Source organism: Mya arenaria, chromosome 10 (assembly GCF_026914265.1).
Source record: "Mya arenaria isolate MELC-2E11 chromosome 10, ASM2691426v1".
In the NCBI taxonomy this organism is placed as follows: Eukaryota; Metazoa; Mollusca; class Bivalvia; order Myida; family Myidae; genus Mya; species Mya arenaria.
Genome location: NC_069131.1, coordinates 41440048 through 41495889, shown reverse-complemented (window position 1 = coordinate 41495889; position 55842 = coordinate 41440048). Strand labels below are relative to the sequence as shown.

Here is a 55842-nt window from a genome sequence, read left to right as displayed (position 1 = left end):
GTAAACAGACGCCACGGGTATCATATGCGTATTGGTCCGTGTGGCAATCAGAGGCCACTTACATCATCGTCGTATAGACGCTTTGGGTAAACAGACGCCACGGGTATCATATGCGTATTGATCATTGAGGTAATTAGAGGCAACATATATCATATGCGTATAGGCGCTTTAGGTAAACAGAAGCCACGGGTATCATATGCGTATTGGTCCTTGAGGTAATTAGAGGCCACATGAATCATCTTCGTATAGGCGCTTTAGGTAAACAGACGCCACATGCATCATCTGGGTATAGGCGCTTTAGGTAAACAGACGCCACGGGTATCATATGCATATTGGACCTTGAGGTAATTAGAGGCCACATGCATCATCTGCGTATAAGCGCTTTAGGTAAACTGACGCCACGGGTATCATATGCGTATTGGTACTTGAGGTAATAAGAGGTCACATGCATCATCTTCATATAGGCGCTTTAGGTAATCAGACACCATGGGTATCATATGCGTATTGGTCCTTTAGGCAATCAGAGGCCACATGCATTATCTGCGTATAGGCGCTTTAGGTAATCAGACACCATGGGTATCATATGCGTACTGGTAATTTAAGCAATCAGAGGCCACATGAAACATCTGCGTATAGGAGCTTTAGATAAACAGACGCCACGGGTATCATATGCGTATTGGCCCTTGAGGTAATTAGAGGCCACATGCATCATCTGCGTATAGGCGCTTTAGGTAATCTGATGCCACGGGTATCATATGCGTATTGGTCCTTGAGGTAATCAGAGCCACATGAATCATCTGCGTATAGGAGCTTTAGATAAACAGACGCCACGGGTATCATATGCGTATTGGCCCTTGAGGTAATTAGAGGCCACATGCATCATCTGCGTATAGGCGCTTTAGGTAATCTGACGCCACGGGTATCATATGCGTATTGGTCCTTGAGGTAATTAGAGGCCATATGCATCATCTTCGTATAGGCGCTTTAGGTAATCAGACGCCACATGAATCATCTGCGTATAGGCGCTTTAGGTAATATGAGGCAACATGCATCATCTTCGTATAGGCGCTTTAGGTAAACAGACGCCAAGGGTATCATATGCGTATTGGTCCTTGAGGTAATTAGAGGCCACATGCATCATCTTCGTATAGGCGCTTTAGGTAATCAGACGCCACATGAATCATCTGCGTATATGCGCTTTAGGTAATATGAGGCAACATGAATCATCTTCGTATAGGCGCTTTTAGGTAATGAGACGCCACGGGTATCATATGCGTATTGGTCCTTGAGGTAATTAGAGGCCACATGCATCATCTTCGTATAGGCGCTTTAGGTAAACTGACGCCACGAATATCATATGCGTATTGGTCCTTGAGGTAATTAGAGGCCACATGCATCATCTGCGTATAGGCGCTTTAGGTAATCAGACACCATGGGTATCATATGCGTATTGGTAATTTAAGCAATCAGAGGCCACATGAATCATCTGCGTATAGGCGCTTTAGGTAAACAGACGCCACGGGTATCATATGCGTATTGGTCCTTGAGGTAATTAGAGGCCACATGCATCATCTTCGTATAGGCGCTCTAGCTTATCAGACGCCACGGGTATCATATGCGTATTGGTCCTTGAGGTAATTAGAAGCCACAAGCATCATCTGCGTATAGGCGCTTTAGGTAAACAGACGCCACGGGTATCATATTCGTATTGGTCCTTGAGGTAATTAGAGGCCACATGCATCATCTGCGTATAGGCGCTCTAGGTAAACAGACGCCACGGGTTTCATATGCGTTTTGATCCTTGAGGTTATAAGAGGCCACATGCATCATCTTCGTATAGACGCTTTAGGTAAACAGACGTCACGGGTATCATATGCGTATAGGCGCTTTAGGTAAACAGATGCCACGGGTATCATATGCGTATTGATCCTTGAGGTAATTAGAGGCCTCATGCATCATTTGCGTATAGGAGCTTTAGGTAAACAGAGGTCACATGCATCATCGGTGTATTGATCCTTGAGGTAATTAGAGGCCACATATATCATCTGCGTATAGGCGCTTTAGGTAAACAGAGGCCACATGCATCATCTGCGTATAGGAGCTTTAGGTAAACAGACGCCACGGGTATCATATGCGTATTGGTCCTTGAGGTAATTAGAGGCCACATTCATCATCTTCGTATAGGCGCTTTAGGTAAACAGACGCCACGGGTATCATATGCGTATAGGCGCTTTAGGTAAACAGACGCCACGGGTATCATATGCGTATTGATCCTTGAGGTAATTAAAGGCCTCATGCATCATCTGCGTATAGGTGCTTTAGGTAAACAGAGGTCACATGCATCATCTGTGTATTGATCCTTGAGGTAATTAGAGGCCACATATATCATCTGCGTATAGGTGCTTTAGGTAAACAGAGGCCACATGCATCATCTTCGTATAGGCGCTTTAGGTAAACAGACGCCACGGGTATCATATGCGTATTGGTCCTTGAGGTAATTAGAGGCCACATGAATCATCTTCGTATAGGCGCTTTCGGTAAACAGACGCCACGGGTATCATATGCGTATAGGCGCTTTAGGTAAACTGACGCCACATAAATCATCTGTGTATAGGCGCTTTAGGTAAACTGACGCCACGGGTATCATATGCGTATTGGACCTTGAGGTAATTAGAGGCCACATGCATCATCTTCGTATAGGCGCTTTAGGTAAACAGACGCCACGGGTATCATATGCGTATTGGTCCTTGAGGTAATTCGAGGCCAAATGCATCATCTGCGTATAGGCGCTTTAGGTAAACTGACGTCACGGGTATCATATTCGTAAAGGTGCTTTAGGTAAACAGACGCCACGGGTATCATATGCGTATTGGACCTTGAGGTAATTAGAGGCCACATGCATCATCTTCGTATAGGCTCTTTAGGTAAACTGACGCCACGGGTATCATATGCGTATTGGTCCATGAGGTAATTAGAGGCCACATGCATCATCTTCGTATAGGCGCTTTAGGTAAACTGACGCCACGGGTATCATATGCGTATAGGCGCTTTAGCTAAACTGACGCCACGGGTATCATATGCGTATAGGCGCTTTAGGTAAACTTACGCCACGGGTATCATATGCGTATTGGACCTTGAGGTAATTAGAGGCCACATGCATCATCTGCGTATAGGCGCTTTAGGTAAATAGACGCCACGGGTATCATATGCGTATTGATCCTTGAGGTAATTAGAGGCCACATGCATCATCTTCGTATAGGCGCTTTAGGTAAATAGAATTCACGGGTATCATATGCGTATTGGTCCTTGAGGTAATTAGAGGCCACATGCATCATCTGCGTATAGGCGCTTTAGGTAAACAGACGCCACGGGTATCATATGCGTATTGGTCCTTGAGGTAATTAGAGGCCTCATGCATCATCTGCGTATAGGTGCTTTAGGTAAACAGAGGCCACATGCATCATCTGTGTATTGATCCTTGAGGTAATTAGAGGCCACATATATCATCTGCGTATAGGCGCTTTAGGTAAACGGAGGCCACATGCATCATATGCGTATAGGCGCTTTAGGTAAACAGACGCCATGGGTATCATATGCGTATAGATCCTTGAGGTAATTAGAGGCCACATGAATCATCTTCGTATAGGCGCTTTAGGTAAACAGACGCCACATGAATCATCTGCGTATAGGCGCTTTAGGTAAACAGACGCCAAGGGTATCAAATACGTATTGGTCCTTGAGGTAATTAGAGGCCACATGCATCATCTGCGTATAGGCGCTTTAGGTAAACTGACGCCACGGGTATCATATGCGTATAGGCGCTTTAGGTAAACTGACGCCACGGGTATCATATGCGTATAGGTCCTTGAGGTAATTAGAGGCCTCATGCATCATCTTCGTATTGGCGCTTTAGGTAAACAGACGCCACGGGTATCATATGCGTATTGGTCCTTTAGGTAATCCGAGGCCACTTACATCATCTGCGTATAGGCGTGTTAGGTAATCAGACACCATGGGTATCATATGCGTATTGGTAATTTAAGCAATCAGAGGCCACATAAATCATCTGCGTATAGGCGCTTTAGGTAAACAGAGGCCACATGCATCATCTGCGTATAGGCGCTTTAGGTAAACAGACGCCACGGGTATCATATGCGTATAGGCGCTTTAGGTAAACAGACTCCACGGGTATCATATGCGTATTGGTAATTTAAGCAATCAGAGGCCACATGAATCATCTGCGTATTGGCAGTTTAGGTAAACAGACGCCACGGGTTTCATATGCGTATTGGTCCTTGTGGTAATTAGAGGCCACATGCATCATGTGCGTATAGGCGCTTTAGGTAAACTGACGCCACGGGTATCATATGCGTATAGGCGCTTTAGGTAAACTGACGCCACTGGTATCATATGCGTATTGGACCTTGAGGTAATTACAGGCCACATGCATCATCTGCGTATAGGCGCTTTAGGTAAACAGATGCCACGGGTATCATATGCGTATTGGTCCTTGAGGTAATTAGAGGCCATATGCATCATCTTCGTATAGGCGCTTTAGGTAAACTGACGCCACTGGTATCATATGCGTATAGGCGCTATAGGTAAACTGATGCCACGGGTATCATATGCGTTTTGGACCCTGAGGTAATTAGAGGCCACATGCATCATCTGCGTATAGGCGCTTTAGGTAAACAGACGCCACGGGTATCATATGCTTATTGGACCTTGAGGTAATTAGAGGCCACATTCATCATATTCGTATAGGCGGTTTAGGTAAACTGACGCCACGAGTATCATATGCGTATTGGACCTTGAGGTAATTAGAGGCCACATGCATCATCTTCGTATAGGCGCTTTAGGTAAACAGACGCCAAGGGTATCATATGCGTATTCGACCTTGAGGTAATCAGAGGCCACATGCATCATCTTCGTATAGGCGCTTTAGGTAAACAGACGCCACGGGTATCATATGCGTATTGGTCCTTGAGGTATTAGAGGCCACATTCATCATCTTCGTATAGGCGCTTTAGGTAAACAGACGCCACGGGTATCATATGCGTATTGGTCCTTGAGGTAATCAGAGGCCACTTACATCATCTGCGTATGGACGCTTTAGGTAAACAAACGCCACGGGTATCATATGCGTATTGGACCTTGAGGTAATTAGAGGCCTCATGCATCATCTGCGTATAGGTGCTTTAGGTAAACAGAGGCCACATGCATCAACTGCGTTTTGATCCTTGAGGTAATTAGAGGCCACATATATCATCTGCGTATAGGCGCTTTAGGTAAACGGAGGCCACATGCATCATATGCGTATAGGCGCTTTAGGTAAACAGACGCCATGGGTATCATATGCGTATAGATCCTTGAGGTAATTAGAGGCCACATGAATCATCTTCGTATAGGCGCTTTAGGTAAACAGACGCCACATGAATCATCTGCGTATAGGCGCTTTAGGTAAACAGACGCCAAGGGTATCAAATACGTATTGGTCCTTGAGGTAATTAGAGGCCACATGCATCATCTGCGTATAGGCGCTTTAGGTAAACTGACGCCACGGGTATCATATGCGTATAGGCGCTTTAGGTAAACTGACGCCACGGGTATCATATGCGTATAGGTCCTTGAGGTAATTAGAGGCCTCATGCATCATCTTCGTATTGGCGCTTTAGGTAAACAGACGCCACGGGTATCATATGCGTATTGGTCCTTTAGGTAATCCGAGGCCACTTACATCATCTGCGTATAGGCGTGTTAGGTAATCAGACACCATGGGTATCATATGCGTATTGGTAATTTAAGCAATCAGAGGCCACATAAATCATCTGCGTATAGGCGCTTTAGGTAAACAGAGGCCACATGCATCATCTGCGTATAGGCGCTTTAGGTAAACAGACGCCACGGGTATCATATGCGTATAGGCGCTTTAGGTAAACAGACTCCACGGGTATCATATGCGTATTGGTAATTTAAGCAATCAGAGGCCACATGAATCATCTGCGTATTGGCAGTTTAGGTAAACAGACGCCACGGGTATCATATGCGTATAGGCGATTTAGGTAATCAGACACCATGGGTATCATATGCGTATTGGTAATTTAAGCAATCAGAGGCCACATGAATCATCTGCGTATAGGCGCTTTAGGTCAACAGACGCTTCGGGTATCATATGCGTATAGGGGCTTTAGGTAATCAGACGCCACGGGTTTCATATGCGTATAGGCGCTTTAGGTAAACAGACGCCACGGCTATCATATGCTTATAGGCGCTTTAAGTAAACTGACGCCACGGGTATCATATGCGTATAGGCGCTTTAGGTAAACAGACACCACCGGTATCATATGCGTATTAGTCCTTGAGGTAATTAGAGGCCACATGAATCATCTTCGTATAGGCGCTTTAGGTAAACAGACGCCACTGGTATCATATGCGTGTTGGTCCTTCAGGCAATCAGAGACCACATGCATCATCTTCGTATAGACGCTTTAGTTAATCAGAGGGCACATGCATCATCTGCGTATAGGCGCTTAAGGTAATCAGAGGCCTTATGCACCATCTGCGTATAGGCGCTTTAGGTAATCAGAGGCAACATGCATCATATGCGTATAGGTGCTTTAGGTAATCAGAGGCCACATGCATCATCTGCGTATAGGCGCTTTAGGTTATCAGAGGCCACATGCATCATCAGCGTATAGGCGCTTTAGGTAATCAGAGGCAACATGCATCATCTGCGTATAGGCGCTTTAGGTAATCTGAGGCAACATGCATCATCTTCGTATAGGCGCTTTAGGTAATCAGAGGCAACATGCATCATCTGCGTATAGGCGCTTTAGGTAATCAGAGACCACATGAATCATCTGCGTATAGGCGCTTTAGGTAATCAGACACCACTGGTATGAAATACGTGTTGGTCCTTTAGGTAATCAGAGGCCACATGCATCACATGCATAATAGGTCCTTTAGACAACCAATGGTCACATTATTTATCTGTATTTATGCGCTTTATGTTATCAGAGACCACAGGATTCTAAATGAAGTATTTTATTGAAATGGTGAAAATAATGGCTCTGTTCTTAAATATGTATTTACTTTCTCATTACCACTCGCTTATGGTTTTGGATTAAAAATCCGTATTTCTTGTAATGTACCTGAATACACTTATTTTATCATTATTTAACTCTATGCTTTCGGAATTGCAAAACAAAACACATTTATAGTATAAACAGGTATTAAGGATTTAGTGGGGTTATGAGAAAAATGCCGGTTATGAGAAAACATGGAAAACTTATAACTCATCAAGTAGGCCACCCTGCCTAATTCAACTGTGATGGGTATTTTTACCTCATTACCATACATTGATACTACCACGTGATAATGTCGATCAGCAAATAACGCAACGACGAATCGCTCAAAGCCGTGAGTAACGCTTATCAATATTGAAGTATTTCGAACTGTTCACATCATTCATAAGGATTTCTTTTCAAGCTTAATGGAGAAAAATAAAATCATAACCGTTTGTATTACAGTTTCTTAAAAAAAAGTGACCAGCATTGTACATAGGAGCTATCCATGTCTTTTTTAGTGAACACATGCACAATAATAGCTCATCTTTCAATACATCGTGACCAAAGTCAATGTGCTAAATGTGATAGAGAATTCGCTTCTGGGGCCAGTGGTAACTGTGTTAATCCTTGGTCGATTCCATAAGATAAGATAAGATAAGATAAGATAAGATAAATTTTATTTTCAATCAAGGGTCATGCTATATTACATGTACCAAATACGATAATACAAATAGAAGTAGTGGCCTTAAGGACAGTAATGAGAAACTTGGCGTACTCCGTATTGGTTTAACAAAGGAAATTTGCACCCGTGCACTTTAAAACATAAAAGTATATTCGAGATAAGAGCTATGGTCCATCACCAGGACTACCTTGCATATCATGTGATCTCGTCCGTTCATCTGTCTGTTTAGCAGAAACCATCGTACTACATTGTGAATGATTACATTGTACTCTCAAATACCTGAATATATCTAAATTACATACATCAGCGTGTGGTGAATAATCTGAATTAAAAATAATATTTTGCACATATTTTAAATATTAATACACTATTTTCCAAACTGTAAATGCATGATTATGTAGGAAGACGTTAATTTATATAAAGCCAAGTCCTCTTCTGTTTTCGTTCACAACACTTGATACACGAGGTTGGCAGTAAAACCGTCTAGTGAATTGTATTTTGTAGTCAATTATGAACCAACAAGCAAATTTACGACACACTCACGAACGGCCAACTAGTTTTAGACCATTCGGATGACCGACAGGGTTTATAAGCCAATATGTCACAGAACAAGTTTTCCGAAACTCCGGAGTGTTTCCAGCAGTGGTTTCGTTTCTTGCATCCTCTTCGGTTGCCGTTAGTAGGCGATATGTCTTATCTATGATGTGACATAGTAGAGATCCATAGGTCAACTATAAATCAATACAATTACAAAGAGGAAATTATTAACACAACTGTTTTATTCACATTCAGACTTCATTTAAACTCCCACGTATATACTCTAAGGAAAACGCTATCACCCTTATGACCCAACAGTACATTAAAGCAGTTGTATATTGCTTATACAAACGCACAGGAAAATAAATCTTACGTTACACAACAAGGACGTCAAATACAGGCGAATCATCACATCACTGAATTTATAAAATGTGGATTACATTTTAAGGGGTGTGAGAGCTTTGTATACTTATTATCAAATCTGTATAGGTATTAGCAATTCCGTATTTAACAGACAACAATGAAAAAAATGGCTTAGTTGGAAATTAATGCCATAGGTTTAAAAGAATAACATCCAAAAATTAAATATCTAATTGATCAACTACTCACAATATAATAACTAAGATAAACACATCGGCATTGTATAAACAAACATTGCCTTTTGGTTAAAAAAATAGTAATTGTGAGGTATTAAGTTAGAAACACAAAACCAATATATTTTTTAAATAAAACAGCTTATTTTTTTGGAATGAAACTAGATATAAAAATATAACTGTTCTTATTATCCATGTACTTAATTCCATTAGACATTGTCTCTATTTGGTGGAACCAGCGAAGTTAGCGTACACATCCTTATCAAAGGCTCGCAAATAGTCTAGTACGCTCTCATGACAGAAGACGAATTGATCCTGAAAAAAACACAAATACATACTATTGCTTGCATTTAAACATGCATATAATACAAACGCATACAAAATGATACTTATAATTTAACATCTTTTAATACACACATTTAAATGATCGCATGGTTTAAAATAAGATCAAGGCGTAATCTTGTAAATGATATATATCTTTTAAAATAACGCTTGTCAGCAACGGCCTCTAACTAAAAGTCTTTTTACGAAAAACGAAATAACAGCTACCAAATTCGGAATCGCCAGTCGTCGCATGGCCTTGACTTTTCTAACAGCGTTGAGGACACTAACTTCGTGTTCTATGGCCATTTTCTGCAGCAGCATTGAAACCACACAGAACAGACCCGTTCTGCCCTGCTCCATCACTGTGTTGTGTGATACAAAGATGATAAATAGCAAGACCAATAAAAATAACCAAACATTACCGCGTAGAAAAATGCATATACATATCTTAATTATTAACTAACAAGCGGTTTAAGTAAAAACAAAGAGTAATACAATTCGTACAAACAATGAAGAAGTATGGGTCCATCTTTCTGTTTGTTGGCTATTTCCTCCACGTCATTCAGGAAGGTGAGAAAGTTTTCAACAGAAAGTGGGACATTTTTCATTTCATCCCACTCGGTGAACTGCATATGGGACAGAGTCTTCTCAGAAAGGCGCTGAAAAGGAAAAAATAAGCTGATATGAAAATAGTCATTGTCATGATGTTCAGTTTTTGTGATTTTGTTTAAACTAGGTGGTCCTCCATAAGCGTGAAACAGTAGTTTCCGGCGTATGAAAACCAGCCTGTGTTAAAATAAAGTAACACAATAAAGTGTTATACAGTTCTCCTCATCATTGTTTTGTCCTATGGAACGTATTTCATTTCCTTTTTTTGTGATTGTTTGTCGCAATCATAGATGATCTCAAGCATTTGATGGATATACATACTTAAAGATGAACGCGTTATAATGATTATGTTGCTACTTTATTACTCCAATTACCCCTGCTGCTTTCTTATGACGTATCTTAAGGTTTTTCATTGCATAGTGGCGTTCCCTTGATTCACGTGAAGAGCTGACTTCAAATGATCCCTTTTGCAACGCCTGCATATTTTCCGCCGGGTAGTATATTCCAACATTCTGTTAAAAATGTCAAGCAACACCTTTTACATTACTCGGAAAGAAAAAAGTCAAAATCTACGTTTGGGTGCAAAATTAATTTCAATAAGGCCACTACTTTTATATAAATTGGTTTACAAAACCGGCGGGTCTAATTTTCCGAAAAGTACAAAAAAAATAAAAATGAATTTCACTATTTTTTCAAAATTATTTTCCCGACCGAATTGATTTTGGTGCGAAACGAAAGAAAAACGCACAGATAAGAGTACGAATGCAGTAGATCTCGACTGGTTTGTTGTTCCGTGGCCGTATTTGCCAATTTATAGTGATAGCATGTGAGCCAGTCACACTGAGTTAAACTAAGAAAAACATATTTGTATTGTTTACCTTTTGTTTGTCCATGTCTGGTTCAAAGCTGACAATACATGAACAATTTTCTTGGACAACCAATATCAGAAAATCATTAACGGTCTCTGGCAAAGGGGTCTGTGCAACCAGAAATCGACGTTTTTCTTTGAAACTCTGTAAGAGGGAAACTATAAACATCACGTTTCTTACCGTGCAAGTAAGAAAAAAGTAAAATAAATTGCAATAATACAACTTTATGAAAGCCCAATACATTAAGTAACACAAGCGTCAAAAACGCCCGTCCTATTTTATGACACCAAGTGGTTGTACGTTAAGCCAAATTTAAAGAACGGACACTTTAAATACAGCTTTTGCCAATTCAAGGGTCATAACTCTGGACTGGAGTGACTTATAATCCTGCTAATGAACATTCTGAGCAAATTTGGTGATGATTGGACGATGGCTTTTAAAGAAATGGATCGGCCACAATACTAGACACCACCCACCCGGCCGCCACCCCACCATGTAAAACGTTAATACGTCCCATTCTATGGACGGGCGAATATCAATTGGAATTAATATTCCTGTTTTCATCGATTTTATTTGAAACACTTAAACAGTCGGATAAAAACATTTTTTTTATATAATTCACATGGCTGTTTAAAACCATCAGAAAACTAATCAAAGGCTATAGTTTGAAAAGTATAAATATCCAATGAAGAAAAGGATTTAAAATAATGGTAAAGGACCCCCCCCCCAAACACATTGAAAACTAGCAAACTAAACAAATATTCACCCACATGTATATACACAGCATTGATATAATCAGAGGATCCACTTGTCAACCCAAGGTAGATTCGCGGTCGGTTATCATCACCTAGAATCAAAAACTGTGTGCGTTAAATTTTTGGCCACTGATTTGTCTCAGTTTTACTTGCATTACTATATCAGAGTACAATCAAAATACTAGTTGAGATTTGCATTTGAAGATAATACTGTGGATATATGGGTGCGTCTCTGTTATTTAAGCTTTTATCATGTACTTAATTTAGGTATGTACTAAGAGGAACAAGGAAATATTTAATTGGTATGTCTGCATTGGTATTTACTATTAAGGACTAAAGGGAACAGGGAAATAATAACCCGGTACGTCTGCATTGGCTCGATTTTTAGCCAAGTGCTGTTTGTTTCTTTCGACTGCGTTTGCTTCCTGTTTCGATCGCTGTTCAACGGTGTGTTGAAGTTGCTACAAAACATTTGAAATCTACATTGCTTTGCAAATGAATTTCAATGAAAGGGTTTAACATTACACCTTCTGGGTCGGTTCATAATTTCCTTCTAGTACCCTCATTTAGATAAAAGAAGATTGTTGAGATGTAAAGATTATATCGTCTGACAAATAAACAATTACGCTGCAAACATTCAGCAAGTAATGACTTCAATTATGAAAACCTAAAGAGACTAAGTTATGCTTAAACTTTAATGTAAACCAACCTGAAATTGTCTGTTTAAGTCACCTCTTCTTGTTGTCTTCATGTACTGTTGAAATTGTTCTGCCTTGATCGGTGTGCAGTTGCAAGTCAGGGAATACACAACAGCCTTGTGGAGATACTGATATTGCTCCTACAAGACAATGGTGTTACAAAAACTGAAACAAGCATATACCAATTTAATAGTTAAACCCCTGATATGGCGTAAACAATTAATGGTTAAAAATGTTATAATTCCTTTTCGTGTTGCTAATACAGGAACATATATATACCCATAAGAGTTCTTAGGTTCTTTAAAGTACCAGGCCAGAATTTGAAAAACACAAAATTTTAAATATAGCTTTACGTCATCTAAAACAGCATTGAACATATACCGGCTATCATTTACATGTGCATATGTGCTTGGCGCAAATATAAAGTTAACATATACGAATTCTGAGTTTGGATTAACCGGTATTAACAGATACATATTGTAATATTACATCGATATACCCTTTACAATTGCAACTTAATAAATCTAATACATCCAATATAAAATCATTCTATTTAGATCTGCAAGTTGTAGTTAGGGAAGATAATTTGAATATCAATCTTTATGATGAACTTGATAATTTTAATTTCATAATAATAATTACCCTTCTTAAGTTTAGGGTGGTCTTAGTTCACCATCATATGTCATAAGATGTCAAATAATTCTGCTCTCGTTGTAAACTTATGACGACAAAACTTCTTTAACAGGGTTTCAGTTATCGTAAATAAAGGAAAACTTTGTATACGGTCATTGTGATATTTTATATCTCAGTACAATAGTAGTTTTAAATTGCTTTTAGTACAGCTTATTCCGATTTTGTGGTGACTTTTTAAACAAAAATTCGTAAAATTAAAATGATTGCAGAAGCTGATTGGGCAGAAAGTCTCATTAAATTGCTTGGATCTTGTTTAAGCCGACTGTGGATATAATGGCAATACTTTGAAGAGTAGTTGCCTTCTTGTTTTTGGGGATGAATTTCTTTCAAAAAGTTTACAGTTATATGGCGTCCTTAAATAACTAAGCTTTCAGTCCTTTCCGGAATGTTTCAGCGTATTTCGTCACTTTATTTCAATAGTTTGCTGAGGTGTATCATTTGGAAGAATATATAAGCAACTATATATCGTTATTTTTACCGTTTTGTTTAGTTTTAATGTTTTCCTTGTTTATTCCAAGAGTTAGAACAATGATGCTTCTCATTGTGAAACTCTATTAGCACACAGTTGCCAGCCTTTTATTTGCTAAGATAAACTATGTGGGGTTTTATAGTTTCAAACATTAACTGCATCATTTTCTTGAAAAGCTTTTGCATTAGGTACTTATTAGTTTTATTATTGTTTGTTTTATTCTTAATGTTCCTCATGTTCTTTGATAAGATTTAGCATTTACGTTTTTACTTTATTCGGTATTGTTTTCATAAGAAAGAGGTTGTGCACACCCGAGTAAATTTACATGTTTCTCACCGTTCCAAGGCGGTACCTAACGTTTCTTGAAAATATCCCTAGTTTTTAATATTATGTATTTAGTGTATTGTTTGTGGAGTTTTGTCTTGTTATTCCATGTCTCTGGTTTGTGATGTTTTGTTTTTGTTTTCTGTGTCACTGGCGTTGACCCTGTGTCATTGAATGGAGTTTATGTTTAAACGATTGACTACTGAACGTGTTTCTGTAATTTTTCATATTGATATATATATATATGACATTACAATTGTATTATACCCAAGTCTGTATCATATTCGGCCTGTTCTGTCGCATGTTGACCACACATCCAGGGATATCAACCGCCCCTTCAGTTTCACCCTCCTTCGTCAGAATGTCCAGAGCAATGTACGTACCAGTTCGTCCGACACCAGCACTGATAGAACAATATAAGACAGATATCAATAAACGGATACGTATTCGCACGAAACCACTTGTTTTTAATGGCTCCTACGAATCGCAAAATTATAGCGTGTTCACATAGAAGATGCTTCATTTAGTGCATGTATTTGTTCGTTGAATCATATGCCTATGACCAAGAAATGGTGCTGGCGCAGGAAGTATGCGAACATGACTTGCGAGAAACAAATTAGTGTCAAAAGTCAGCAAAATCGAAAAACATAACCGGATAAATTTCTCTTTAAATATCCTGTAAAAACATGTAAATATTCCATACAAAGTATCACGCCCTATCTTTAAATCGGCCAGTTTATGGCACCTGTTTAACATTTGTTTAAAATTGAAAGCTTTGTTAATTGAAGACATGTTCAAAAACAACTCCAAATAAACTATAACAATTACATATTAAAAGTATTGAAACAATGGAAAAAGAAACATTGAACACTAAACTTATGTGCAACGTTACGACTCAAATAAGAATTATAGCAGACACAATATCATTACAAAGCTGTACCTGCAGTGGACCACAGTAGGTCCTTTATACGTTGTAGGGGTATTCAGTACTCTTTGTCTGAACTCAATGATTGCTGTGACATCATCAGGAATGCCTTTGTCTGGCCAACATGTGAAGTGCAGTTGGTAGATGGACCTTTCTTCGGATGACTTTGGGAATAAAAACATATCGTTTTCTTTTATAATTACAATAACAGTCGCTGTATTTTCATTGTCACGAAAGGAGTTAAAAGTCACATTCAGGCAAATGAAATGCAAAAAGATGTTCATACCCGTATTAATGTAAGGGACCTTCTGGTAAATTCAGCATACATATCCTCCGAGTGACATGTGATTCTGAACTCGCCATACATCTTGCTAGAACCAACGTTTGGCCAATACTGTTCACATTTAGATGACTGTAACAATAGATATTGGTTTACTTTTGTTAATAGCAATGATGTGATAATCGGATATTTAATGTATTTTACTTAATAACAAACATGAAACATAAAATATTTAAGTTTGTGCTGTCTTATTCAATTTACACCTTGTTGCTCTTTGAAATTCCATGTACAATGTATATATTTATGCGTTAATATCCACATAAAGAACGTGAACAATAAGTAATGCAACGAATTACCCCATTTTCTATTAGATTCGTGACCATAACAATTTTCTCAACATTCTGTTGCCAAACCATTCGCCAAAAGGGTTCGAAATCATCTCCCAGTTGCTGCGACATTGGTCCTACAAGACATTACATATAAGCTTGTAGCTAAACAACAAAAATGCTTGCATTATAATCATCCTAATTGTATGTCATAGTCTTGGTATCATACATGTATCCTTAATGTCATGAATAAATTTCAATTTATCTTACAAGTTGTTATTTACTATGATATTAAACTAGTTTTACCTAATGTGGCGATATATTCTTTCCTCTTTTTATAGCCCTGCAAAAAAATAAAACAACGTCGTACACCCAGAAAACGCATATTAAAGAAGGAAGAATCCCATATGCATTCATCCTAAATGTTATTTTATTTATGTTATTTTAATGAACTATCAGTGTGAATTTCCCTCTAAGCAGGCTAAGGAAGAGCTGTACATGGATTGAAGAGTTGTGTCCATTGATCCTTGTGCCTTCACGGGATCTTGGATAAACGTTTAGGCTACTGGGCTTTCCTTTTATTTACCTAAGCAGGCTGAATATAGGCTGAAATTACAGTATTAGGCAAAAGAAAAAGGTCAGTGTAAATCATAATGAATAAAGCTACACCTCGTATTGTCAGCAGCTATTATCAGTTTTCAAATCTGAATAACTGAAACACTTATATGGGCATTACAAATAATAGATAGCATGAACAAAGAAGTAAGGTAATTTAACTTGTCGATAACTTGACGACAACTTTGTCGATCACTATCGCCCACAAATTAGAACAACCTAAGGAAAATAAGGAGAAGACGAAACTGCTCGCCATCAATTTATCTTTCAAATATAAAAACTGTTTTCTGCTTTAAATATTTAAAAAAATCTGAATCTGTAATATCGACCTATTGTATTTCACTCATAAAAACAAACAAACCCTTACATCAATAAAACTTGCATTAATGAAGTCCGTATCACCATCCTGAATCTTCAATCTGCAGTCATCATCTGTGGTAAGGCAAAATGCATCAGTTATATAGATATATTGACGATATCTAAAAATAATTACATTCAAGTTGAATATAAACACACATTCAGCCGTACAAAAGCATACCGACATAACTTGCAAACAATCCACGTTAATTTATTTTTATAAACCTATTTATTATTGGACTTCAACTATCAGAAATGGATCTTGTAGTGTGTTTTGTAAATTATATATGTATTTAAATCGCAAGCACAACATGCCGCAAAATTCTATTATACGTAATTCACCTAATGCAGTACGCGGTTTCAACTCCGCTGACTTGACCTCATAAGCGGTCGATGGAAAGAATGCTGTCGTATTCCGGCTTACATCACTTTTACCAAATTACACATTTGTGCTTCTTTCGATTTAATGATTTTGAACTTACATGGATAAATTCTCTTGTATCTGTTCCTTGGCAAATTCTCATTTCTTTGTGAGTGGACGTACGGCTTAATAAGCCCTTGTGGAAATTTCTAGAAAACAATGTGAGACTTGATTGACAATTTAAATATATGTTGTCAACGAAATAAATGTAATTGAAGAATGAATATAAAAAGTGTGTCCCTGTGATATACTGTAACTATATACATATAAGCTAATTTACGGAATCAAAATAAAATGGGCAGTGAATGTTTTGACCTAGTATGGGTAGTTAAGTGTAAATACGTACAATGTATATCATATATACATTTAATTTTCAATTCCATTTACGTTTTGCTCCACAACGAGTCCGGTTAATGGATATTTCTAATTTGATTACAAATAAGTTTAATTGAAAAAAAAAACGTTCATTATTAAATTTAATTGATTTTAGACACTGGTATATTCACTGGTAGATGATACCACGAAAATAATATTTTTTTAAAACCAGAATCCGAGACAAGCTTCTAAATGTGTCATTTAACTTCAATTGAAATATTAACATAGTGTCAAACACTTACATCAAATGCAGCTCTTATTTCATCTTGTGATAACGAATCAACGTATTCAACAAGGCCGTCAACAGAGACTTTAGACTCCTGTAGAGCGACCGAGTTGTTGTAATAAACATCAGTAGTGCTCTGTATTCCTCGAATGTCATCGTTATCTGTAGTAAACAATAGTATCTCATTCGTACAGAAAACAGAACCGATACCACATCAATAGGTTTGAAAATCAATGATCTCGAACATGAAGGTAGGTAATGTTAAAATTTAACCCCAGCAGCTAGGTGAGTCTGTTTTGATACCCGTCTTATTGATTCCCCTCTTATACATTAAGTTTATACCGATTTCTACATCTATTTCGAAGGCCGATGCTGGTTGCTTTAGCGAAGAAGATCTGCTCGCTGGCTGTCGGTGACTTTGTTGCTTAGATTCGGTTGTATTTCGAGTGTTCCGTCCAATGGGTTCATTCGCTGTAGAATGTTTAAACACGTTTTATAATAAACTATATATTTTACGTACATTAAATTTAAGGAAGTTATAGGAGGAGATTTGAATAAACATAACTTAAGCTGAAAAATGTATGCTGTCAATTATATGTCATTGAGCATCACATTATTACGAACGACAATGACAATTGAAGCGCTTAAACTGTTCAATTGACTTCGAAATGTAAGCTTGACCTTAGATCGACATTGAACATGCAATATACATGGCGTCTCAACAAGGGGACAATGTACGAAATGAGCAAGGTTATGGACTAACCTTCGTTTTTATCGTCGACGTGTTCGGCTTGGAAAGCTGTTGTAGAATTTCGTTTCAATCTTTCTAAGGTATGCAGACGAATTATTCTGTATAGTAATAGATCATAGCTAGCAAACACCTTGAACATAGTCGAATATGATGGAGAACTACTTGTCAAAACATCATGCCACATACATAAGCTTGTGCATTCTGATGTCAGACCGTTCAACAAGTGCAAACGTACACAAAAAGGATCCAATCTACTGTCAGGCATGTTTTGAAACATAACACAGATTTGAATAGCTTTCAGAAGGTTAAAAATATATCGTATGTGCAAAACTTATTTCAATGTTCCATTTAAGTTAAACTAGTTCCACCCTTGTCATTTGCCACTTATGGCGTATGCAAACCATAAGCACATTGATAAATAAGTGTGCAATTATTTTATTTTTTGGACCCTTATTTCTGACACCAAGACTTTCGAACTTTATCTTTCTGTTAACATTTTAATGGTTGGGATTTTTATAAACAACTATGATTTACCAAAATCATTTTTGAAGGTTGGTTGAAATTGGCCAATAGATAAGGAGGGTAGGTTGTTTAAAGCAAACGATGGACAGACGGCGGACATACGATGATTTCAACACTCACCTGGACACCTGACCACAATTGATACTTAATTGTTTCGAACACACATGTCTCATTTGAAAGTTAAATGCATTAGATAGAAACAGACTTTTATGTATACATCACAATTACGCCTAAAATTAAAGTTCAAAACACAATAATGCCATGGCAAGAACATGCATAACGTAAATACCTTCGACGAAAAAGAAAAATCGCAATAACGCCAATAATAACGAAAAGACCGACTGTTCCTCCTGCAATAGCTTCTACTGCTGGTTCCTTTTTAACTAAATATAATATAAATGTATGTTTCAAGTATAACGGATACAATTCGAATTGTTTGATAAAATTCTGCATTAACGAATTAGGATTTAGAATATGAACTTAAATACAAAGACATCTGGCAAACGCGGACATCTCCATATAACAACTAAAATTAAACTTGCTTATTTCAATAAATAGTTATTACCTGTGCAGTCGCCGCCTTTGTAACCATCAATGCAGCCAAAAATACACTCACCAACGCTGTTACAACTCGTTCTTGTCCCACTTTGCTGACAGTGCTCAGGGCAGTCGTTTTCACACAGATCTCCGTACAAAGATCCTGAGCAACCATTCAAACAATAACCATTAGTTTGATAGCACTTGCTTTCAAAACATGAAGAGGAACACGATTTGTTGCAGTAAAGTCCGTGGGCAGTGGTCTCTGAACATGCGTTACAGATTCCGGATTCCTGATGACATGTTTCACAATTTGAAGGGCACTCACAACATACGGACACGCTGCTATCAACAAAAAATGTACTGTTCAGGCAATCAGTGCAGCCATTAGCAGAGCAAAACTTTGCATGACATTTGCTTTGATGGTCAGGACGTCTCCATTGCTCTAAACAGCTTTCACAGTGTTCACTGTTTTCTTAACAGAAACAATTTGGACGACAACTACATTTTGATCCAGTATATCCGTTAAAACAGGATGTGCAATACGATACATCATTCTGTTGGCATGTTTTGCACTTGGAATCACAATCCGTTGTGCAATTGTTACCCGAATATCCATCAACACAACCATTCATACATACACCATCGTCATTACAAGCACCATTCTGACATCCAGAAGAACACGGTGTTTGACAGAAGTGACTTCTGTCGTAGAACCTTGTTTTACAGGAATTACAATCCGAACTAATGGAACATCGACAATTCTTGTAATCACAATATTTTTTACAATTGACACCATACTTCCCTGGTATGCAGGTGTTGCAATGTGGTCCTTCGAAATTTGCTGTACATGTATCGCAAGTGCCATCAGTGCCATTACATGTTCCCCCTAAACACCCGACTGAGCAGGCCTTTTTACACAAACTGTTTTGGTCATAAAATCTGTCCTTGCAGCTAAAACATGACTTGCCAGTTATTTGTTCACATGTATAGCAATTTCCTGGACAGGGATTGTGACATCTTTCGCCGTAAATGGTATCAACACAGCCATCATGGCAATAATATTGCCCTTTACTAGGGTGATTCCCACATCGTGACGGTCCTCCCTTACAGCAAACACAATCAAGCGTGCAGTTCACCTCATTCTCGTCTATTACGACAGTCACTAAATACAAAACGTAAAATCGGTTTGTTTGTCATCGGCATAGTGCTTCAATGATATAAAGTCTAGGATACAAAACAACAATCTATATCGCGTTAAATGCGTTTTACCCTTTGTCAGTTGAAGAACATGCAACATGACAAAGCGCATTGAATTAGACGTTTGGTTGTGGTTCAAATACATGAACATCAGTAGTTCTTTTTTATAGTACGTAAAGAAATTCCTTTATCTGTTTATATAACTTTATTTCAGATGTATGCATAACGAATACGAAAAAACGCAGTTTAAACATATATGAAGACCGAGAAACGACATATGTTAAGTTGTTTATTATATTTAATAACAAAATGTGTCTTATAAAGCAATTTCATCAAGTCTAAGACTAAACAAGTATGATCAGTTAGTTTTATGTAAAAACAAACTTTTATTAAGAAACGTTATTCTGAATTGGTTTGGAAAAAATATAAGAGGTAAGAGGGATTCAAAATCGCTTCCGGTAAAAAAAAAAGATCATGTAAGACCGCAATTTTCCTCTAGGCCGAAGTCTTTATACTTATTAGTTTATGTTTGTTCAATTGATTAACTGTTTTTTTGTCTTTTTTGGTTTGTTACTATACAAATAAGTGCTCGTATGAGTCTAATTGTCTTTCGCGAACAATTATTTACACAGTATCGGCAGAAAAGTAAAACAAGAAAATTATATTTTAATTATTCAAAATGGTACGCATACACACCCGCAATGCACGATCGAGCAACCCACAGGAAAAATATTATATGGATTATCATTCTGGTTAAATCCGCATTCTTTTCTGCAACAGAAAATATGGACAGTTATGTTAAGGAACAATATCGGTAGATATTGTCGAAAAAAACAGTGTAGCTTATTTAGGACATATACAAATATTATATTAGTTTAAGGGTCATATTTCTCATTAAAGGAACATGAATTTCAAGAATGATGTACATATCCAACAAAGTAAAGCAAATTTTGCGTGTGTATATGAATAAGGATTTTGGGGATTTTGAATTATAAACACTTTTCTTCTATAACAGTGCCATAAAGATTATTTTCTGTTAGACTGTCTTATGGCGTGGTGTAAGAAATTGGCCAAATTGGACACACTATAAATTTGAAAACAATTTGAAATGTAACCAATAGAGCTCTACATTACGTTGCGTGCAGAAAAGATGCAATTATGCAAAAATTATTCCAATGTACGCACGCTTCATGTTGCAAAATAAGCTTAACTACGTAAAACAATCTAGTTTGATGACGTCAGCGGTCCATATCATATTTTTGGCCGGAACGGAGCTCGCCAAAATATAATATGGACCGCTGACGTCTTACAAAATGGTGAATACGGCTTGCGATCTTCACAACGATGAACAGCTGTCACAAGTAGATATTAACTGCATTGTTTAATAAAACACTTCAAGAGCGCTTTCAAAATGTTGAATGGTGATATAAAATGTTCCGTAGAATATAAGGAATATAAGACACGACTTCGGGCCATATGGCATTATAAGGACCGGCCAGTCAGCCCCGAAGGTAAATAGACCTCGACTGACGCCTCGGTCCATATACACCTTCGTTGGCTGAATCGCCGATCCTTATAATGTCATATAGTCCTCAATGGTGTGTTATATTTCTTAAGTAGTCGTCATATTAACCATTGTTTTAATCACAAATCGACCACAAATGAAAAAAAAATCCTGATAAAATCGATATGATTACAAAGATTAGCTTTATTTAATAATTTATAACTCACCTTGATTAAAAAACATGCTCCAAATCGTCAAGCTGCATCGACGGCTATCGTATATTGTATCCAAAGCAGGAAGATATTGTTGCAACAGACATGAACGCATAGCTACCTGAACAAATATGGGCAGGATTATAGCGCATTTTAAAAGTGAGTAGAACAATGAAAATGAATCAGTGACATAATATAAAGAAAATGCTTAAAAATCAAAATGTAAGTTCCTCGCCCTGCCAAATACAAAGTCATTTAGCCACGATATATTATGTCTTAATACTTTGATTGTAAATACAAAAGAGGACATTGTCTTGACACCTTGCGTGTTGAAAGAGCTTGTAATGAATACAATCTATTCTACCTCGTGTTATGCAAATAGGTTGGATTTTGTCTTGTTCTGTTAAATGAAAGCGATTCGTTCAGAAACCTCCAATGATTCGTTCAGGCTGTTAGTGATCCATTCATTCTGATAACGATTCGATTCTATAAAGACTAACAATTGAAATAATATAAAAAAAAACATCGAGTTTAATGTCATTCTTTACATGTACATTTATTGTGTGTTCAGAGTGACACTCTATGCCGATGTAAACACCCCCAAACATCTCATTAATAGAACATTTGTGTCATTGTTTTTAAATTAATTTCTAAAAAGGTTTCTAAAACAGATTTTAAAACGTTTCTTTAATTTGGACAATTATTTGAACATATCGTAAGGAACTGATCAAATTAAATTAGAAAGAATGCATCTTCTTGTGTTTTTTGTGCGTTAGTGTCTAAATTATGAATAATTGAATAGTAATTAGATTATAATGATATGTTAATTATTAGGTTCTGAAGGGTGATACTGTCAATGGTTCCTGGGTTTATTATGGAAATTGTTATTTATTCATATCGTTTGGTCCTCATTTAATAAAAATTGGTTATACGTGTCGGTATTATGTTTTACATATTTAAAATGCGTCCCATTTCGTAAATAAATAATATTATTATTTGCTTGGTATATTTGTTAACGTTTTCATTGGTTAAAAGGCTGTGAAGTGTAAAACAATAGAACGTAATATACACCGGTTAAAGATAATAGTGTTTTTAAATAAACTCGCGTGAGTAAAAAGACGTGATGTCTTTCCCGTTAAACGCCATGAAAAAGTTAGTGACCAAAGGTAGAACTTACGTCTGTGACGTGATTTCTTGAGCACGTGACGAATACTAGTGTTACGTAAGCATTATTTTATTTTGAAGGTTATACCTAAAGGCGCATAATAAGATATTAAACATTTACATACTGATGGAATGGGTCTATATTTCATTGGCAATATTAAACGCTATTTAAGGAATGAATTACGGGGTTGATACCGGGTTTAAATGCAATTGGGCTGGTCTTTGTACGCGTGGGGTCCTTCGAATTGCGTTCATATCCTAGATGATGACACCAAACCCGCAATTCATTACTTATATTTACACCAATAGTTCATTATGTCATTCAAGAATTGTTAAAACACTTCATTTCATTTAAGAAAAACCTTTCAGTAATCCTTTCGTACCCATTCTGTAAATGGAACGAACCGACTGTAACCGGAAACAAGGTATCAAATGACGTCACAGTAACGCGGGAAAAGATCAACCACTTGAAATCACTTTTAAACGTAAAATTGAAACACTGATGACAGCAATACATTTAACATATCATAAATTAACACTTTCTAAAATGTTGATATATATTTACGGGACCTGGACGAGACAATACAAACAAAAAACAAAATGAACAATGTTCATGTATATTGTAATGCCATAAATTGCGATCCGAACATATCCGAAGATGTTGCGTTTATCGGATGATAACCGCTGTTGCCGAAAGGCAGTTCGTTTAAGGAATGGAAGCATGAGGTGTAAATATTCACTGATTAACATTACCTTTTATGGGCCATTGCACAGGATATGCAACTCTATACAATGTCATTCCCCTTATATATCCATAAAAAGTGTGGTAGGTTACTTGTTTGCGTGAGGGCTATTTGCTGTACGCTACGTCAACTAAGTACATTTTCTACGTGTATATTGCACAAGTTGAGAATGACACATACCATAGGACGTTAAACATATTGATTGATCGGCATCTTTGTTTAGTATCATGACGTTAAAGAAAGAAAAGCTATTGAACAGATTGTTAGTTACGATGCGATGTAAAAGTACACGTAATATTTTTCAAATTCTCGGGTTTATACACGCCGTACCTACTCACTTAAAATGTTAAACATTAATGATAAAATTCTTCGTTCGCGTGACCATTGATTTTATAAATGGTACGATAGTAAGGCAATCAATTTACCTTACGCACAAAACATAAGGAACATGTATTCCAACCAATATATTTTAATTGTACGAGAATAATTTACCTTTCTTTCAATGTCTATCTAAATTATGTGATATGCAGAGATTGATACTAAGTAGTTTATTTCCATCGTTATAATTAAGGATCACTTTTACTATGAACCCTTTTTTTATTTTGTTTTGAAAATAAATTCGAAACAGAGCATCCTCAGCCATACTTTGAGAGTCTATTTCCATCTTTGTTAATGAATTTATAAATTCGGTAACTAAACGGTATCTGTGTAAAATATATAAAAAGAGTACTTTTTAAATTTAAATTTGTTAAGATAAACAGTTTACCAGATTAGCATACCAAAATTGTTAACTCCGAAATGGAACTGAAGAAGACTACGAAGTGGCAAACCGTTCTAATTTTACCCTTTTGGATATTCTTTATCATGGCAAAATAAAGCCATTCGAACGTATAATAAGGTCACGAAAAAAAATATGTCACAACAAACCCTTAATAATATTTTACCTAAGACTTCAAATTTCTATTGTAAATATGTTCGATGAAGATCAAGGGGAGACATTTCAATATTTTATGAGCAATATTCTTACAGCAATAATGTCCCTTTTTAAAGGAAATAAATCCATTTTTAGGTCCATCTTGCAATCCTCAAAATGCATGTGTTAAATCGTTATTTTGCTAACAAAATTTAAGCTACAGGATAATGATATCAAGTTTTATAAATAGCAATAATCAGATTCTAAAGTGTTTTAAGTACTATATAGCTAGTGCTTGTACACTTTAGTCATTCTGTGAGTTTTTGTCGTATTTATGCGTATGCGATAACCTATTTGTACATTTACTCAGATGTGTTAATATCATTGAAAACATATGAAATATATATTAAGTATCATTTAGAACAATATTGCCATTGACAATAAGCGAGTATCTTTAACGATAAAAGGTTAAATAAAAGGATAAACCATGAAATGACAAACGCAATGAATGTAAAATGAAATATGCTACTAAAATATGGAATATAAGGCTTTGAAAAGGACATATGCTGTAAATCAAACATATTAATAATGACCATGTTTTAATATATATTTATATCAACGTTAGCTTTAACACATTGTACACTAAATGTTGATATGAAGGTACTTTCTGTTAATAATATGGACACGTTTTGGGACCATTCGATTTAGCCGTAAAACATTTTGTCTAAAAGACATAATCATAACAAGTTAAGAAGTCCTGTTCATAATACACCATTACCGTTACGTGATTTAATAGTTGTTCGACATAACAATAATACAACATCAATGACATAAATTGGCCATTTGGAAGTCCACTAAATTCTTTCCATTGTGTCTTCTTTTGAAACAAGCGCACTATTCTATCACACACTTGGGAAGAAATACAACCCCTTATGTTTAGGCTGCTGTGCTGGTCATTGTATTTTCCCTTTAACTATAAACGCAGATGTCTGTGCAAAACACCTTATCTCATAATTGAATAATCTAACTGTAATTTTTTTAGACTTATTAAAAAGAAAAACCAACTCCTCCCCGTATTTTTAATTCATACTTGTAGATGTAACGGGTTGAAAATAAATGTGTAAACAATAAAAACCCAAAACGACTTACACATATTTCGTACATTCAACGCATTACTTTAAATGTGTTTCGGTATACATTTCTTTGCTTCAGAAGGCCAATACGACAAAGTGATTGCAGTAAAATGTAGTATGAGTATGATATGAATAGGGAAACAATAATATAATGTAAATACATTAAATAATATTTAAAGAAATGCATTAGATAATATTATTTTAAAGTTAGATAAGAGACAACAATAGTTTATTTTTCTAGGAACATTTCTATAACGTTACCAGATGTGTATTCCTTTCATATATTAACAAACCATAAAAGATGATACCAAAATAGTTTTGAGTATCGGATACTTTACGACAAATGACACAATTTAAAAAAGAGGCTATTTGTACGTTGCAGTGTAAGATCGTATTTTATTTTAAAGAGTGTGCACCAAAATACTTCACGAGTGGCATAGCCAGGAATGAAATATTAACTTTGGGTCTTCACGAAGTGCAATATATTGCAATCTTACCCTTAACACTTTCTAAAAAGGACTTTAAATGACAGTTAATTGTACTTTTTCAGAAAAGCGCGCCAAATTGTATGCGAAAGTAACATCATTTCGGAAATGACATCGTTTAATTTGCCCTGTGCGCGCAGCCGTTTTATTTGGAATTAAAAGAGAGCTAAAATTTCATAGAGTCACAAGGGTGTTGTGAGATTTTAAGTACCTTTCATGTGTTTCTGGTACGAATAGAAAAATCCGACCCGAGGGCACGCACGTATGCTGGTAACGAGGCTTGCCGAGCACGTGCGACGTCGTTTACTGACTTCATAAAGCGCAGTAATTTTAAATCACTTTTAACGTCAAATAGTGCCTCTAAAAACACATTATTACGATAATTTAGTTTCAATTTTCATTTAAAGTCGTGCATACTTATATATGAGTGCGCGTTTTTGAAATGGTGTAATATACTTTTTATATACCATACAATAAAAGAAATAAGAAGTGGCGCGTTGTTGCGCAAATCTCATCTAAAATAGTGGTTGTAAGACGGGATTTTTTCCAGCACTGGTCACATGACCAGAAACACACGTCCGGTGTGCAGGAAAATTGATCCTAGCCATCAGATACAACAAATTCCAAATGGAATTAAGAATGATATGAGGTAACTTTGTTCAAACCTTTTTTAAACATGTTTTCAATTACTTTTGTTTACCTCTGGTCGTGTTTTGCACCACAAATCGGCATTATTTTACCACTAAACAACGCAACGATATAGCAGTAATCGATGGACACCAGTAAAGTCACCAAAAAGACACACCAGTTTTTTTGGAAAACACTATGAGCAATTAACTTCTAAAGACAGCAGTACAAAACTGCCTAGATGCGTATTATTATAATTTTTTTCTCAGGTATTGACTTGACGTTGGTCGCCACAATGTGTCCCCGCCACAGAGACAGTTCGTGGAGTCGTGCAAAAACGGAGCGCGGCTGAACTAGAATGTTGTACACCATGGCCGTTGACAAGTTGGAAGGCGGGGTATGCAGCAGAAAATGGCATCTTGCCTGAAATATTTTGCCCATGAGCAGACGACCACTCGAACATTGAGGAAAACGCAAGTGTTATACGACTGGTTCATTTATGTCTTAATTCTGTAAAATTATAAGAGGGCTCATGATTGCATGCTTTCGAAGGTGTGAAAGTTTGTAAGACAAGAAGTATATAATATTGTTATGGTAATATTAGCACATTATTAAAAGGCAAGGGTGTAAGGAGGAGGGCTTTGATGAAATTTGACGGCAACCTTTTCAAATGATCGAAAAAGAAAGAGGTAACAGCGAGGAAAAGGCTGACGTCATGTCTATTTCAAGCCTCGATACAGTCAACTATATTAAAACATTTTATCAACGTGCCCCTCGTAGACGCCTTTTACATAAAGTTGTAACCAGAATAAATTCAAATTCGAAAGTATAAACTCTTAAACTAAAGCGACACCATATAACCACTGCTAAGAAAACAAATCCATTTGTCATTTTGTCAAGATGGCCACCTGCATTATTCATATAAGCCATTTTGTTTGTTATTATTGCATACAGGTCAGTTAAAGAGTGTCATTTGTGGTGTAGAGGTACGAGTCCCACAAAGTGGTTGAGAACTCACAGACTCCGAAAATGTCCATTTTCAGTACTAACTGTCTTCTTCTTCAATTTCTACAAGAAGACGGACTAGAGAGCAATTCAGATAAGGTAATAACAGTCTTAAAAACGTGTTAACGTACTGTACCCTAAATCATTCTGCATGCTGTTCCGGTCGACCATCATCTGGTGAGCATGTGTAGCCAATTTTCGTCATACCCAATCAACTGCATTGTCGTTGTTATTTTCCAAAAATGAACTTTAAAGGTTTGTGCATTCATTACGGCAATTTGGCATTGGAAAACATATTCAAGGATTCGTTTAATTGTTAACGCTCAGCTACAAATAACACTATATTGCCCAAACATTTACTGAATGGATTACAAGATAAAAGGTTATACTTTTATTATAAACTTCTCTGATTAGCAATAATAACATATTTAAACAGTTTCTGAAAGAAAGAAAAAGCAAATGATTATTTGAATTAGTCATGGTAGAAGGAGAAATAAAACATGTGTACACTTTAAACAATGAATCCAAAACATAAATGTTGTCAACATGTTCTCGTACATGCATATCAATATTTGATTGTCACTACGAATCATACCAATCCGATTAAGCCTTTTATACAATGAAAACAATAAAAACATATATTGTTAAATCTTAACTTAATCCATCAAGCTATTTTCAAAATTTATACTGTATTCTATCTCGATTGTTTTGCTACAGAAAACTAATGGTATCAGATACTTTTGACCAGTAGATGGATGAGCAGCAGCATGATACTTTTGTTACAAAAAAGTACCTAAAAAAATCAAAAATCTGTTTTCAATCTATCCTGATTTTAAACAATGCATGCTTAAATCATTATTTGTTTGTGGCGTCTTCTCAAACCTTTGGAAACCTTTCTGCTGTTCTGACCAACTGATGCAGGATATATTTAAGAATGTCTGGATTAAAATGTTAAACAGAAGTATGGTTCACTACAATAGATAGTTATCAATATCAGAATATGAAAAACAACCAACAAGAACGTTCTTTCAAAAAATAAAAATAAAACATCACATAAATGAATCAAGCGATTGGTATTGCAGATGTAGTGTGAATATCGTTATATACTTTTAACATTAGAAGAAAAGGCATCAGTAACCACAGATATGTTTAAGTTTGTTAAATTGTAGGAATATAAACCAAATATATATAATAATGACATCTGATAATCTACATCTAAATTATACATGCTAAGATGATTTTTTAGGCTTAGCTTAGTTCAACCATATAAATAAACACGCTACATTGTGTTTAAAACTTAGTACACTGATTTGCCTTTATATGAAATTTACGGGCTATCCAAATCTAACAATGAATGATTTAAGATGAATATTATATTTTATAGTTCATAGTATGACATGATGTATAAGTGTTACTTTGTTAATTATCTAACCAATCGTGTATGATAATTTTAAGGTTTCTTTATAGTAATAAGTGATAAACACTTTTGTCTTTGTGTGAGTTTTTTTCGTTATGATGTCTTTGTGATAGCCTACTTGTACATTTATATACATACATGCATACGATTTTTTACATACGAAACAAATCTTGATTTTCATATAGAACAATATTTCAAGGGACTACTTGCGAATATACTTTACAATATAATCCAAATATGAAAGGATTAGTAATGGCTCTAAAATAATGTACACATAACAATACTTTTCAATGGTTAATAACACACGCAATTTGACGATGGCATTAAAAATAAACTAGCAAATTCAAATACACATATGGCAGTACCAGAAGAAGCTGAGCATGCTCAACGACATTGGCGTCATGAAATATGACTCTGATAATATAATAAACACATTCATTGTTAAAGCATGATGTTCAGCATTTACTTTAAGAATAAAAGCTACACAAAGAGAGATAAGTACACAATAGGTGCACATTACGTAAGAACATTCAACCTCATTGCGTATTGCTTTCTTCGTTAAGTTTATAAAACTCCAAAGAATATCGTAAAATCGGCGTCAATATAGACAAAACGTGTTAATCTGGGTATTTGTCATGTATAAAGCTTTTATTAGTATGAAGGTACTTTCTGCTAATAGTATGGGCACCTGATGCCGTCACGTTATTTCATAGTTATTTGATATACACGTAAAAATCAAACGTTGATAACATAAAGTGGACATTTGGATGTCCACGTAATACTTTCTTAATTCATTGATTTAAAAAGGGCACTAACGTTTCTCAGTCTATCATACAGTTTGTAAACCAATACAACTCTTTGAAGGATATGATACCATGCTTGTCCTTGTAGTTTCCCTTACATCATTAACGATGATTTTCTTCAAAAACTTATAAAATAGTTAAATAATCGATTTTTAAGTAAACAAACCTTAATAAAAAAACAGCCCATCCCCGTAGCTTTAAGGATATCGCTCATGATTTTGTAAAATGCAATTTAAGGAATGACGAAATAAGGTGTGTCAAAGTACTAGGAGTGTTAAAGCTAAAATACTGACGGCTTAAATTCTTTAACAAATGTTATCCTTATGAGCTCTTGTGTGCGTGTATGTTCCTTGACTCTACCGGCGTGGGATCGCTCTCTATTTACACCAGAACATTTGTTTACACTCTAATAAGTGTTTGTGTCATTTCGTTCAGTATCAAAGAGTGAAATAGTTATAATACAATTGTTTTCAGATGCAATAGCGGGAAAACAAAATTTAATGCCAAAACATTATTGAGTCCCTTTATACGCTTTGAACAGCTCCTGTGCAACTATGACATTAACAAAAATATTGACACCGATTTCATTTATAAATCACATCACTTAAAATGATGGCAAATACGACAAAGAGCGATATGTTCTATGACATTAGAAAAACTGTAGTCATTAGAAAATTATAATTAATAAGATAATGTGAATAAACAACAACCGTTTTTAAAGTTCGATAAGAATCAGCAAAAATGAATTTACATTAACTTTTAAAAAGCTCTGTTCTCCAAAGTTGTTGACTGGCTTTAAACAGTACACTTAATAAAGGCTTTTTAAATAGTTCATAGATCACTAGAGAATGCACCATGAAATAGAAAAATACTTAAGGACAAGTATGTACAAAGCTGAATAATTTTTTTTACTGAATATGCTGTGTTAGTAACTGGATATAAAATATATGCTTTACGGTTCGTGATTTGTATCATAATTTATAAAACATATTGAAAATAAGAACTTAACACAACATAACAAAATAAGTTTGTACAATGTCATCATTACACTCTGAATGTTTCTTAGCAACTTTAAATTCGACGAACCTCACAGTCTTCCCGTTTCTTCGTTGAAATTGGCGTATACATCGAAAGAACTTAGATACTCAGAAACACATCCGTGACAGAAGCTAAATTGTTCCTGAAAACACACAAACATTATCATGGGCACAAAAACGCAGACTTTGTCCTTTCAACTACAGCACAATTATAGAATGACTATAACGGAAATTATTTGAGAAATAATTTACCTGGTTCGGGATCGCTAACCTCCTCATGGTTTTGACCTTCCTAACAGAGTTAAGCACACTGACTTCGTGTTCCACGGCCATCTTGTGGAGAAGCAACGAAACGACACAGAATAGACCGCTTTTGCCCGCACCATCTCTGTGTTATTGACATGTAGATTTCAAGCAATACTTACAATTAAATATTTGGCGTTATGCATAGTAAAAAAATATTCCATTTGTCACGGACAATCAATTGTAATGATCTAAACCTAGATGCCGAATGATAACACTTTTTTAGATGTTTTACTTCAATCTGAGGATAACGCTAAGCATTTCCTGTCATATATCAAATAACATCGATAATAAAAATAGCTATTGGATACATTAAGACATCTTTTTTTCTAGAACGATATTGCACCTATTGATAATATTCATTTAAGTTGATATTCAACGACGTATCCAACAATTTTTCATATGTAAACCCAGCATTCACTACAAAAGGTAATTAATCAGTACTCACAAGCAATGGACCAAGATCGGCCCGTCACCTGACTGTCTTGTGACATTCTCTATCACGTTCAGAAATGAGAGAAAGTTTGTAGTTGACCTTGGAATGTTGTTCGTTTCATCCCAGTCGGTATATTGAAGATGTGGAATGGTTCGTTCAGTGCTCGTCTGGAGAAGTTAGTACGTATTAACACATTGACATTTATGATCGATATTGTTCGTGAGGGAAAATAGTTGCCACTAGTACCTTAGTGCAAGCACACTTGCAAAATTTCAGATTGAATATGTGTCTCATGCACAAATTGTTTAACAGACATAATCTAAACACACATTTTTTAAAATCGACTGCATTTCAATTCCGTTGCAAGGACATGGTTAAAATTAATAAGAATTTCTGTAAAGTCTACTATACTCATACTTGAAGGGGAAGGGACATGTTCAAATTCAGTAGTTTATGGATATATTTTTATTGTATTGATTCCTAGAATTATCTAATTATCTAATTTTATTACCCCTACCCCTTTGTGTTGAATTGTCAATGTTCGCTCTGCGTAGAACGTTTTCTTTTCCTCTCTTGAGCAGCTGACTTGAAACGTTCCCTGTTTCAAAACTTCTTGGTTTGCCGCTGGGTAATATATGCCGATATTCTGTGTAGATAATCTGATTTAGTATAGTGGTCGGAGAACAAATCGAGTATACATGGTAATGTATTGAGTTGTTAGAAGCTTCATTTTGGTAAGACAATTCTTTACTTGAATCATGTAACAGTTTGATAGATGGTCTTTGGTCAGGACGAAATTGTTAATCCAAGGTTTGGAATGTTATTTGATGAACTAACTATTAATTAATTTATCATTTCTTCGGTACCTGGTACAGCTGGTACATTTCCCGGACGTTGATTCCGACGGTAATTATATATTTTCTAAAACCAATTTACAATAAGAACGTTACCTTTTGTTTGTCCATATCAGCTTCGAAGCTGACGATACATGAACAGCTCTCTTGGACAACAAGCGTCAAAAAGTCGATTACTGTCTCTGGAAGTGGAGTCTGTGCTACCAGGTAACGTTTCTTGACTCTAAAGCTCTGTAAAACACAAACCAATGAAAATAATGAAAACATATTACGACCAATGAGATTGGTTCTTGTTCTGGAACAGGTCATCTGATTTACACGATGTGGGAAAACTCGTTAAAGTATGAATATACTTAATAAATATTAAGTCAATCCTTCTAAAGTACACTTCTATGTTTTCGTAAAACTAAAACAGCAGCGACAAAGCACAGTCTTGAACAAAAAACGATTTTGAATTATTTTGTCCACATGATATAAAGGGTTAAATATCAACAATATTGCATCACATGCAGACAATGGAAAAAATAATTAAAGTATATAGTAGGTTGCTATATGTAACGTTAACGACTATGCACTTCTTATTTAATTTTAGAAATTCAAACTAAGAACTATGAATATGCTTACGTGAATGTATACAGCATTGATGTAGTCTGCAGCCCCAGGTTTGAGGTGCAGGTAAAGTCTTGGTCTGTTTTCGTTACCTAAGAAAAAGCAACACTATCAAAAAATAAATAGTCATAAAGAAATTAACAACTGACAGGGACTGTACCTTCTTTTTTTACTCCATTTGTCTCCGTATATAAAGCCAATAACACTGGAGACGTTAAAATACATAAGTTTAATACTTCATCGATTTCCATAAGAATATTCAAAATATTTTTACCACAAGCACATTTATTGTGAAAGTCATTTTGGCATGTCTGCAATATTTACCCGGAATATCTGCATTTGCTCTGTTTTTACTCAGGTGCTGCTTATTGCACTCAACTGCTATTGCTTCGTCTTTAGTTCGTTTTTCGACAGTGTGTTGAAGTCGCTGAAAATAAAACAAATGTAATTCACGCAAACACACTATATTTCATTTGCAGTCTACCCAAAAACGATACTTTACATGGAATGCATATGTGTGTACAGCACATCTTGTTTTGGTATAAACATCAAATACAAAAGTTAACGCAGTTGCCATGTCCAGTTTTTTAAATACAATATTGTTTTGATGTTGTAAATATTTGATACGATAATCTACCTGAAATAGAAGTGCTGAGATTATACAGTTTAATTTTAAATTGTTTAATGCTTTCTGTGCATTATGGTCAGCACACTATTTTTCACAGGGCTAATGACATCAAAGGCTATACTTGTTCATTTACGTTTTCCTGAACCTGAAGACAACCTAAAGACTCCCTTATTGTACATGTTCCCGTTCAAGGCATCCACTCAAGTTTCTTTATTTAAAATGCTACATGGTATACACGGACAGTAAACCTTTTGGATGACAGACGAACTATACTACTTATCAACAGAATGCTCAAGGATACCCACCTTAAACTGACTATTCAGTTCTTGTGAAGTGTGTTTTTTCATGAACTGGTCGAAGTTCTCTCCTTTGATTTGTTTGCAGTCGAAGGTCAACGAGTAAACCACAGCTGTGTGCAGAAACTGATACTGCTCCTGTAACGAGATATTGAAAGTGCTACGAGTCAATATCATTTGAATACAACGCCTGGATGCATAGACGAAAGGATACTTGATACGTACCGATGGTTTTTATATTTATTTGGTAAACGAAAATACTTACTTAGCTCAAATACACACTTTTGAATTAAATTTCAAATAAATATAATGCCGACATGCTATTATGTACATGTCATCAAACATGCGGTTTTAAGTATTAATATATGCTCACAAATATCAAGGAAACTCGGAAGAGAACGCGCACCAAGCAAACGAACATTTTGGAAAACTATATGCTACTTTGAGCAACAATTAGTCGTATTTGTATGGTTAAATTTTATTATAGTGCTCCGCATTGAATCACAGAATACATGAGCAAATATTTATCAAAATATAATCCTGATTTAAAGTAATAGTTAGGTTATGCTTTGTTGTCGGACGGTGATGCTGCAATTGTTTGATTGTAATAGCATTAGCCAATCTAATCAATGATTAAACCTCATCCTAAAATCTCACCACTGTCTGAACCATATTCGGCCTGTTCAGGCGCATTTTGTGGACACATCCCGCGATATCAATGGCTCGTTCCGCCTCACCTTCTTTTGTGAGGATGTCCAGAGCAATGTATGTGCCTGTTCTGCCGACACCAGCACTGTAATGATTACATACATAATTTACTGAGTGGCATCAAATACATTTTAACTAGGTTATTCAGAACACCTACATTTGATGATTACCGACATATTTCATTTACTCTTTTAAGTGTACATTCTCACTTGTTCATTAAAAAGTGAAGCCCTTTTAAAATACTGTGTTCCAGGAAGTACAGTATTAATTTGACACCATCTTGAAACATTTATTGACCAAAGTTGTAACTTTATAACAGTAATTTTGTTGCATTTCTTCTCACTTTAGACGATATAATACGTTATTTTATGTTTTAAATGTTTTAATATAAATCAATCATTCAAATAATCTCAACCCTATTCATGTGCCATTAGAAGAAAAAGAGTATACTCTACAGAAGGTGCTGAGCGTTTCTGTACCATAGATCTTGAATAATATTAAATGGAAATTGCACAAACCTGCAATGCACAACTGTTGGTCCATTTAGAGTATTCGGCGTACTCAGAACCCTCTGTCGGAACTCTATCATCGCAGTTACATCGTCGGGTATCGCTTTGTCAGGCCAACACGTGAAGTGTAGATGGTGCAACGTCCTTTCTTCGGTCCCCTGTAGACACATGGATTGTATTGTATGCATTATGTATGTATACTATTTTGATTTCAATGAATGCACAGACAGAAACCAGGCTAATTTCTCCTGAATGTTTTGACCATTCCAATTGCTATTCAACACATCTTTGCATGGATGATAACCGGATGTAGTTTTGTGTCTTTAAAATCTTTCAAATTTCTTCACGTTCTTTGTTTCAATTATAATGGGTTGTAACATATTAATTATGTCAATTAGTACGATGCTGTTGCTTTTGCATGATAAACAAGGTTTCACCTTCAAAGTTTATTTTGCAATACATTTAGTTGTATTGATTTTTTGCTGGCCTTGCCCATAAGGTAAAATATCTGAACAATCGAAAACATTTATTTATATACGGAAATATCTACTGGCGATATTCAATTACCATGTTAACGTATTCGCATTGTTTAGTTTACAATTTACAACATGTTTCGTTCAATATGCACGTACTGCTTGGGGCATCATCAAACAGTCAATGATTTGAACAAGGAATATTGCATAAAAATGTTTTCATATTACCGCCATGGGCATGTTATGTTATGTCTATAGTCATTCAAATCACTCGATGCATTTAAAGATATTTGCTTCGCTAAGAACTGTCAAATTGCCTACATACGTTTGTTTTATGTTAGCTTTTATAACATGTTTACGGCATTTTTACATAAAAAATTGCAGCGCCTCCGTGAGAAATATGTATTTCTAATAATGTATAGAGTTGACCAAACTTTTATTTCGAGGAGAGGATACTTGACAATTGAGTGTCCTCCAACCGTTACGAATGAACCTTGCTAAACATCTGGTTCAATAGAGTTTCACCAAGAACTTCAATGAATTTAGGGATTCCGACCCTATCTACAGACGATGAAATACAGAGTACCTAATGCAAAAAAACATTTCAAACATGTGCAAAGCCTGTCATTCAGGTAATCCAAAGTTTATTATGTTAATAAGGCTTTCCACGTACTGTGTTTTCAATTGCGGGATTTAAACTGTTGGGAGTATGTTGTTGTTGTTGTTGTGTTTTTTTTTGTTTCCGGGGGGGGGGGAGGGGGGTTGAAAGTAGGCAGTGAAAATAGTAATGTTCAGTGAGTGAAATGTACTGCATCCAGTCACAATGAGGCGCAAATTGTGATCGTGTCAGTTTACTGTGTGGTAAAACTGCTAAAATTTTGTACAAGAAGTAAAGATAGAAATAATTTCAAAAGAAAATATTATCTCATTCTTAAATTGATTAAATCAGGTGCGTGTCATAACATTTTAAACAATTCATACGAACACTTTTAACATGAATTGTAACTAAATCTAGCAGAGCAAAATTATATGGCTTAATCTTATGCCATGGCCATGTCACAAAAGGCTTCTGTTACAATGAGCGGTTTGTAATTTGTCTTTTTAAACCCGGAAGAATAAATATCGGCTTGCCTTCAAGCTGCTTAAATTTAAAGTATGCTAGTTTACAATGAGCTCGCTGAAGCATTGCGGACAATATTAACAGTAAACCTTTATAAATTCGATAGCCCTTTGCAAAATGCTTCTAGCTGACGATAAATACTATTAATGAAATAAATTAAGTCCTATCAGAAGTCTGGTTATTCATAAACGTGTCTTAAATGTGAAACTAATCGTTTTTGTATAAGATGATATTTCGCATGATACTCTCTACTTTCAACCTTTACGTTAATGTACTCGACAACCATTGCAAACAAACAAGAGACCAAAAATGGGTTGGATTGTACGTTTTAACCATAAAACTTTAATAAACCTAATAATAAACCTTAATAAAACTTTATTTAACGCTACAATTCTTCTTCAAACAATGAATAGATCAGAATCGATTTAATCAAGACTCAACACCAACTGAGTAGAAATATGTTTTGAAAAGCATGAACTTTCTTAGTTCAGTTTCTTACCATGGTCATCGTTAAGGCTCGCCTTGTAAACTCAGCATACTCATCCTCTGAGCGGCTCTCCACCTTTATTTCACCATACATCTTACTGGCCCCAGGGTTTGGCCAGTATTGCTCACATTTAGGGGACTGAATTAGCACACCAAAAATCGATGATATCTCTACGTTGAAATTTCAAACCAATAAGTATTTTAAATAGAATAGTTTGCAGTTTACCAGAACAGGACTACGATGAGATCCAAACTCTACACTGATCACTGAAGTTTCTTATAATGTACATTTAGAAAAATAAATAATCAGAAAGGAACAAAATGTATCTAATTTGACTGTTTTAATAACCTTTTTCACTCAATTATCAGCACGACGTCGTTCCAAAATCGTGCGAACTGTAGCCTTAGTATGTCTTTAAAAGTTCCATGGTTATAACGTTTTTTTTGTATCAAATTGTATACAGTGACTGAATCTTATGATTACCATAAATGATCAATGTTTATTTGCACTTACTCCATGTTCAATGAGATTGGTAACCATAACAATTTTCTCAACCCTTTGTTGCCAAATCATTTTCCAGAACAAGCTGAAATCGTCCAGTTGTTGGGACATTGGACCTGGAATGGAAATATGCCATAACGCAAATTTTTATATATTGTTAAAATACTTATATTGATAGTGTGTTACCAACGATAGTACATAAATGGCTAAAATACTGTTTAAATTATTAAATAACCGTTAAAACGGACGCACTCTGAATGTTTCTTGCTGTCGTTCAGTTTAAATCTAATAATTTAATGGACTCAAATGGCTTTTAATACATTTTGTTTTATTTTCTGTTTGATAAATTCAATCCTTTCCAATATTTCGGGTTGAAAGATTTTTATACCGATTGCACCATGTTCATGGTACAGTATCACTATCATACTTTGGATATAAGTATAGTATACACCAAATATATACTTCAATTCAAATAATTGCTTTTTAAGTCTGTCAATTGCATTCAAATTTTCTGCTGTATTTACAAACGCAGTACATTGAATTGCATGCACTTTAATAATGACATTCTATCTAACAAAATAACCTTATTCCGTGAGTATCACATGTCATTTTACTTCTTACCTAATGTGGCGATGTACTGCTTCGGCTTTTTATACCCCTGAAATAGGTTTACAAACACGCGTTGATTATAGTCTATTTACTTTTCTTTTTTCAAACATTAGAAACGATGACACTGTGTAAATAGAACCTCCCTGTAGAATAAAACATGTAAGAAGGAAGTGTAAAATTACCATTTTCTATTTACAGAGGCCCAATATAGCACGTAAAAAAAACAAAAACGGAAAAAAGGAATCTAAAGATTTCAACCGTTTTACAAAACAATTAAGCAGGCTCGATCGTTGTTTTCAGTAAAGTGTTCCATGAATATTTTGCTGCAGAAATCATCGCATCGCACAATTACCGTAGATTTAATAAGTTGCCTTAGATTCTGCTTTAAGATTATCAAAACATTGAAAGTAAGAGCGCCGAGGAGCGAACACAAATGGTTGTGGTTGTTTTTCAGAAGAATAAGAGGCATACCTCACGGATTATAAAAGTCAAACTTATGGGCCTTATTGTGCTTATTGTCAACGACAATATGAGTCCCAAGTTGCATTTGGATATTTTGAACTGTGATCGATTCATGGCCAAGTTTAAACTTTTACAGCAGACGACTCCAATGACACCAAGGCCATGACAATACTTCTTTTCGTTTTCCAAAAACAGACGACCTTATAAAGTTATATTTAGAACGGCATAGCTACATACGTCAATAAAGCTGGCATTTATGTAGTCTGATCCACCATCTCCCGTAACCTTGACCCTTGAATCATCGTCTAAAGGTAGCAAAGAAAAACTAAAAATAAGTCAAGTCTTGTTTTTCAATCCAATATTTAATATTTGTAAATGAGTCTAATTACGAGAAACAAAGGAAAATACACATTTAGTTTCATTAACTTTAACAGCAAAGATCAAAACGTCATGAATAGCTACTTTTTGTACGGTTAAACTAGACACAAACAAGATGAGATAACAATGATGATCACTTACATGGATAAATGCCTTTGTATCGATTCTTACTCATGTTCTCCCTCTTCTGCGATTCCACATACGGCTTCACAAGACCGAGTGAAAACTTCTGTTAACAAGGGTAAACAAGGGTAGCATAAACTCACATGTGTTACTATAACAAACAGGGAGCGAGTTTAAATCCTTTAGTTGTGTTTGTATGTCACATTCTTAAATGTATTCGCTATAATTAATAAAAAAAGCGTTGAACAAATTTCAAAAATGTACTAATAAATGATACTAAGAACCATGGTTATACGATTGTTCGTGGCATTTACCTCAAATTCTTCACTTAACGCACCATGAGACTTTCCATCCACATACTTGACAAGTTGTCCAATTGGTATTTTTGACTTATAACTTGATAATTCAGGCTCATTGTAATACATCTGATCATTTTTGGAAGAAATAACAAGATCCCCATTGCTCTCTTCAACTACAAAACACAATGCACTTAATTATTGAAAATATGAAGGCCATATCACATCACGTATGATTGCAATAGTAAACAACAATCACGTTCAATAAAATCATACAAATGTTTTTTCTGCGACCGATTTTCTTTTGATAAAGTGTAAGATGTTTCTTAGATTAGTCTACATTTTTGTAAAATTGAAGACCAACTGCCTGACTGAAAATATTTGTAGCTAAACTGTCACTGACAGCCTGACAAATAACTTACTCCATCTTTAACCTTAGTGTTCGAATTCATTTCAACCTCAAATGTAAAAGAAAGCTTTTAAAAGGTTACCTTTATCCAGGTCAATCTCGTCTTTAGATGCATTTACAACATGTGTAGATGAATGATTCTTAGTGGAAGTGAGGTTGCTTGCTGACGGTCGGATAACAGTTTGTTTTGATTTTGTTGATTGTCTCTTGATCTGACCCTCGTTGTAGTATGTACGTTCGTTTGCTGATGCTATAAATAAATTAAATCTTTCTTCAATTAACGTCGGCTTATTTAAACAAAAAATAAGCAATCAATTTATTTTGTATGTAACGAAAGGGACGATCGATGAAAAGTCACGGCATTTCGTTTAAAAACAGCACGGTAGTACAGATAATTTCATATTTAAGACTATTCATCCGAAGTGTTAGAATTAATTGTATGTGTACGTACATTTCTTCTCTCCGACGTCGGCAATGTTAGCTTGGAATGATGTATGACTATTTCTGATGCTTTTGTTAGAAGCAGGAAGACGAATAGATCTTAAAAAGATAAGCATTATCACATAACGGTGCAGCGAGTGGCTGCTTGTTTCAATTACGTATTACAATAAAAACATTATTGAAGCTTAAGGTTCTGCATAAGGTTCATTTTTGACGATTATAATTTGAAACGTAAGTTAATGCATGTTTACAGCAACTGGAAATAACTTTTTTGAAATACGCACCAAATATTTCAACTATTGAGTTCAACTTTGACAATAATATAACTGATAGCTTTATACCTTCGTCGGAAGAAGAATATTGCAACAGCGACGCCAATGATGACTACAACACCACCACTTACACCTCCCACAATAGCTGCTATTGGTGGGTTCGCTGTGTCTGGCTTCGTTTGTACTGGAATAAAATATTAAACAAGTATCAAAACAGAAATAATTTATTGAAATACAGACTACTAGTATTGCTTAATTTTAATACGGTCGTGCTGTACGACATAAACAAGGTATACTCGTAGTGTTGTTAAAAATGTATGTATATTATTATAATAAGGTTATTGAGGAATTTCAAAAGTTTTCAAACATAGGTCCGGAACTATTTTAACATATAACATATACATATACTTCAGATATACATTAACAATAAACAACCCCTTACCTGTACAATCTGCTTCTTCAAAGCCATCGATGCAGCCATTGTTACAGTGACCAATGTTGTTACAGCTCGTTCCTGTATCACTCTGTAGACAGTTTTCAGGGCATTTTCGTTCACATAAATTGCCGTAAAATTCTCCTGAGCAACCATTCAAACAATCGCCTGTACTTTGTTTGCATTTTGTTTCGAAACAAATAGAACTACATGGCTCGTTGCAATTATTACCATGGAATGTTTTGTTTGCACATGAGACACATATTCCTGAATCTTTCTGGCATGTTTCACAATTTGAATTGCATGGAAGATCACATTTGTTTCCCCAAAACTGTTCCGTGCAACCATTTGTACATTCACCTGTTGTAGAATTACACTGTCCATTCTTACAGTTGCTATTGCAGCTAATGCATGTTCCATTTTCATGGGGATAAAGGCCGTCGTTACAACTCAGACAATTTCCATCAGTTTTATTACATTTTAAACAATTTGCACCAATTGACGCACATCGTTTAGAACAATCGAGACTGTAAAAGCCATCGATGCAACCAGACGTACACTCAGTGCCACTATTGCAAACACCATCTTTGCAATTTTCTGGACATTTACAACACGCCCCGTTATCGTTATAGTACGTGTTGTTAATACATTCACTACAACTGATCCCGCTACAATATTGCGACTGACACTTACATTGTTTTACAGGATTTGCGTAGCCCTGTGCACATGACTCACATTTATCAGATCCACTTACACAGTCGCAGTTAGGAGGACATTGACATGTTGTTCCAGTGTTTCCATTGTTGCATGACATGCAGTGTAGTTTATCATTTTGTAGACATGTTGCGCATGTTGAATCACAAAGTGATGAACAATTGTCACCCGTGTATCGACTAACGCAACCATCTATGCATTTACCCACGTCCTTTAAACATTTCCCCCCGATGCAATTATTTGAGCAAAGTTTGTTACATGATTGTCCGTAAAAGCCCGGTTTGCATTGATCGCAACTATCGCCAGTAAAATTAGGAAGACATTTGCAGAAGCCGTTATTTCTATCACAGAACGATGACGAACAGCCAACATTGCATACCTTATCACAGTTTTCACCATATCTATTATCCGCACATGTATCACATGCCGTTCCTTTAAAATTAGAGCTACATGTACAGGTACCATTTTTTGAACAAAGTCTATTTTCACAACCCACGGAACACAATTCATTGCAGTATGTTCCATAATAGCTCGCCGAACATTCATTGCATTTATCACCTTGAAATTTTGAGATACATTCACAAGATCCATCTTCATTACAAACGACATTTTGACATCCAGGGGAACAAGGTGTTTGACAGAAGGTGTTTTTGTCATAGAATCCAGGTTTACATGAATCACATCCATTGCTTGTTGTACAGTGGCAGTTTTGGTAAAAACAGTCCATTGAGCAAGTTGCACCATATTTCCCTTGAATGCATTCACGACATGTGTTTCCGTCAAATCCTACTCTACATGGGCTACATGTTCCATCGTCATTACATTTCCCACTTTCACAACCAACAGAACAGTTCTTGCTGCAGTTACTAGATGTGTTATAATATGAATCTTTGCAACTTTGGCATGGGTTGCCCTTGTCTTGATCGCACGAATAACAGTTTCCAACACAGGGATTATGACATCTATGGCCCTTAATTCCGTCAACACAGCCATCAAAACAATAATTGTCCCCAATACCAGGCTGATATCCGCATCGTTCTTCCCCTCCCTTACAGCAAACACAAACAAAGACCGTAGCTAAAACGAATGTTTTTGAAATAATGTAATAGTATGCATAAATCACCATTTTTCCAAGCTTAGTATTTAAAACTTGACATATGTAGTTACATATGACGTACTTATTGAATGTTGAAAAGTTGACAGAATGAAGCGTTAGCATACCTGCTATGCACAGTCTTGAGACGCAGATAAGGGCAAGTATATACAATATCATTATGGTCTGGACGTGTATCATGGCTTTATCTGAAACAAAGAATTAATGTATTAAATTGGTCACTCTCATTGACTCGTATTTCTCGTATCTTTGCTTAAAACATTGAGCAAGACATCTTGCTCGATTTTTAGATAAAAAGAAATATTGATTCAAAGTCATGTATATTAATTTGCATAAAACTGTTCAGACAAACATAAACATATTATGTTTATAATTCTTATAACTTTTCTATTTGATAACAAACTGTGCATTTATTCACGACGTACTAGTTTTCAGGATGATATATACTTAAATATTGTTAATGAAAAACATCTTGTCAAATCTGTTTCATATCAATATAGTTTATTTTCGTTAAAACTATGAAATCCCTCATAAAATATCCACTACTGCATCCATTTCGACATCTCTAGTCAGAGAAAACTGCATGGCATCCAGTTTTAAATGTACATGACGTACCAGCAAACTACACTTTTATTTTCATAGTTGCCTTCCAGCAATCACACATTATAATTTACGTTAGTCAAAACAATTTGTATAAAAATATGCGAGCTTGCTCGATTCGTTCGCTCCGCAATTCTTATTCATTAAAAATATTACACAAAATGTTATAACTATAACTTGGTAAAAGAAATGTTGCTTTTGTTTGCTTAATAACTCGTTTGTTCTCTCAATAATTCATCAATAACAAATCTTACTTAAATTTCTTTAGATAATCCTTTATGTTATAATATTCCAGATACAACATAAATGTTTATGAAAAACGTTTCGTAATTTTAATATTGGTATGTATTGAGACATGGTAAAACAATATTAGATCAACGTATTCGATTGTTTTATGTTTTTAATTTATTTATATTACTAGAACGTGTTTAATGAAATGATAATTAAAGTGACACTGTTATTCAAAACCAATACATACACATGTATAACGTAAATAATTTTTGACTGATCAACCTTAAACTACTTACTAAATAATGCATTTTAGGAAATTATTATCTACTGATAACAAGAATGTAACCGTGAATTTAATAGCAAAAAGCGCAAAAATATTACATGATTGGTGAATGCTAAAAGATTTACTGTGGTCAACTATAATCTCATGAGGTAGAAATACCGTGTTTTATGATCATTTCTTTCAAATTAAACACGATATCCTTCATAAGAACCATTATTTTTGACACTTATTCATCCTATTTGGAAAATTAAATATTATTACTAATTGTGGTAAATCTTATTTGGGAGTAAGAGTGCATCTTTAAGCTTTATTTCTGATTGTTTGGGACGTACGCTAATTAAGTATAAGAATCACTTAAGGCATCCACTAGATCATGAGGTACTTATAAACGTCCCAATAAAACTATTTCACCTTACAATATGGTATAAAAATAAAATTATTACACAGCCATGCAATATTTCAAATAGAGATACATCTATCTAAGTCATGAAAAGCCCTAGTCACGCTGTCACATTTATGTCTTTCTCAAACAGGAAGACAATATCGCCGCAATAGTAAGTCGCTTGTACTAATTTGATGAGGGCATTTAGCCGCTTGCGATGGGCTCGGTGAATAGTAAACTGTAATATGATTAACCAATTTAAAAAATTTCAAACGCATACCTAAGGTTTATGAATAATCCTCCTTCTTTTGAATTTAAATGTGTTTCGTATGCTTTATAGCGTTATAAATGTACCTGTTAGATTTAAAAATGTTATGATTATATAAATTGCATTGTACAAAGGCATCGTTCTTAGGCGATGCACCATTTTTATCTTCGTTCACTAATATTGGCATACTTCCTGCTTTTATAAAAGTTTATTTGTAAGATATCAATGTGATATAAGATGTTTATAATTCTATATCCCTTCCAAAAAACCCATACAAAACATTTTTTACATAGTCCATTTTCTGGTAATCCTCAATGAACTATATAAACTCGTGTAAGTTTACTAAACAAAAGTTGTCAAGGTGAAGTTGCTTTTATGTAAAAGCCGATAAAATAATATTAAAGTATCGTTTGACTGAAATTAGAGAGGGGCAAATTTGAAAGTATGACCTGATTCTTAAGCCATGAATATTAATATTGAAGTGTATAAAGCATGCTTTATTTGATGCGATATTTGTATCGAAAACGACCTGCCTAATTATATTATATTAATTTATACCTAAAGCGCAAACAGCCTGCTAAACACATACCATAAAACGCCAACGGCCTACTATACACATACCATAAAGAGCCAACGACCTGCTAAACACATACCAAAAAGCGCCAACGGCCTGCTAAACACATACCATAAAGCACCAACGGTCTGCTAAACACATACCATAAAGCGCCAACGGGGTGCTTAACACATACCATAAAGCTCCAATGGCCTACTAAACACATACCATAAAGCTCCAACGGCATACCATAAAGCGCCAACGGCCTGCTAAACACATACCATAACGCGCCAACGACCTGCTAAACTCATACAATAAAGCGCCAACGACCTGCTAAACACATACAATAAAGCGCCAACGACCTGCTGAACTCATACAATAAAGCGCCAACGGCCTGCTAAACACATACCATAACGCGCCAACGACCTGCTAAACTCATACCATAAAGCGCCAACGACCTGCTAAACTCATACCATAAAGCGCCAACGACCTGCTGAACTCGTACCATAGAGCGTCAACGGCCTGCTAAACTCATACCATAAAGCGCCAACGACCTGCTAAACACATACAATAAAGCGCCAACGGCCTGCTAAACATATACCATAAAGCGCCAACGGCCTGCTAAACACATACCAAAAAGCGCCAACTGCCTGCTAAACACATACAATAAAGCGCCAACGACCTGCTAATCACATACAATAAAGCGCCAACGGCCTGCTAAACTCACATACCATAAAGCGCCAACGACCTGCTAAACACATACAATAAAGCGCCAACGGCCTGCTAATCACATACAATAAAGCGCCAACGGCCTGCTAAACTCATACCATAAAGCGTCAACGGCCTGCTAAACTCATACCATAAAGCGCCAACGACCTGCTAAACTCATACCATAAAGCGCCAACGACCTGCTAAACTCATACCATAAAACGCCAACGACCTGCTAAACACATACCATAACGCGCCAACGGCCTGCTAAACACATACCATAAAGCGCCAACGGCCTGCTAAACACATACAATAAAGCGCCAACGACCAGCTAAACACATGCAATAAAGCGCCAACGGCCTGTTAAACACATACAATAAAGCGCCAACGGCCTGCTAAACACATACCATAAAGCGCCAACGGCCTGCTTAACACATACAATAAAACGCCAACGACCTACTAAACACATACAATAAAACGCCAACGGCCTGCTAAACACATACCATAACGGCCAACGGCCTGCTAAACACATACCATAACGCGCCAACGGCCTGCTGAACACATACAATAAAACGCCAACGACCTACTAAACACATACAATAAAACGCCAACGGCCTGCTAAACACATACCATAACGCGCCAATGGCCTACTAAACACATGCCATAAAACGCCAACGGCCTACTAAACACATACAATAACACGCCAACGGCCTACTAAACACATACCATAAAACGCCAACGGGCTGCTTAACACATACCATAAAACGCCAACGGCCTACTAAACACATACAATAAAACGCCAACGGCCTACTAAACACATACAATAAAACGCCAACGGCCTACTAAACACATACCATAAAACGCCAACGGCCTGCTAAACACATACAATAAAGCGCCAACGGCCTGCTAAACACATACCATAAAACGCCAACGGCCTACTAAACACATACCATAAAACGCCAACGGCCTGCTAAACACATACCATAACGCACCAACGGCCTGCTTAACACATACCATAAAACGCCAACGACCTACTTAATACATACCATAAAGCACCAACGGCATGCTAAACACATACCATAAAGCGCCAACGGCATGCTAAACTCGTACCTTAAAGTGTCAACGGCCTGCTCAACACATACCATACAGCGCCAACGGCCTGCTAAACACATACCACAATGCGCCAAACGGCCTGCTAAACACATACCATTATGGCCGATACATGAATTGCCAACAGCCTCATACTTTCTCTTTCGATGGACGAACAGTAACGTTGTTCCTTATAGTACAATAATTGCCGTTTTATCTCTAACGAAGTATAGCTGAAATTCCAGCTTTTAACATTACGCAGTCATTTCGTTGTAATATATTTGATGCAAAGGACTTTTAACAAATGAGTTCCTTTTGTATACTGGATTACTCCTTATCCGAAACAAAACATATCGATATTTATCACCAATGAATCACGTTGATATACTTATAAATATGATTCATATCATTCATTTAAAATTAAATTGAAAGGTAATCATACTCATCTCACTTCCAAGTGCTCATATACTCTCGCATAGCATATGCATCTTTAATGGGACTCTATCTCACATTAGCAGACCCTATCGTAACTTTTGATTGACTATCTCGCACACTTGCATACTCGATTTTAATTTTAAATTGATTAACTCACACATAAGAATTCCCTATTGTTACTTTAAAGTGACTAACACATATCAGAATATACCATAACGCTAAGATATCTTGTCACATTTAAGCAGACTCTTTCTCCTACCTCAGCTAAGTAGATCCAATAATTTGACCATGCTAGAAATTCTTTTCTCCCACCTCAGATAAGTAGATCCAATAATTTAACCGTGCTAGATATTCTTATCTTGCCCACGGGCGAAGATAAAATGCCTGGATGGAACTCCTTTTTCATGGTCAACACATTGTAATTACCGCCCTTGTTGAAGACTGTCGTCTGTAGCATCAAGGAAATTTTGTCTTATGGTAATATTTAGAACGCTAATTAATTATTTCTCGCTTCAAATGTCACCATAAAACAGTTTTCACGCAACATTCAAGAAATAATGCTTCATTCTCCTTAGAACTATTTAAAAAGACCGATTTGACTATTAACATTAACTGGATCACTGCGCGCATATCCATGACAACCACGTGCTATCGCATATCCATACGCAATTATTTTCACTAAACAGAAAAGAGTTCCAGCAAAAAATACATTTTTACTTAAATTTGTTTAACTGAGGTGGGGGAAAAATCTACCATAGCCGCTCGTGTAAGATAGGTTCATCCCGACCCTCGCGCAGGGTGTTTTGCGGAAACCCGGTAAACCTCGTTTCCACAAAACACCCTACGCTCGGTTCGGAATTTACCTATCTTACACTCTCGGCCATGGAAGATACTTATAATCTAGCTCAAGGGCAAAGATGAAACAAGTACCCGTATTGAACTTCTTTTTTATTGTCATCACACAATTATGATCATGGAAACCTTGTCTTGTGGCAATATTTAGAATCCTAAGCAATTATTTCTCGCTTCAAATAGCACCATAAAAATGTTTTCACACTCCATTCAAGTAAAATGCTGCACTCTACTAAGAACTATTTCAAGACCGATTTGATTATTCACATAATCTGAATCACTGCGCGCATATCCATGACAACCACGAATTATCACATATCCATACGCACTTATTTCCACTACGCACGAAAGAGTTCCAGAAAAAAAATACATATTTAATTAATTTTGTATAACTGAGGTGGGGAAAAAAAGCATCCACCATAGCCGGTCGTGTAAGATAGGTTCATCCCAACCCTCGCGCAGGGGATTTTGCGGAAACTCGGTAAATCTCGTTTCCGCAAAACACTCTACCCTCGGGTAGGATTAAACCTATCTTACACTCTCGGCCATGGAAGATACTTAAAATCTAACTCTATAGGGACCCTCTCACACATAAGCATAATATATTTTACATGATCAGACTATATCACATTAGCATACTACATCCTTACTTGAATTGGACTAAATCACACATATGCATACACTATCCTAACTTTACAGGTACATACTCACACATAAGCACACTATCGCGACTTCAACGAGATCCGCTCACAAATAAGGCATACCCTATCCATGTTTTGAAAGTACCCTCTCATACATTAGCATTCTTTTTCAAAGCATTAAAGAGACCCCATAACATATAAGCATATTCTATTGTAATTTTAATGGGGCTGTTTAACACATTAACACAAATATCGTATCTTATATGATACTCTTTAATACATAAGAATGCTCTCTCTCAACTTAAATCCCTTCGTGAGGGTCGTTACATGGAGCTCCTGTATGAAAGTGCTATACACTGGTGTACGTTAAAGAACCAGTGTAGCTCTAAAGAAGCTTACATTCTGTCTGTGCACTATGCTCCAAAAAACTTAAATCTTATTGGAGCACTCGTCGAGTGGGCAGGGCCCGAGTGCGAGTATAAATAAGCTTTAACATTATCTTTAAACAGAGAGTGTATTAGGATAGTAATTTGACTATTTCTCTTATCTTAATACGTTTAAGGGCAAAAACGACATAAACACGTTCAGAGCTAGGGGCAATATCAATGACGTCATTTTCGTCATTGTCTTACGTTTGCCATTCCGATATCAAGTAATTATTATTTATGATGGATGTTAATCACAAAATAAAAAGAAGAAAATATCAGTGTTAGATTATTATTATCCTATATTCATATTGTTACCAATTGTGATCCGATAAGATGTGAGATCCTTTGAACAAGCATGTAAATAACATGTTTTATAGTTTATTATAATACAATTTCAAGTATCTGTCATGCATTTGTTAAACACTAAATGAATTTCAGGACTAATTTAGCAGTATCGAAGAATATCGAATATGGTAGACAACTCTCGCGTTAAGTTTCAATTTATAGCTAAACGTTAAAATACAATGTAGCCTGTGTATTTTTATTAATTTGATCATTGACGTTTCGTGTACTTTTTCAAACGCATTTGAAATAGTTATATCCAAAAACATTATGTCCTTGCCAACGGTCTATATGTCCTGAACGTGTATTGCTTTTGCCAACAATTTATAAGGTGAACGATGGGAATGAAACACCATCGTACTAATTTATGTGATGAAATAATTTAAAAAAAGTAAACGTATTTGAAAGCCCTTACGTCCGTCCGCACAAAAGACAAACACATGTTTGCGTGGGGCACGACTTATTTAATTTGGCACATGTTGGTGCATTGTGACACACACAAACGCATACAAAAAAAGCAAATACTCTACTTAAGTACTTGAACAACACGGTAAAGTTCGAACATACTGTTCAATTCTGTCTGAATCTACCGGCCCATCCGGCACATGCCCTGATCAAACATGCGCCTCTTTATTCTTACTAAAAGTGATATAGATTTGGTCATATATCCTTCATAGAAATGACAGCCGCCCACTAAAAACACCCGGAGGATGAAACGTGTTTACCGTAGCGATGCACGTAGGGCTTAACTAAAACAGATAAGCCCTAATTCATTCCTCGGAATATAGGAACTACGCAATCAATCCGGACATGCATGCATGTAAAAAACACACATATAAAACATGTATATAAATATCTTTTCGAAATTGAATGAAATCGACGTTCACTTTGATAAATCAAGCCTAGAGCTGATTTTCCCGCCGATATAACCCACCACCCTTGCTCGAATAACACGTGACCTTCACTCTTAAATGACCCGCGCATTTGCGCTAATAACACGTTAAGACATTCACGTATGTTTCCCGTATATATTGCAAAACTTGAAAACATATCCTTAATATATATTCACTAACAAAACTTAAAAGTACGGTTGTGCAACACGCTAAAACATTGTTTTACGGGAATGATCAAAATGCAATCTATAAGTGCTAATTAATACCATGCAAATGAAACATTTCATTTGACTGTCTACAGACTGGTTAAAGAACACTAATTTTACTATTAATATGAACAGTATGTCAATACGTTACATCCTTTCTGTATGTGGATGATGCGTATTTATTGGTAATGTTCGAAGATAATCAAACCGTAATAAAACAAAAGATTATTCACCGTATAAAATAAGAACCTTTGACAACGGTCAGTGAAAATGTAACAATTCGGAAGGGACAACCCTGTGTTTTTCTTCTTTTCATTTACACATGACAATAAAAACATGTTTTAACCGTATAAGACCATACGCTTCTTTCCATCTTTGAAGGCTTTGAAGCTCAATGGTTTGTGATTTTAAAAACTTGCTAAACATGCTTGGTCTCTTTTGGTTTACATTTTTATAGCATTTTGTACTTATACACGGAATTCCGCGACATCGCAAATATAGTGTTGACGTTCAAGTAATTTAATTGTTTAGCAACGTTACTTTTTTCGAATGTTGTTTACTTAATCGTGGAAATTAATCACATATATCTCGCGTGTAAATCGGTTAGTTAACTCTAGAAAATATAGGAAACTTATAAAGTGGTCTGTCACCACTTTACACACCACTTTACACATTGGTCTTCCATTACTGAAATGACAGCAAATCTAGCAAATGTAGAAGAAAATGTAATCTTTGAAAGCCCAAGTCTGTTACGAGCTGAAATGCATCACCCACGATGTGCACGAGTCTGCTTGGTGTATTACAACTTATACTTGCCCCCTTTTTTAGAACCCTAGATAAAATATCCATGGGTTGCTAAAATCCATTATACATTGGTTGCGAGGTAAACACTTATACCTAAATATAATTAAAATCATACTGATTTCGTACACTTCTTTTCTTCAGGTGGAGTGTTTAGTATATAAAAATGGTTTATTAAAAATATACACTTTCTCTTACACAATATCCCTAATTTAAATTGTTTTAATTGTACAAAATGGCGACAAAAAAACGGTTGACAAGCACAACAAGTGACGAATCTGTCGAAAAAAAAGGTTAGAACTAAATTCGGAAGAGACACTTCGATGCAACAAGAAATCTGGAAATGTGCTGAGGGGCTACCTTCAAGAAATGGTTAAAAATTAAGTGTTAAAAACAGTTAATTGTTAAACTGTTGTTGTTTTTCTTATTATTACATTTATTGACTGTGATACATCTTTCTTGTACAGTTATAATTTAATGTGACCTTACTGAGAAAATATATATGCTGTTAAACAATTTTATTTCTCTAAACTTTTTGTATTTTTAAAATATGATTTTGAGACAATATTTAAGCGTCACTGAATATATTCATAACAAATACATTATATCTTAATATAATCTCTCCGCCCCCCCCCCCCCCCCAGCTACTAACAGTGTAACTAATAATACCGGACTTTAAATTAAAATTATTAAATCTAGTATCTGGTATATTTGTGAATAAATTGAAGATAAATCTAGTTGATTTGAAGTGATATATGTATAGATATGTATACATTTATGTGTGTGAATTTAGTTTAGTAAAAGTCCATTAAATTATCAATGATGTAATTCTTAGATTTATTCTCACATTGGAGTAAAAATATCAACAACACATATAGTTTAACTTTTTATTATAAATATTCATAACGATTCAGTGGTGGGTCGTCGCTCGCCACCCCCCCCATCCCCCGCTAAAATTGTCGAAGTGAACTTTTCATATAGGTATGGTCAGGGGCCACTCTATGATAATGAGATATGGTCGACATAAGGACCTTCAGGCTCAATGTCTTGGTGACCTTAAGATAACCTTCAGCCTTAACCTTAAGTTTCCGATCAATATATGAAACGCTAAGGCCTAGAGACTTTGAACTTAGTAGAGATCCCTCAAACATGACCAGTACCCAAACTATTGTTATGGCAGTTTGCCAAAGGTCAAGGTCGTGGTGACCTTAAGCAGAAATCCGATTTCGTTCAGTAACTGAAGAATGCTTACATCCACGTACCTCAAACTTAATATTCTGATTTAATGCATCTGCTTTATTTTAGTCATGTTTCAAAAACATTAGCGACGTCTTTGATGCTTTGCATCAAAATACGTTTCAATGCAAGGCTTGTATGCTAAAAATAGGATTACGATGGCGTTACCTCGAAATTTTTCAAAGTTATAACTCAAAAATTTTAGGTCGACATCTGATCATACTAATGCGGTTACAATAATTACATTGAGTTACAAGAATGTTTTTCAAAAGTTTGAAAAAGGTGTTCTTTTCAATCTCAAATATCGGGCTACACAGTAATATTGGTTACACCCGGTTACATCGATGTATTCATTATGCTAGGTATATTTGCCTGTAACCCATGTAACCATAAAATGAACGAAAAAAACAACATCTGCATACAATGTTCCTATTGCATGCTTAATATATTCTTATTCTTTGTGAAACATAAAACAAAACTATCCTGATTCACAATGAAACAAGTCTGGCCTTAAGATTTTCTTATTTTTTAAATGTTGGAATGATTGTAATCATAGTGAATGTGATATGAATACTCATCGCAATTACAGATATAAAAAATCATGCCACTCTTTATCATTATCATAATTTCTACATAACATACCATAATAACTACCTTTATTGAGATAATCCACTGTTTATCCATATTTCAACATTTATTATGTATGCTGAAAGACGTTTTAGGTTCACGGTAAAATATGCATTGCCACATGAATAAAACATAATTACAATTAATTATTAAATGTGTCCATCAATGTTTAAACTTTCTAGAATAAATTGTACGAACAGTTTTGCTAATACTGCTTTTATATTTCATAATCAAGAAAATAGTCTTTCTAATGTATTTTACAGTAAGTAATTTTATGGTAGACTAACGTTGATTAAAGAGGCATCTTAGTCAAAATCAAATGTTACTTACTTCTATTAATTAAGAGATTCCAAATTTTGAATTTTATCCTTATTATAACAGTCAACATAACGCGTCAAAAATAAGTATATTATAAGGAGGCACTCACCGTAGTCTTAATCATAACAATCCGCATTCACGACTGTCATATTATATTCATATTTCTCAAACAGGAAGAAAAAATCCCAACCATTGTAAGTCCCATCCACCTCACACTATTTCGACAGTGGTATTTAGCCGCTTGCAATGGGCTGAATAGACCACTGAAACATGATACAACCATTTAAATATTTGTAAAGCGTACTCAAGGTTCATGAATATTCGCCGTTTTGAATTCAACTGTGCTTTTATGCGTTATAAAGCAAATTATATTATGTACCTGCAATATTTCATAATGCTAAATTGAAAGACTTATTTATCGCATTATAACCATTGTACTGTACAAATAAGTCGTTGCAATGAGTTTGTGTGGTTTGAGTTATTCGTTTATACAAGAAAGAGTGGAATACTTCCTGCTTCGATAATGATATTTTAATTTGAAACTATCCTTATATCGCTTAAGTTATTATTTACTTGTTCTACAAATATAACTATACAAATAATTGTCGTTTATGGTTTGTTTTAGCACTACACTGTTTACATTAGTTTACTAAAATTTACGTCGTTAAGATGAAAATGATGCTGTACGGTTCAATTTGTGCAATTTCGTTCTTAGACAAAGTTTCTGGCTTTAATTTACAATTTGTTCAGGACCGAAACACACTGACGATATTGTTAACAAACATCTTATTAAACAATGGATTTACTATGAATTATAGAACGTGCATTTATAAGTTTGTTTCGATATTCTTAAAAAGTGAACTACACATCGGCCAACGGTCTTTCATATTATCGTAAAAAAGATACATTATGATTAGTGTACAGAAATCTCATAAGCATGTCACCATGACCTACCTTGCCCATGTGACCATTATAATGGCGGACCATTTCCGGCTTGCTTTTGACCTGTCTGGCCGTCACTGCTGTAGTCAGTAGCTTTCATTATCCGTGGTCTAGGAAGGCGACCACGAGTACAGGGCCTTGCCTGTTATATACTCATTGGGCCGGTGCCGTGTTCTTTACCAAGGGTGGTATGGGTGTATTGCGTTTTAGTGTTTCTGAAATGAGTACATGAACATGAATTACACATATACAAATTAACCGATTTTTATATATATATAATAATCACAATGACTGAGTGATCCAGTAATTGATAACTGTCTGAAAAAAGTATCGATCAAAAACATACCTTGGTGCGTATAAACGTTTATCAAAGCAAGCAATGCCTTTACATAACATAACGTACATAACATATTTATTTCAATGTTAACATGTATAGCTTTTGCAATTCACACCGTTTCGAATTTATGTTTAATATCTCGAATGAGGTACCAATACGAGATATCTCACCTGTCACATAAGAATCCAGCTGAAAAAGCTGCTTAGCAAGGTCAAGGCTGCAGAAAAAGCTGTCATCACATGCTAGGCACGGTAGCATCGTGGAATTATTATGCCGAGTTTTGCCGTCTTGGACGGA

At 35.7% G+C, this 55842-nt stretch overlaps 2 protein-coding genes and 1 long non-coding RNA gene across 5 annotated transcripts; all 3 read right to left on the bottom strand.

The window, feature by feature from the left end:
- Positions 1–7762: 7762 nt before the first annotated feature.
- On the bottom strand, positions 7763–19601 carry LOC128204712 (receptor-type tyrosine-protein phosphatase mu-like). Its single transcript, XM_052906114.1, has 21 exons — positions 19597–19601; positions 18984–19408; positions 18708–18801; positions 17909–17994; positions 17488–17616; positions 17162–17307; positions 16606–16693; positions 16134–16198; positions 15458–15494; positions 15182–15288; positions 14832–14957; positions 14561–14709; positions 13888–14023; positions 12146–12274; positions 11795–11897; positions 11452–11528; positions 10691–10825; positions 10187–10324; positions 9708–9862; positions 9429–9565; positions 7763–9194 (listed from the first exon to the last, which is right to left on the bottom strand). The coding sequence occupies exons 1-20, from the start codon at positions 19599–19601 to the stop codon at positions 9487–9489; spliced, it is 2409 nt and encodes an 802-aa protein (XP_052762074.1). The 3' UTR covers positions 7763–9194; positions 9429–9486.
- A 165-nt stretch (positions 19602–19766) lies between these two features.
- Positions 19767–21970, bottom strand: LOC128205449 (uncharacterized). The gene is made up of 3 exons (XR_008256249.1): positions 21887–21970; positions 20852–20926; positions 19767–20120 (listed from the first exon to the last, which is right to left on the bottom strand). It is a non-coding gene; the product is annotated as an uncharacterized LOC128205449 (long non-coding RNA).
- A 6349-nt stretch (positions 21971–28319) lies between these two features.
- LOC128205434 (multiple epidermal growth factor-like domains protein 10) lies at positions 28320–54534 on the bottom strand. Of its 3 annotated transcripts, none has more exons than XM_052907055.1 (22): positions 54376–54534; positions 43481–43561; positions 41555–43336; positions 41182–41296; positions 40851–40939; positions 40482–40649; positions 40009–40166; positions 39713–39800; positions 39431–39498; positions 38744–38780; positions 38135–38238; positions 37634–37759; positions 35551–35699; positions 34982–35117; positions 34334–34462; positions 33725–33827; positions 33416–33492; positions 32888–33022; positions 32449–32583; positions 31950–32104; positions 31451–31586; positions 28320–31341 (listed from the first exon to the last, which is right to left on the bottom strand). In XM_052907055.1, exons 2-22 carry the CDS (start codon positions 43551–43553, stop codon positions 31249–31251), a joined length of 4056 nt encoding a protein of 1351 aa, XP_052763015.1. In that variant the 5' UTR covers positions 43554–43561; positions 54376–54534; the 3' UTR covers positions 28320–31248. The 3 variants fall into 3 exon arrangements, with proteins under 3 accessions (XP_052763015.1, XP_052763013.1, XP_052763014.1); XM_052907053.1 differs by lacking the exon at positions 54376–54534 and adding an exon at positions 54279–54362; XM_052907054.1 differs by lacking the exon at positions 54376–54534 and adding an exon at positions 54279–54361 and having other exon boundaries at positions 32455–32583.
- Between the last annotated feature and the right edge of the window lie 1308 nt (positions 54535–55842).

What these genes read in the sequence shown, in the direction of transcription:
- LOC128204712 (XM_052906114.1), bottom strand. An exon ending in ATTTTTCTTTTTCGTCGAAG is followed by an intron (nt 17,995 to 18,707) that starts GTATTTACGTTA and finishes ATTACTATACAG; the next exon opens with AATAATTCGTCTGCATACCT. An exon ending in ACTTAAACAGACAATTTCAG is followed by an intron (nt 11,898 to 12,145) that starts GTTGGTTTACAT and finishes AATGTTTTGTAG; the next exon opens with CAACTTCAACACACCGTTGA.
- LOC128205434 (XM_052907053.1), bottom strand. Translation starts at nt 54,336, where the DNA reads ATGTTGACTGTTATAATAAGGATAAAATTCAAAATTTGGAATCTCTTA. An exon ending in CGTTAAGTGAAGAATTTGAG is followed by an intron (nt 39,801 to 40,008) that starts GTAAATGCCACG and finishes CCTTGTTAACAG; the next exon opens with AAGTTTTCACTCGGTCTTGT. An exon ending in ATACAAAGGCATTTATCCAT is followed by an intron (nt 39,499 to 39,712) that starts GTAAGTGATCAT and finishes TGCTACCTTTAG; the next exon opens with ACGATGATTCAAGGGTCAAG.